We start from the raw sequence: 72,089 nt of genomic DNA, 5'->3' as shown, positions 1-72,089 counted from the left end.
AGTTGTGTGCCACCACTTCCTGGCCCTGTTTTCTCTCTTAAACTGAATCAATCTCATGTAGTCCAGGGTGAATTTGAACTCACAGAGATCCAGATGGATCTATGCCTCCTGGGGGCTAGGATTAAAGGTGTGTGCCACCACTGCTTGGCCTCTATGTTTAATCTAGTGGCTTGTCCCGCTCTCTGATCTTCAGCCAAATTTTATTAGGATACACAATATATCACATTTGTCTTTTTTCTCTAAAATAATAAAAGAAGATTATAACTAACATAAAAAAACTATATACAGTAAGTACAATAAGTATATGTAATATACACAGCCAAGATTTATATTAACAAAGTCCAGTCCATGAACTTTTGACAGATTCAGAGAAAATACTTCATTATGTATCCTATTTTGGTGAGTCCAAAGTGTTGTAACTAATCCATTTTCTGTCCTAACTTATATTATCAACATCAAGCTATCTTTTAATGTTTTTTGAACTTACATACTTTACACCTCTTTAGTGAGTTTCTTTCCTGAATTTGTTAACAAGGAAAACTATAGCTATATAGTCTTCAACTCCCCTAGAGATCAGAGAAGGAAATAATATTTACTGAGAAAGCAGGAAGTGCAAACAAGCAACTTCCAAAAATTGTGACAAATGACAAAAACAGCTGGCTGCCTGGACAGTCACCCAAGGTTTCTCTGCAATATTGGCACATCAATCTTCATCCTACAGGCCTAGCATATATGACAGATTTATCTGTAAAGCAGATAAGGGAGTGGGAGAGCAATGAAAGAAATATCTTTATAAAGTGAGACATTATGGGGTAAGGGAGAAACCTGGTGCTGGGGAAATTCCCAGGAATCCACAAGGATGACCCCAGATTAGACTACGAACAATAATGGAAAGGGTGCCTGAACTGATATACTCTGGTAAACAGATTGAATACCCAAACTGTCACTATAGAGCCTTCATCCAGTAATTGATGGAAACATTGCAGATATCCACAACCAAGCACCTGGCTGAGTTCCAGGAGTCCAGTCTAAGAAAGGGAAGAGGGATTATATGAGCAAGTGAGAGTCAAGATCATGATGAGGAAATCTACAGAGACAACTGAACCAAGCTCATATGATCTTTAGACCAACAGCTGTGGAACCTGTATGGGACTGGACTAGACCAGAGGCATAAGAGAGACAGTTGTGTAGCTTGGTCTGTTTGAAGGGTCCCTAGCAGTGTGATTAGATCTATCCCTGGTGCATGAGCTGGCTTTCTGTATCCCATTAACTATGGTGGGACACCTTACTCACCCTTGATATAGTGAGGAGGGGCTTGGTCCTGCCTCAACTAAATGTACCAGGCTTTGCTGCTCTCCATGGGAGGCCTTTTGGAGGAGGGGATGGGAGGTAGGTGAGAAGGGAAGGGGGGAGCAGGAGGAGGAATGAGAGGGGGAATCTGTGTTTGTTATGTAAAATGAATTAAAAAAATTTAATAAAAAATAAAACTTAAAAAAAAGATGAAAAGAACCAGTTGTGGTGGAAGACTACAAGGAAGGTGTTTATGGCCATAATGGAAGGTTGGCAAAGAAGAATTCAAGTTATGTCAGTATGGTCAAGACCTTTTAAAGCTCATGCCCAATCATTTATAACTTTAAGAATAATGCCAAGTAGCATTAAACTTCTAAAAGTCTCTATAAAATTTGAATTCATAGGACTTTATGCATGCTGGCTTAACAATCAGTCACTCTATCTACTTATGTACTTTTGCCTTCTAAAAGTCTCTATAAAATTTGAATTCATAGGACTTTATGCATGCTTGCTTAGCAATCAGTCACTCTATCTACTTATGTACTTTTGCCTAATCTATTATATTATTTAACAAATATTTCACATATTTGAAGATTAGAAGTCTTCAAATAAGATACTAGCAGAGAAGGGTCCTTTGGACATTTTGACTAGGGATGGATCTGGCCAGGGCTCTCCATCAACTTCGTTTGACATCCCTCAGTACCTTCTAATTGTCCTTATATGTGATTATCTCAGCTCATATTTCCTTTGTCTGTAGAACACAGAAATTCTTACTGACCTGCAGATGTACTTAAGAGTTAACATTTTTTACAAATAGTTCTACTAAGAATAGCAAACTTCTAAGATGATGATAAATTCAACTATATCCTCTACAGCTCTAAGCAGGCAGGAGCAAGCAGTTATCAAGTTTTGGGGGAAAATATGAAGTTGATCTTCACACATTATATCATACCAACCATGATGCGGGGAAAGGGATGGCCTTGTGAAGCATAGCTAGCAATGTTGCTGCACCCTAGGTTCCACCTCCCAACCGTCACACCCAACATTGCTGTACGTGCTTGTGGACTCTACTACCGAAGTTGACCTCATTGCAAGGCTTTTCACTTACTGCCCCGTCAGAGCACATGGACACACCCTGGTTTCTAGACAGATCAAACCTGCCTTTTATAACGTCAGGGATAGATCATATACCCATTTCTTTTTGTTTATTATCTCTTCCAGGAGAACTGGGATGGGCTCTTAGTGTAGATTTCAGTGGGAGCATATTGTTTTTGGAAATGACTCAAGAAGATCAATAAAGGACCAAAACGACCATGCAGTTTTGACTTACATAGATAAGGTACTGTAGCTGTTATGCCTGAATAGCCCCTGACGCTGAGGAAACTCTTTTTTTTTAAGAGAGTTTTTATTCATTTTACATATCAGCCACAGATTCCCCTGTCCTCCCTCCTCCCATCCCCCAGCCTTCCCCCACAACCCACCCCTCATTCCCACCTCCTCTAAGGCAAGGTGTCTCATGGGCAGTCAGCAGAGCCTGGTACATTCAGTTGAGGCAGGTCCAAGCCCCTCCTCCCTGCACCAAGGCTGAGCAAAGTGTCTCACCATAGGCACTAGGTTCCAAAAAGCCAGCTCATGCACTAGGGACAGGTCCTGGTTCCACTGCCTGGGCCCTTCTTAAACAGTTCAAGCTAAACAACTGTCTCACTTATCCAGAGGGCCTGGTCCAGTTCCTTGGGGGCTCCTCAGCTATTGGTTCACAGTTCATGTGTTTCCACTAGTTTGGCTAGTTGTCTCTACTTTTTCCAGTCATGGTCTCGATAGCTCTTGCTCATAGAATCCCTCCTCTCTATGGTTTGGACTCGGCTGTGGATCTCTGCATCTGCTTCCATCAGTCACTGGATGAGGGTTCTATCATGACAGTTAGGATGTTCAGCCATCTGATCACCAGAGTAGGTCAGCTCAGGCACCCTCTCGACCATTGCCAGTAGTCTATGGTGGAGTCATCTTTGTGGATTCCTGGGGACTTCCCTAGCACTCTGCTTCTTCCTATTTCCATGTAAAGAGATATCATGATAAATGAAGCTGAGGAAACTCTTAATGGTCACTCATGAATGGGCAAGGTGTGATTCTAAGGGACATATTTACAATGCCCTAAAGTCTGACTTACCCCTATTCCTGGGGGCATCACACTCTATTCTGTGCCTAGATTTTTAACAGTAGCATGTACCATGCATTTCCACTGTATAAACAGACTCTTGCTCAAGATAAATTTGAGATAACTGGCTGAATTCAGTACATAGCACATAAGCCAGACATCCCCCTTGTGTGAAAAACGGTCTCTGTTATCCCAGCAGAAAACGACTCAATGGGATCCCTGTGGTCCAGAAGAGACTGGCTCGATTTTCAGAAGGTTGAACCCTGGCAAGCTTGATCAGCAATAGAGTTAGGCACAGGACCCCCGGTGAGACCAGTTTTCATGCTTCAAAGTACAGCAGAGAGCTGGGCGGGCAGTGAAACATGCCTTTAATCCCAGCGCTCAGAAGGCAGAGCCAGGCTGATCTCTGTGGGTCCGAGGCCAGCCTGGTCTACAGAGCGAGATCCAGGACAGGCAACAAAACTACACAGAGACATCCTGTCTCAAAAAACAAACAAAAAAAAGGGGAAAAGGGAAAGAAGAGAGTGAGATGGTTCAGATGGCAGAGAGCAAAGGCTCTGGATGTCAAGTCTGGGACTGAAGTAACTCAGTCCTGGGACTCATATATTAGAAAAGAACCAATTTCTGAAGGTTGTCCTACGACATCCACAGAGGAGGACAGAGCCGCCCACACCCATACATATAACAAAAAATAAACACATAGCAAAAGAGTAAAATGTCATATGGAAGAGAGGCTCCTTATAAGGACCTCATTTTGATTTGATTACCCGCATGAATCAACTCACATTCTAAATTAACAAGGATTAGAACTTGAACATAAGAATTTGAGAAAGCACAACACAACCTACAAGAAGTGTGGCATCTGGAGCCCCCATTGGACTGGACTGGGCCCTCTGGATACAGAAGATGGTTGTTTGGCTCCAACTGTTTGCAGGGCACCCAGACAGAGGAATCGGGATCCATCCCTGGTGCATGGGCAGGCTTTTGGGAATCTGGTGCCTGTGATATGATGCCTTGTGCAGCCTTGGTGCAGTGGGGAGGGGCTTGGACCTGCCTAGGCTCAGTGTGCTGGGCTCTGATGACTCCCCATGGGAGACCTTGATTTGGGGGAAGTGGGAATGTGGGGTGGCTTTGGAGGGAGGGCTGGGGTGTGGGAGGAGGGAGAAGATGGGATCTGTGGGTGGCATGTAGAGGGAGTAGAAAATTTCTTAATAACGAAAAATGAAAAACATAAATGAATAAAAATTAAGCACACATGATCAATGTAAAAAAAAAGAAGTGCATCAAGAAAGGTGCACCTCACATACATATCCTTATTCATTTTTGTTACTGTTAAGAATCAGGGTACAGATACATGTGGCAGTAATGTGTGTGGACTCACTAGAACAGATGAAGATCTTTAAACAGTGCATCCGTGAGGATACACTAATGTGTATCTAGAGAATATGAGTCACAGCTATTTGTGTTTTTAATGAATAACTGAGTGGCAGAAAAATAAGTAAAAGAGGGGGAGATGAATGAAAGGAGAAGAAAGAGAAGAAGAAATGAGGGGGAAGAATTAGAAGGAAAGAGGAACAGAGTATGGGAGAAAGAAAGGCTAGAGGAAGAGAGAGGAGGCCTAATGCTAAACATTATGTGCTGTTAGACATCTAGTAAATTGATATGCAGAAGCCCAGAAGAAAGTACAAATTTCTCTTCCCACTCAACTCTCCTGGAGAGTTTCCCTTCGCCAGACAATCCTCCTCACCAGGGGACTAGGTGCCACTCTTACTCATCTCTGAGTCATGAATTTCTGATCCAACAGGCAGAGCAGAACAGAAATTCTTTAAGTGAAAACCATGTGTCCACACCATCCTCTTGACATGAACAGAAGGGCCTTACATTCTGTCTGGTTGTTCATTTTGTTCTGAATGTGACCTTAAAGCAGAACTGTTTCTTCTCTTCTGCGACTCTGAATATATGAGACTAATAAATGGAGTGAACCCATTCTGTCCTCATGTCATTTCCCTCCTTAAGGGCAAGGTTCCCTCCCTCACTAATTTGATAAGTTAAGGTAGCTTAGACAATTGGCATCCTAAGCAGGATTATTTAACCATGGCACAATACACTAGATACATTTTAACTAAAAGCTCCTTGATTGATTCATTGCTTCCTAGCTAGCAGTATGTTTAAGACTATAGAGGACACACAGTCACTGGGGGTCTCCTTCTTTGTCCCAAAGGGTACTCAAATCATGAATACAGCTGCCTCTTCCCACACTGAAATGTTCATATGACAATATGATGAATGCTAAGCAGTCATGATGCAGCATGGCACACTAAAATGTTCAACGTGGATTTGTAAGATGTTTATGAGGCTCTCAGGAAGAATAATGAGAACAGAGCTCCTTAACTTGTTAGAGCTTACTGGAAGTAGGCATTCTACTTACCGGAAGTAAGGAAGAACTCCATAGTGACTCTCCCTCCTGGATGACAATTAGTGTTTCCTTGGGTAGTCATACTTTGTGAATGCATACTCCTGAGATAGACTAGGCGCTCTCCTTGAGATTTTCACCCAGCACAGTGGGTTGAATTATCAGTTACCTGGAAAGGACAAGAGTAGCTCCTGTGCTCAACCTGGTGGGTGAGTGTGCACAGAACATACTCCCAGGTCCCGCTCTGCAGAATTGCACTGCTGTACTCCTGAAGCTTTGGGATTTCCACTTCCCATGGAGATACCAGGAAGCAGGCACAACAGAAATGTGGGACTTACTTCTCATAGATTCTTATTTCTAAAAAGAGTCACAAACAGATCAGTGGCTGTAGGTGTCATTATTGCCACAATGCTGGTGTTAATAAGTGTAGTTCACAAACTCATGATACCCAGGGTCACGTGCAGCCTGACCATACCAATGTCATATTAGTCCCTTTAATAGTATTTTGACAATACAATCACTTTGAAGTTTATTTCCATGTCAATTTCACCATGTAGCTCTCCTCCTCTGGTCTAGTCCCAATTTTGCTTCCTAAGAAGGTACTTTCTCAGCTCCCCAAAACACTCAGGCATCAGCAAGATTTAAATTTGTATTTTGGCATCAGGAAGTAAATGTGATAAGGATTGAAATTAGGTCTTAATAATACCTGCTTTTTTATATCTTGTTGGATCAAAAGTCCTCAAATGACCTAAATTCATTTTCTGAGTTGAAGATAAATGTCTGTTTTTTGAGCATTCTAGCTCTTTACCTTCCTTCCATAAAGTGTAGGCATCACTCTGAGATGAGAGGAAATACACAGCATAAGCCAGTTTTTGTTCTCATTCTCACCCTAAAATAGGATCTTCTGAAATGTTTGAATTCACCAATCCAGGTCATATTCAAGGTATCGAGCACAGCAAGAGAGCTGTGTTCTGTGGGCCACATGCAGACGATAGTCTATATAATTTGGGCAGCATTTCTGATGTTGAGGATTTTGGCTCCATTAATTCTAGATTTCTGGTTACCATCTCTGTCTATTGCAGTAATGGATTTTCATTGATGTGTTATGTGTGTATTTTTGATCACTAGATGAGGCATAAAACCTTTTCACTTCTGCCCACTAAGCTCCTGGATATAAAGTCATATTCCCCCCAAAAAAAAACAGCCTGGAAAAGATGGCAAGGCTTACACCAGAAGAGTGGATTTCAGTTATCTGCCTGCCTATCATTTTAGTCAAACAAACCAAGAACATCGTCAATTGGGAAATAGCATTCTATTCTGTAGGTACTGAGAATTCTATTTCTGACAACAGCCATTGGAAACTCCTCTTTCACCAATAAGAAAAGATATTAGAGAAGGAGGAAGGTAGAAAGCAAAGTAGGAAACAAGTTGCAAGGAATCAAATATAGTGTCTGAAATTTAAAAGAAAATGTGACATCCCCAAATTGAGTAAAGAATATGTGTTGCCAATATTTGTTATTAAATTAATGATCACAGAGAAAATTTATGGTTAGTTGGAATTTTACTGTTTTACTTACAGTTCATCTACCTCTCTCATCTCCATACTAGAGTTTTTGTCTGGTTTTAGCTTTCACAGACCTGGGCATATTGTTGTATTTATTATGCATTCACATTGCAAGTATCCTGCTGTACTGGAAAGCACTTTTTCTTTCTAGGCTTCTATTGCCTCTGGCTCTTACAGTTTTCTGTTCCAATTTCCACAATGATCCATTAGTCTTGGGATTAGGAGGAGGAAGAACGTTAGAGAAGTCCCATTTAGGACTGAACATTCCACAGTCTCTTGCTCTCCGAAATTTGACATGTTACAGGTCTCTGAGTTATTCTCCATCTATTGCCAAAGACAGCTTCTCCGTGGAAGGATGAGAGATGCATTAATCTGGAGATAAGTTATTAGGAGTTGAATTAAGTCTATGTCCATGTAACGCAGTAATAGTAGTAGGTTTATGGTCTATGACTTGTTGAGCCTCAGGTTCCTGGGCTAATAACAGTGCCAAGTATGTATTTCATATTGTAGAGTAGGCCTTGATGCCAATCAGAAAGTGGCTGTTTGTGGCCTTGGTGTCATACTAAGAGCTGTGCAAACTGATGATTCATTCTCCTCTGACAGCGTGCATAGCACCTTCTACAACATTGAAAGAGGAAGCAAAAACTGTAAAAGCTAGAAGGTATGGAGGACATCAAAGAATCAAGGTCATAGAGATACAAGACTGGCCCACATATGAACTCACAGAGACTGTGGCAGCATGCACAGGACCCTCATGGATCTGCACCAGATAGGGTACTAGATCTGAAGTGAGAAGTAGGTACACATACCCAACCCTAACCCGGAAGCTATCTCCAATTGACATTCACTTGCAAACGAAAAATAATTTTATCCATCAGAGTCTCTGGGGAAACAAACCACACAAGGATCGACCCCATGCCCAGAAATAGATGGCCAACACAAAACAAGACAAAGAGTTTATTTGGTCTTTGGAGGCTCTTCATCTCATAGTGGTAAATCAGGGAATTTTTTGTTTTATAACTTTACAGGTAGTTTTCTCAAACACACACACACACACACACACACACACACACACACACGCTCCCACTTTCACATTTATGGGATTTCTGCATGTGTAAACTTGTGTGTCTCTGTATCTCCATGCATCCTTGTGCTTTTTCTTAGGCCCTTTCTGTGCATGTGTGGGATTTTGTCCTATTCTGATCTGTTTATTTTTGTTTTCTCTTGTTTTATCATGATTCCTTAAATACTTATTTGTATTCTAACACGAAAGAGTATGTATCTAGATGTGAGAGGGTGTTGGGTGGAACTGGGAGAAGTAGGGGGAAGGGGAACCATATTTAGAATATATTGTAAGATGTTGTGGAATAATCTTTTTGTACCCTCTAATGGTTTGTCACTTGGAATGGTTTAATAAAAAGCTGAATGGCTAATATCTAGGCAGGATGTTCTGGGCAGAGAAAATGCTAGGAAAAAGAAGGGCAGAATCGAGAGAAGAGTCAAGGATTCAGAGGAAACAGCAAGGGCAGCACAAAGTAAAGATGATAAAGCCATGAGGCAGAAGTTACATTACTAGAAATGGTTAATTTAAGTTATAATTGTAAGAATTCTCAGTGTCATGATTTGGTAGCTGGCAGGAGGGACAGTAGGAAAAAAATCTATTTTCAACAAGAAAAATGTAATAAAATAAGATAAAGAAAAAGAGAGTTAGCCAGTAGGATCAAAGTATCCAGAAACTACAAGTTTACTTTCTCTGTGTTCTAAAACTCAAGTATGCTCCCCCCTCCTAGAAATATGGTCATACTGTCAAGTTTGAGAGGGTAAGAACACTGTGAATAGCCTGTAATTTGGGGGAATCTCATAGAATCCCACTGGCCAGATGTTCCAAAAGGGATAATAAAAGTTCCTGACACTGTGATTCTTATGGTTTAGCTGATGGAGCATAGTAGGGGCATTGTTTCCTTATCATAGGGTAACTCCAATTAAACTCTTTTTAAAGTATTTTTCAAATTAAAATACAATTGTATAATTTTCTGCTTTCCTTTCAAACCTCCAATTTTTCCCATGTAACCTCAGTTACTCCATCCTGAAATCATGGACATATTTTCTTTAGCTATTATTGTTACACACACACACACCTACATATATAAGTGAATGCCTGCTTATTCCATTTAGTGTTACATATATATATATATATATATATATATATACACACACACACATATATACAGGACTTCATATATATTTATATATATATGACTTAATATATATGTATATATATGACTTCATATGTGTGTGTGTATATATATATACGTATATATATATATGTGTGTGTATATATATATATACACACACATATATATATAAGACTTCAGGACTGACTATCACTTGGTGTTAGATAACCTGGAAAAAGCTTGTTCTCCCTCCCTCTAACAGCATTCCTTAGTCGCCTCTTGTAGCTCTTTGTCTATTTCTGGGGCCCAGTGAGATTTCCCTACTCCATTCATCAGTTGATGGACATCTAGGCTGTTTTCATTCCCTGATTAATGTGAACACAGGCTCAATGAACATGGATAATCACGGATCATTTTAGTAGGATATACAGTCCTTAGGGTATATTCCCAAGAGTAGTGTAGTTGGACCATTTGGTAGCTTTATTACCACCTTTCTGAAGAACTTCCAAAGTGATTTCCATAATGATTGTATTGTTTTGCTTTTCTACCTTCAGTGAAGTGTGTGAGTGTGTGCTTTTCCCATATCCATGTCAACATTTCTTTTCAGTTTTTTGTCTGTTTGTTAGATTGTTTCTTTTTGTTTTTTTGTTGTTTTTTTTTTACTAATTTTAGCCATTCTAACTGGGGTAAGATCAGTCTTAAAGTAATTTTAATTTGCATTTTCCTGATGGCTAAGAATGTGAAACTTTTTTTTTAATCATCCATTTGTTTTACAACTTTTGAGAATTGTTTAGTTACGTTTTCCATTTTAATTGTGCTGTTTGCTTTCGTGTTGTACAGGATTATAAATTATTCTTTGTGTATACTGGGAACTAACCCTCTGTCAGATGTATAAAGGGCAAATATTGTTTTGCCAACCTTTCTGTAAACTATCCCTTAATTCCCCATGCAATATTCTCTGCCTTACAGAAGCTTTCAAGTTTCATGAGGTCACATGTTAATTGTTGGTTTTAATGCCTGAGCAATTGGGGCCCTGTTCAGAAAGTCTTTACTTGTGGCACTGAAATCAAGTGTATCCCCTCCTCTGTCTCCTATCAGATTTGGGGTATCAGCTCTTATGACACAGATTTTTATTTATCTTTAAACTTTTGCTATTTGTAGTGCTCAGAGGAAGAAACAAAGTGAGAAAAGGACATTGTGTGTCTGTGGTGGGGGGGTGGATGAAGTTAATCTGAAAGAGACAATGTACACGTAATCCTACAAAATGTTCCCTGTAATTTTAACATTGGTCATTTCTTTGGTGGATTTGGTGTTGTCTTTCCAGTACTGAGAACAAATGAAGACTCAAGAACACAATGATACTTTAGTAAAAAAGAAGCCAAGGGACACTGTCTTAGTTAATTTTCTCTTGCTGGAATAAAACACTATTGTAACAAGAATCTTAAAAGTTCTTATTAATAAAAACAAATCTGGGCCAGGTATTGGGGTGAAATGCTGGATGGTCAGAGAGACAGAACAAGCCACAGCTAACCTTACCTGGCCAACTTCTCAGCTGATCTTGTTTCCTCAGACTGGAAGCCTCTGTCACCTCATATCCAAATGGTTCTCAGCTAAACTGTGCTGCTCAAAACCTAAAAGCTTAACCAGCCAAATGCTTCTAGTTTCTGGTCCTGACGCCTTATATACCTTTCTGCTTTCTACCACCACTCCCTGAGATTAAAGGCTCGCTTTCTGGGATTAGAAGCGTGTGTCACCATGCCTGGCCATTTCCAATGTGGCCTTGAACTCACAGAGATCCAGAGGGATTTCTACCTCTGGGGTGCTAGGATTAAAGGTGTGAGTGCCACCATTTTCTAGCCTTTGTATCTAGTGGCTGTTCTGTCTCTGACCCCAGGTAAGTTTATTAGGGTGCACAATATTTTGGAGAACACAATACCACCACACACTATGACAAGGCAAGTTATGGAATGAAGAGTTTATATGGGTTTATTGTTCCAGAGGTAGGTTAGAAGCCATGATGATGGGGAATCCAGACAGCAAGCAGCAGAGATGGCGGCTTGAGCTGCAAGTTGAGAACTCAGGCCTTAAGCCACAAGTGCAGAGAAAATAGAGACAACAAAGGGCAAATAAGGGGATGCCTTTAGCTCTCAAAGCACGCTTCCAATAGCATATTTCCTCAAGGCAGCTCATTCCTTCTAGACCTTCTCAAACACCAACTGGGAACCAAGTCTTCAAATACCTGAGACATAGGGGGCATTTCTCACCAAACCATTTTTAATCTGTTTTTTATAATTATTTTTATTTTTTTTATTTTTTTCTGAGTTAAACACGTTTATTAGAATCAGAGCATCAATGAGAAACACACAAAGGTTTGATAAAACAACAGACGCCAACTACAGTGGGAGTCATTTACAATAAGGTACAGTGTTTTAGAATGAAAAACTAAGACTTATTTTAAAGTTCTGTACACAGACAAATAAGATGGCTCAAGCCTGTAATCTCAGCACTTGAGAGGCTGAGGCAGGAAGCTTATAACAAGTTTGAGGCCACCTGAGACTAAATGGTGAGTTCTAGGTTGGGCTAGTTTACAGAGTGAGCTCCTGACTCAAAAAGCCAATAAATAAGTAAGTAAAGTTCAGCACACAAAATCTATAACAACTCTACTCTTTCCAGTTCAATATATTGAGAAAATAAACATGAATTTTATCACTTGGAATTTTCTCAGCATACTATTGCTTCAAGTTTTATTTCTGAGATACAGTGAGATATAGTTCACATATTCAGAGGTTAATGTAAATTGAATGTCAAAAGCAGTCTGCAACCCACTAGCTGGAAGCCACTCTATATTTTTATTTTATAATTTAATTTAACTTACCTATCAGCCATGGATTCCCTCCCTCCCCCCCCACCTACACCCCAGCCCACCCCCCATTCCCATCTCCTCCAGGGCAAAGACTCCCAGGGGATTGAGTTCAACCTGGTAGACTCAGTCCAGGCAGGTCCAGTCCCCTCCTCCCAGGCTGAGCAAAGTGTCCCTGCATAAGCCCCAGGTTCCAAACAGCCAGCTCATGCACTAAGGACAGGTCCCGGTCCCACTGCCTAGGTGCCTCCCAAACAGTTCAAGCTAATCAACTGTCTCACTTATCCAGAGGGCCTGATCCAGTTGGGGGCTCCTCAGCTATTGGTTCATAGTTCATGTGTTTCCATTCATTTGGCTATTTGTTCCTGTGCATTTTCCAGTCTTGGAAATTTTTATTAATCTTAATATCAAGCATAAAGTTTAAATTTGTGCTAAAGTAATAATTTGTAAAATTCTAGGTGCACATTAATGCTAAGACAAATGTTAGGAGGAATTCTTCTATAATCATATTGGATCTGATTTCTTCATCACACAGGATCCATTTTAACTACTTTTCAAACAATTTGGGAGAACAGGAGATGTTCCAATTTAGTGATACGTTACAAATAAAAACTTTAGGTGAAGTATAAGGGATTTACTGGGAGCATGAAAAACTCATGCTAACATTTTTTAATGGGGTTCATAGAAACACCAGAATATGGATAAGAAATTTAGAGGGAAGAATTAGAGGAATCAGTTAGATTAAATTCATAGCATTTTGATGCTATTTATATTAGGAAAGCTATTAGCGGGAATGATCTCTTTTGCCTTCACATGCTATTAGTGTAATCATTGATGAAACTGGGTGAAAATGGAAGTATCATGGGTTTCCATGTATATCCCTTTGTTGTAACTGTTGCTAGTAGAAGCAGTGGGTGCTTTTAACTCATTTGCTCTATGTAGTCAGCTGCATGCTGCTATCTGCTCTATCTCTGAAGGGATAACAGGCACTGGGTCTATGACAATAAATCCCTGTATATACTTATGATTTTATGACTGGCAAGATAACGAGATTCATTGTTCAAAGAAGAGAATATATTGTAATAACATACTATTACATACTAATTAATAAATACTTAAAATGTACTTAGAATTTTGCAGCTGTGAGTTATAAAAGCTTTGGAATTTCCCTTTTTGAAAGAAAGTAAGACTGGTGTCATTATTTGAACAAACTTCAGAGAACATAATTAATGCTTAGTAAAGTACATAGAAGTACTAGCAAGAGTAAAGCGTAGTTGTAATATCCTCATACCCAACAGAGAGGGTGGAAATTGAATGAAATGTAGTAACATTGACCACAGATATTTGCATTCTGTATAAAATACTCATGAGCCACATAAACACTGGGGATATTTCTTGCTGTCACAGTGTAGAAGAGCAGTATTGAGCCGTGCTTGGTCTACCTGCTGGGTTCACTACATGAAGTGAAACAACAGAACAGAATCCAGAGAACAGAGAACAACCTGTGGAATTGCTGAGATGTGATGTACTGTTGATATCCCTAGGGTCCACTGGAATTCTGGGAGTTAGGACATCTATTGTCAAATGTAGCCCCTATTGTTCTGAGGGAGAGGATTTAGCAACCAGTAAGTTAGGAAAGGAATGTCCAATATTCACTTTTCTATCCACCCTATCTGATAGCTCCTGCTTTGAATATCATCCAAAGTATTATCAAAAGATAAAACTACATTAATTTTTGAAAAAATACTGTACACATATTTTTAAAACATGTCCACAAACCCTGAGACCCAATTCTAAAATAAAAATATATAAGAATGGTATAATAAGAAATAATAGACTGAATAAATTTTGCATAGGTCCTCTGAAGTGACTGTTCCGACCTAAACCCAGAGATGACACCTAAGACCTGATGTGTTTGTTAGGAAAACACTCTCATTAGCAAATACATGGAATCTATTTTCCACACCTCATATACCTCTGAATTCAAATCATAAAACTATGTGTTTCAATTAATGAAAGGTAGATTACAAAGGGAAAGAGGAGCACCCAGAGAATTATATTAGAACAAAGCTATTAGTAACAGTACACAGAAGCACTGGAGTGTTTTAAATAAGAATCTCTATTTGCTTTTCTAGTCCATGTTCTAGAGACAAATGAAACCTTAAAGCATATTTGCATACATTACTGCCAGAAAAGGTTTTAGGGAAAATGAAAATAAATATGTATTCTAATATATAATCTTCCTTATCATCAGCTACCTTGCCAATGGTTTCAAAAACTTGGTGTTAATTACACCAGGAAGACAATTAAAAAAAAAAATAAAGTAGCCTTTGGCCAATGAGCTCTTCAGTGAAATGAGATCATCTGACCCTATCTTTGTTAATTATATTTTTTGACATTTCATATCATAAAATCCACTCCATCCCCTTCTTAAATACTTGGAGTATGTTTCTGTTTACCTAAGCTTACAGCCTGACTCACTTCTTTCCAGACTAGATATTAAAACAATCAACACTTTATTTTTCCCTAGACTCCTATTCATGAATGTGCACAGTGTTCCAAAAAACATGCTTCATTTACCAAGAGAAAGAATCCTACAGAGCATTGTGTCTTAAGCCTGAGGGCTTTAATATACAGCACTTCTTGTGAGACCCAGTTAATAAAAATGATTCTGGGGTTCACTAGTTTCTTAGAGATGGTCATAACTGAAGAGTGCAGTTTAGGATGTAACCTTACCTATAAAGACACCCCAAACCATTTCAGCTGAAAAAAATAGAGCAATTAAAAGGATGTCTTTAAGGGTCTGTGTAATGACACGTATGTCTAGATGGAAATATAAATTAACAAGGGGCAATTAAATATCTGTAGTATGATACAGCTAACACATATTAATTAATCCACCAGCTAGTTATACATGGATTCACAGTTCCACTTTATTAAACTTTATTTCTTGTCCTAGTAAGTTTTCACAAATGAATATTGTTTAGATCAGAGTCTAGAATTAACTCTAGCTATGTATATAAAGGTTCAAATTATTGGTCCACAGCTCATGAGTTCCCACTAGTTTGGCCTGGTCATCTCTGTATGTTTCCCCATCATGATCTCGATGTCCCTTGCTCACAGAATCCCCGGACTAGGTCCTCTGCATAGGTGAGACAGTTGTTTAGCTTGAACAGTTTCAAGTGGGATCGGGATCCATCCTGGTGCATGAGTGGGCTTTTGGAGCCCAGTGCCTATTGTAGGACACCTATTGCAGGGAGAGGGGCTTGGACCTGCCTCAACTGAATGTACCAGGTCCTGCTGACTCCCCATGAGAGGCCTTGCCTTGGAGGAGGTAGGAATGGGGGCTGGGTTGGAGGGAAAGGCTGGAGAGTGGGAGGAAGGAGGAGAGGGGTATCTGTGGTTGGTATGTAAAATGAATAGAAAATTTGTTAATAATAAAAAAGAAAAAAGGTTCAAATTATTAGATTGATGACAGAACTTAAAGAGATTACTGCAACTATTACAACAAAAATTCTTTATTTCTGATGCCTAGCAATCTGAGACAGAAGTCCAACAATATAGATAGATAGATGGATAGATAGATAGATAGATAGATAGATAGATAGATAGATAGATAGATAAATATTTTTTCTGGTAAAGTATTTATCTAGATGTGTACATGTCAGTGCATCTGCGTTTTCATGCAGTAAGTGATGGGAGGAATACAGTGAGTGAAAAAGGAAGAAAGAACAGGATTGCCTTATTAAAAATCACTTTTCACTCTGAGTGCAGATAAAAAGGCTACTTTTCAGGAAAATTATCAGCCTTCAACAAATTAATTAGTGTCAGACAGCCCAAGGTACCTACTTCAGCATGGTACAGATGCTTAATTACTATATATATGTATATATATACATATATATATATGTGTGTGTGTGTGTGTGTGTGTGTGTGTGTATAGATAGATAGATATCGATATAGGTATACACATACCTACTAAAGATTCAGTTTCCATTAGTAATGAAGTAATACCCTACTATCCTCTAAATAATTCAATAAGTCATGTAAATAAGGCAACTTATTTAATCTCTTTCCAAGATAGTGCTCATATTAAAATTTATTTAAAGCAGATCTTATAATTTCTTATCTTATTGGCCAAGTTTTACCAGTGATTCTTATCACTATAAAATGTTCTCAGAATCAAATACACACTGTATTTAAATTATGATATAGTACATACTCAATTCCATTTCAAAGTACTGTATAAGTCGACTTTAATATTTGGTTTACATAACACTGACTATATTATCACTTGTTGGATTATATAACATTGACTTGAAACTTCCTGTAGCTGGAGAGTTTTCTCTCCTGGTCCCGCCAAGCCCCGGCAGTACGACAGCCCACTTATAAAATAAACATACAGACGTTTATATTATTTAAACTGTTTGGCCTAATGGCTCAGGCTTCTAGTTATCTAGTTCTTATATCTTAAATTAATCCATTTCTATAAATCTATATCTTGCCACGTGGCACATGGCTTACCGGCATCTTCACATGCTGCTTGTTATGGCAGTGGCTGGCAGTGTCTCCCTCCACCTTCCTGTTCTCTCAATTCTCCTCTCTGTTAGTCCCACCTATACTTCCTTCCTGGCTACTGGCCAATCAGTGTTTTATTTATTGACCAATCAGAGCAACACATTTGACATACAGACCATCCCACAGCAGCTTCCTGTCATTTGGTAATCTTTATAGTATTGTTTTTCCTATAACATATTGAAAATAATCATAATTTAATATTTTTGAAATGGCCAACATTTAACATATGAGTTGCGAGCCATGTGGCCTAGTTTCAGTGTGCCTGTCCAATGTGTCTCCAGATGAGGCAAAAGCCCATGGGGACAGTTTCACTTGGCACAGACCAATGGACTGTGGGACAGTGCAGAATATTCCTGGGACCATGCAGCCTGTACACTCTCTTTTCTCTCGTAATATTGATGATTCTCTTGGTGATTTTAATGTCATTTTGTCAATCATGCATGTGACAGATGTGATCATTCCTGGAAACCCCATTTTTTCTGGAGTATCTTCCCCTAAAAAATTTTGGGAGCTGATACTTCTCAGCTTTCTTGTCTGGGGATGCCAGCTGTCACTTCATACCCTGGGAGCTATTCTCATTCAGTGCTAACAGAGTCAGAGGCAGATCACCCCTATTTCTCTAAATATGCTTTGATCGGGATTGTTGTTCTTGAAAATGTGTGCCTATGTCAATCACCTTTTAGTTTTGTAAAGACAGGATGTATTAGGATCGATATTTGGCCAAGCTAGCAAAAAGATGTGTTGTTTTGTTTTAAAGATGTTTTGATGTAAAAGTTGGGAAAAAACATATTTGACATATTTGATTTTGCCAGAGGTGAACGTCAGAGGATGGGAAAATCTTGTTTGTTGGTGGGGAAAAACATGCTTGTTTTTGATATATAAATAAAGACCACTAGCACTACTCAGGGCTGGCCACTTGTGTGAAGCTCATCTGGTGGTCAGACACTTCATTTCTTTGCACCAATGCCCCTTCCTGTCTGAGGACCTGAACTCTGGCTGTGGCAGGACCACAGCACATATGAAGATACAAATGCATCACCAACGCAGATCCAGAGAGACAGGTCAGTGGATAAGCCTGTTGCCAAGCCTGAACATCTGAGTTCCATCCCTGGAGCCCATATAGTAGAAGGAGATAAGGAAACCTCTTGTTACTACACAAACATACACATGTGCATAGTCTGACTTTCAGGCTTAATACAATTCTTACCAAAGGCTTAGAAAGAATTTGGGAGATAGAAGCCAGATCAAATTTAAACAAAAAGTATAGGTTCCTGTTGGAGGACTTTTTTGTTGGGACTGTTGGCTCCTGAAAAATGACACAGAGACTTATTATTAGTTATCAAAGCACAACTGATAGCTTAGGCTTATTTCTAACTAGCTTTTATTAACTTAAATGAACCCATTTCTATTAATTCACATGTTGCCCTGTGACTAATGGCTTTTCCTTCTCCTCTTGCACCTCCTGCTTCTTCTGTGTCTCACTGCAACTCCACCTTCTTCTTCCAAGTGTTCTCTATTCCCCCCAAACCCTGTTTAGCTGTTGACCTTTCAGCTTTTGGTTAGATCAACCAGTGACAAATCTTCACACAGTGTAAAGGAATATTCCACAACAAGTTTCAAAGTTTTTAATAGTGATTCAGTATAAAATGGAAGGAAAGGAAAATTCTATCCAAGACACCAACTTATGATCTACCAATAGTAATCAACAAAATACAGTATGGGCATTGTTATATGTGCATATGCTAATTAAACAGAATACAGATCTGTAGCTGGAGTTTTCTCCTGGTCCACAGTCAGGACAAATCTCTCTCACCTGCCAGTCCCACAGCTACTTTGACCCAACCAAGTAAACACATAGAGACTTATATTGTTTAAACTGTTTGGCCTAATGGCTCAGGCCTAATAGGCTATAATGGTATATATCTATATCTATATCTATATCTATATCTATATCTATATCTATATCTATATCTATATCTATATCTATATCTAGATAGATAGATATCCAAGAGAACTTTATTAAAGTAAATATAAATTGTTTTGATCAATGAGAGCAACTTTAATGAATAAAGGAAATTGAGCACCTACCAGAGAGATGGAAGGTCAATAAGGTCTAACTAATATTTGTATAAAATTAACTCAAAAAGGAGACCATAAGTGCAAAGATTAAACATAAAACTAAAAGAAAAAAGAAATCCCTAAGATATAAGATTTGACATAGCCCATAGAGATGTAACAATATATGCCATCTTGTAGTTGGATTTTCTTGTCAGACTTGCTTTGGACCGCCAGCCCCAAATAATGACATGGAGACTTCTTATTCATTATGAAAGCTTGGCCTTAGCTTAGGCTTATCCCACTAGCTCTTATAACTTATACTAATTTACATCCTGCCACATGACACATTACCTCTCCTCTATTCTGTACATCTGACTTCCTTAGTGTATTGTTGTCATCTCCCCACATGCCTTCATTCATACCAAGTTCATCTCTCTCTCCCTGGAAGTCTCAACTACTCTGTCCTGCCTAGCTATTGTCCATTCAGCTCTTTATTAAATCAATCAGAAGAGGCCTTGGCAAAGACATATCTTCTTAGTATACAAAAAGATTGTGCCGTAACACTACCTAGCTGGTGTGTATCAGAATTTTAAGAGAATGAAAAATAGTCATGGCCTGGGAAAGAATATTTTCAAACCATAGTAATGACAAAAGATAAGATCAAAGACAGTAATAACGCTTTAAATTTCAACATTCCAAAGAAAAATCCCCATTAAAAACAGACAGAAAGAAAAGCCTGGTATTTCTTCTAGGAGTATTCAAAGATGTCAAATAATTACATCATTATTACAAATATTACATATTTGACATCAATGGAAATCAGCAAGGGAGAATTATAAACAATGAAATAGTACTAATTAAATAATGGAGCCATGAGATGCAAATCAGTGGCACAAACTAGTGAGGGTGCAGGAACAAATGAATCTGTATGTTACTGGTGGGCATTTACATTGATACAAACACTTGAAATCCAATAACTTAGTTTCATATTTAAAAATCACAAGTGATACCACAATACACTGAAATGTGTGTCTTTGTCATTTGTCCCAGAAAATATAAATTCACATTTAAACCAAAATTTCTGTATGTGAATGTTCATAGAAACATTATTTATAACACATTAATTCCAGAAAAAGCTAAAACTTCCATGCAAGGACAAATGCTTAAATAGTCAGTGCTCTACACATAGCACAGACTACTAGGGGGAAATGCAATAAATTACAGTACACACAGTAATTTTGATTTGGATAAATCAGAAAGAACAGGGAGTAAAACTTGCCAGTCTCCCAAATAAAAAATCATATACTATTTCACAACATCACAGAACATACCATTGGAATATATTATAATATATATTATCATCAAACTGACAGAAACAGATAGAAATGATGAAGACATTATTGGTCATTCAGGTTGGGAGACATGGATATGGTCGTTAAGAGCAACAGTGAGGATCACAACAATGGAGACCCTGCTCTGTATCACCTCTGTGGTGGTAGATATGGGAACTAGCACATCTGATAAAATTGATGAAGTTCATGTAGAAATGACTGTTAATAGAAGAGAAAACAAGTAAGTTTGATGTATTAATAGACGTCATTTCCTAATAGTGATATTATATTTGGAGGAAATCATTAATATTTGCTGAAACAAGATAGAGGGCATGGCGTCTTTTTCTTTTGTGTATTTCTTACAACTGTATGGTAACCTGTTTTCTTTTTTAATGAAAAGTTGAGTAAATGTCATGTAACTCATTCCATTCTCTGTCAATGAAATGAAATTAAAATAGGCCATTTTGCTGTATTCAAAGCTTATTAATATTCAACATGATTTTCCTACATCAAATCAGGGAGTACTTCTTCATATAAAGGAAGGCATCTAAACCTTTATCCCCATAATTGAACATCTGCTTGATCCAGCTATGACACTGAGAAATGAGTTTCTAACACACTGATTCTCTCACAAATAAAAGCTAAAAATTATAAAGGGAAATATAAATACCACCCGAGTTCTCTAGACTGGAACAGATTATGGGAAGATTTCTGAGCTAAAAGCAATTTGAAATCTGTAACACGTCCAGTGTTGTCACCATAATAGTGGTAGTACTATGAAGTTTCAATAACAAATATATCTCATAAGGAAACCTAGAAAAACACAAAGAAACAGTGAAAGGAAATGGATAAAATAGTTCAGGACCTTAAAGTGAAAATAGAATCAACAAACAAAACCCAAAACTGATGGAAATCTGGAAGTGAAACATTTAGGAACTTGAACAGGAACCTTAGAGACATGCCTCACCAACAGGATAGAAGAGATAAGAGAGAGAATCAGAAACCTGGATCACTACCAAAAAATCAAATCTATGAATAATAGGAATAGAGAAAGAAGAAGCCACACTCAAAGGCTAAGAATTTTTTTCAACAAAATCATAGGAGGAAATTTCCCTAACCTAAACAAAGAGATGCCTATCAAGATACAAGAAGCATACAGACCACCAAATAGACTGGATGTGAAAGGAACTTCCCCATGACACATAATAAAGCCATAAATGTACAGGACAAAGAAAGAAGACTTAAAACTGCAAAAGAAAAAGGCCAAGTACCATGTAAGGCATATGTTTTAGAATAATACCTGGTTTCTCAATGTAGAATCAAAAATCCAGAAGGGACTGAAAAGATGTTCTACACACTTTAATAGAAAGAAGATGACAGCCTAGATTACTACATATAGCAAAATTTTCAATCACCATTGATTGAGAAAATAAGAAATTCCATGAAAAAGATTTATTAGTATCTATCTACAAATCCAGCCCTAAAAAATGGGGGCTATAAGAAAATCAGTTAACCATGATGATGTACTCACTCCTGAAAAAAAAATGCCTGATGGTTTTTCCACTAAATTGTATTATACTTTCAAAGAAGAGTTAATGATAATACTCCCCATTTTTTTTTTACAAAATATAGCAACAGAAAGAATATTGTCCAATCTGTTTTATGTGGGCACCAATACCCAAACTACATATAGATCCAACAATAAAGGAAATTACAGACAAATTTTCCTTAAGAACCTACATACAAATACTGTCAGTAAAATACTTGCAAGCTGAATCCAATAATACTTCAAAGGGATGGATCATTCACCAGATCAAGTAGGAAAACTACAAAGAGATTCAGGAATGGTTCAAACTATGGGAATTGACAAATATAATCCACGATCTAGAAAAACTGAAAGCAAAGACTTCAAGATCATCATAGGAGATGCAGAAAAGGCCTTTGATAAAAATCCAACAACTCTTCATGATAAAAGTTCTAGAGAAACTAGGAATTCAAATGATTTACCTCAACTCAATGAAGGCAAATTACAGCAAACTGATAGCCAACATCAGCTTAGAGGAGAAAAACTCAAATCATTTCCACTAAAATCAGGAACAAGGCAAGGTTGTACATTCTCTCCATACCTAGTCAATATAGTAATTGAAATCTTTGTTATGGCAATAAGATAATTGAAGAAAATCAAAGGGATACAAATTTGAAAGGAAGAAATCAAAGCATTTGTATTGCAGATGATTTGAGAGTATGCATAACTTATCAGAAAATATTCTATCAGGAAACTCCTATAGTTGATAAACACTTTCAGCACTGTACCTCCATGAAAACATAACTCACAAGTGTCAGGACTTCGCATATACAATGGACAAGTGGAATAAGAATCAAACAACGCTTTTCATTATAGCCTCAATGATATAAAATATCTTGGGGTAACTCCAACCAAGCAAGAGAAAAACTTGTATGATAAAAACTTTAATACATTGAAGAAAGAAATTAAAGAAGATATCAGAAGGTGTTCAATGATCAGTAGAATATATATACAGTAATAATGGCCATCCTACCAAACACAATCTATTGATTCGAAACCCTAACCGTAACTCCATCAAAATCCCAATATAATTCTTTTTAGATCTTGATAAGACAATCTTCAGTCATATCATAGCATCAAGTGGAGTGGGGTGGTGAAAAGGGAGACAGAGTAGGAAATACATGTAGAAACAGCCAAAAATTATGGCCATTTGATGTATCAATGGAAACCTAATACAGTAGAAACTTGTAAAACAAATACACATATGTAGACAATATAAATGCAATTATCTAATAATGTTGAAGACAGTCCCAAATGGATATCTCTTTTCACCAAATGCAGCTTCCTGTACCAGAATTATGTGATATATAATAAAATTGTTGCCCAAAGGGATCCCATGAGAACTCCCAAACAACCAGGCTGTTGCCTGGACTCCTTATAATAATTTCAAATCCCTATTGTTGAAGGTTTTACCTATATAACCTGTTGAAAATGGAAAAGTTAAAGTGATGCCTACCTAAAACCTTAACCCCTTAGTAATAATTTATTTTGTACAGGAAGGTGTTATGCATGATACTAAAGGAGAAACATAAAAACCAACCCAGGTACAAAGTCTTTGATCTACAATGGTGTCCCACTTGCATGATATGCCAGTACAATGGTGGCACAAAGCTTGTGGGTCTAACCAACCAATATGTGTTAGAAGGCCTACTCCATGAAATGAACCTGTACATGTCACTGCTTGAGTGACCAGGAACCTGAGACTAGACAACCCAGGGACCTAGGTTAAAAACCAAATACTGCTGGTTTATTAATAGATCATGGTAATAAAATTATTCCTAATGATATTTTTGAAAGGACCAGGGCAAGTTGTTTCCTCCCCATGGGGCAGTTTGCTAAGATCTCTGTCTCATATTACCCCATCATTGTATGTTGACTCATATCTGGCTTCAACCAGACCCTCGGGAAGTACAGTCTGGTAACCAACCAAGGTCTTACTTTGCCACAAGCAGGAACTGTTCTTGCTATTTTCAGTCAGATAGACCCATGACACAGCAGACAGACCCTTGAAACCACAACCACAGTTGCTGACCAGAATCATTTTATGATTGCCTCATGACATCTGATTTATACCCAATCACTTCCAAGTACACTTAACCCACAGCTGGAATTCCCCCAAGCAGGCTTAAAGAGGGCTGCCTAACCCTACCCCAGGGTCAAAGCCATGTTGAGCGGGACTCAATATTCTGTTTTTTATTGACAGTAAAGCTGCTTTCTGCAACTGCGTATTGGGTATCTTCTGGTCATTTGGAGTGATAAAAGGACCCTACAATTCTACTATACTCACAGGTCAGTGCTGTGTTCTGCCATAGCATAGGAGCTTCCCCCTGCAGTAGACAGAGACTCACAGTCAGACAATATACATAGAGTGAGACACCTTGCAACACTCAACCCTAAACAGGATGCCTCTATCAAATCTTTCCCTTTAGGTCGCAGGGAACTCTATGAAAAAGCAGAGAGAAAAAAAAATGTAAGAGCCAGAGAGTATGGAGGACACCAAGTAAACAAGATCTTCTAAATGTGATGAGACTAACACACATGACTTAGTTTGGATTTTCATTGCTGTGAAAAGATACCATGACCACAGCAACTCTTATAAAGAAAACATATAATATGCACGGCTTGCTTAGAGTTTCAGAGGTATAGTCTGTCATCATCATGGCAGTGAACATGGCAGTGTACAGGCAGATGTGGTACTAGAGCTGAGAGTCCTACATCTTGACTCAAAGGCAACAGGAAGTCAACTGGCTGCAACACTAAGTGAAGCTTGAGAAAAGAGACCTCACAGCCCACCCCATAGTGACATAACCCCTCCAGCAAGGCCACACTTCCTAATAGTACCACTCCCTTTGGGGGCCATTTTCTTTCAAACAACCACATTCTACTCCATGGTCTCCAAAAGGCTTATAGCCATATCATATTGCAAAAAAAAAAAATGCATTCATTCCAACTTCAAAAGTCTCCATAGTCTATCAAAATCTCAACAATGTTTAAAAGTTCAGTCTCTTTTGAGATGCATTACAATCTCTTAACTGCAATCCCCCTATAAAATTCAAAATCAAAGAGCACATCATATACTTCTAACATAAAATAGCACAGGATATACATTACCTTTCCAAAACACAGGGAAGGAAGCATAATTAAGATATTCTGGACCAAAGCAAACAAAAAACCAGCTTGGCAAACTCCAAACTCTGCATCTCCAGGTCTGATGTCAAAGTAATGTTCTCCATATCTCCAATTCCATTCAGCTTTGTTGACTGTAACACACTTCTTTCTCTTGGGCTGGTTCCACTCCCTGTTAGCAGCTCTCCTCTGCTCTCCATGACTCTGGCATCTCTAACATCTTGGGTTCTCCAAGGCAATCCAGGCTGCAACTTCACAGCTTCACAAAGTGACTTTTCTAGGCCTCCATTAAGGGACATCCCTGACACATACCTGGCCTCAGTGGCTGTCCTTAGGCATGAAAGCAACTTCTATAACCTGTTTCTTCTATCCTTAATTCTAAATACAGAACCATGTGGCCAAAGTTGCCAAGTTCTGCTGATTACTGGGGCTGGAACACAGCCCCCTTGTTTAATTACATCTTCACCAGCTCTCTGTTTTCCTTTACTGCCTGAGCTTGGCTGTCTTTGAATTTGATCTTCAGATCAGGCTGTCCTCAAACTCAGAGATTCACTAGTCTCTGACATTCCAGTGCAGGAATAAAAGGCATGCACCACCACATCCCTCCTGGCTCTAAACTTTTCTTTAATTCCTTTCTATAGTTGAAAACTTAGGTGGGTAGATCTTGTCCTGAGGTTATCATTCACTTTATTTCATTTCTTAATCAGTTTATCACCTTGAACAAAAAAAAAAAAAAAAAAAAAAAAAAAAAAAAAACCTTAGCTCTATTCTGCTTTCTGGTTCTCTTTTTCTCTTCAAAATATATTTTTTTGTAATTTACCATGGTCAGCTTGCAACTTTTCATTATAAATCCTCATTTGAACTACTACTAATATCCACAAAGTAGATTCTGCACTAGGATGTTTTAAGATTTCTTTTGCCAAGATAATTAATCCAAAATTCTCCATTTTAGCCTGAGGCAGACTCTTTGGATAAGGGCAAATAGCAACTATTTCCTTCACCAAAATATCACAAGAATGATTTTTAGGTAACATATTAAAATTCTTCTGTGAAACTTCTTGAGTCAGCTCCCAGTATATCAAATCATTATCGGGACCATTGTCTTCCATGCTGCTACTAGTATATCCCATTAAGCAGTGCTTCAAGCATTCCACTGCTTTCCTAACCCAAAGTACCAAAGTCCATATTACTCCAAACAAAAGCATGGTCAGGCCTATCACAACAATACCCCCACTACCCTGGTACCAACTTCTGTCTTACCTTGAGTTTTTATTGATGTGAAAAACATCATGACCTTGGCAATTCTTATAAAGAAAATATTTAATAGGGTTGGCTTGCTTGTAGTTTCAGAGGTTCTGTCCACTATCATCATGGTAGTGAGCATGTCACCATGCAGGCAGATGTACTGCTGGAACTGAGAGTCCAACATCTTGACTCAGAGGCAGCATGAAGGTGACTGGCTGTCCCACTGAGTGAAACTTGAGAAAAGAGACCTCAAAGCCTTCCCCATAGTGACACACTTCCTCCAACAAGGTCACACCTCCTAATAGTACCACTTACCATGAAGGCCATTTTCTTTCAAACTACCACAACACACATAAACACATAGAACCCGAGGAAGCATGCACATGGCCTGTACATGTTGTACCGGCTTGGGCCCTAGAGTTGAAAGGAGAAGCAGACACATGCTGTCATAGCTATAGCAAAAGCTGTCTCCAATTGATAACCACTTGAAAATGAAAATTTATTTTTCTCTAAGGGAATCTCATCGGGGAAACCAGCTACTCTTAAGGGTAGGCTGCATATCCAGCAGCAGATGCCAACAGAAAATTAACTCAAGGATGTCTTTGGGTGTTCCTTGTCTCATAATGCTTTGTCAGGCTTTTTAATTGTTTTCTTGTTTTTTTTATTATTTTAAATGTATTTAAATTAAATTAAAGTAATTAATTTGTTTCTCTCTCTCTCTCTCTCTCTCTCTCTCTCTCTCTCTCTCTCTCTCTCTCTCGATTTTTCTAGACAGGGTTTCTCTGTTTAGCTTTGTGCCTTTCCTGGATCTCACTCTGTAGACCAGGCTGGCCTTTATCTCTCTTTTTACTTTGCAGGTCCTTTGCATATTTTATGGCTTCCAGGTTAGTGTTTTTGGTCTGTATTCTTTCTGTTTGTTTGTTTTGTCCTATTCTGACCTGTTAATGTTTGTATTATTTTTCTATTATATTATATTAATCAGATTATTATTCCTTAGAAGCCTGTTTGTTTCTAATGAGAAATAGAAGGGGGTTAATCCAGATGGGAGGGGATGTAGGGATAAACTGGGAGGAGCTGAGTGAGGTGAAACCATAATCAAGACACAGTCCTCCTCCATGAAATTGGCATTAGTTCCTGCCTCCAACTTCTGTCCTGCCTGAGCTCCAGTCCTAAATTTCCTTAATGATGGACTGAGAAATAGAACTGTAAGCTGAAATAAACCCTTTTCTTCCCAAGTTACATTTGGTCATGGTGTTATAGTACAGCAATAGGAACCTTGCCAAGGCACCCATAATGTGTTCAACTTTCCTAATTACTTTTCATGGTTGTTCTATAGATCTATGGTTCTGTTGAGGGAGAAAATACACTGCTAAACATTAAGAGTGGTACTAAACCTTGCAGGCACATTTCAGCAGCTGCTATAACAGTACAAAGAGAACTAGATTGTGGGTCTTTTGAGCAATGAGGAGCAGAACATAAGTTCTTAATTAAAACTATATGGGAAGTGAATCTTTGATAAATACAGCAATACAAAATACTAATGTATCATGAAGATCTTAGTATGGGTGTGTACCAGTTTCTTTGGCACGAAGTGCACAGTAGTGATGTCATCAAGTTTAGAAGGATGCTGGACAGTTTCCATTTCACTTGACAGCACGAGTACTGAAGAACATACCATATATAATACTTGAAGTTCAAGGAAAGATTGTACTGTCCTTTAAGGTTGCTTGCTGCAAGCACAATTCTGACAAAGAACACAGAACAGAGAGTTTTCTATGTCTAATATGTGATCAGAATACCACTTAAATGAGTCCAGGGACAAACAGTGGTCACACAAGTCAAGAAAGGCAAGTTTCCCACTCAACAAACAGTAAGAAAAAGCAGAAACCTGGGATATTATCATTCTCTTAAGCCTAGGAGGGCAGATCAGGGCAGATAGAGTCTTATCTACACATGCATCACTCTGAACCACAACTGAAGCGTACTAAAAATCGTTTTCTTATATATTTATTCCCTCAGCAGACTACATCACTTGCTGAGATTAACAATTCTAGAACACTTTTCAGAGGAGTGAGAAGGTACCAAGTAAACACTTCTAATCAATCAGGATGCCTCATTATCAATTTATTCTGAATTTATACCAAGCACTGTAGACAGAGTGGGAGACTTAAGGTGGGACAAGACCTCCCAAGGGCCTATCCTTAACAAGGCAAACCACAGTATCTATATTGCTTTCTTAAATATAATTAAGACATTCTCCTTCAAGGTCCATATGAGTCATCAGAATCTACAACAAAATAACCACAAATTAAGTGACTCAAATGTTACAAATCAATTTTCCAGCCATTTCTGGATCAGAAATTTAGGGACAGATTGTCATCCCTGCAGGTTCTGGTGAGTATTCTCTTCTTCACTTCTCAAAATAGTGACCTCTTCATGTGCCATCCCCATGGTGAAGAGACAATTGGCAAGATGGTAACTTTTTTTCCATAAAGCCCCTAAGCCTGTCTTGTGGGCCCCACATTCATGATGTTATCTAATTATAATTACCTTACTAAAGCTCCCTCTCCATAACAACAACACCTCTTGTTATGGGATAAATACTTACATTTTTGTTGGAATGCAATCAGTCCACAGAAAGACTCCTAGAAGATTGTCCCAGTATTGAGAGTTTACATGATGTCATAACTGGGTTTAGCAGCTGTAAGGGTAGTAGTAAAGTCTTAATTAGGTTCAGTGTTGCATTCAGGACAGAAGCCAAGTTAGAATGGAACTGCATGTAAGAAATTAGAAGCAGATTATAATTTTGGGAAAAAAATCACATCCCATGAACTTATTATTATTAATATGTTCATGATGATGATGACAAAAAGCATGCTATTATATGACTATTTTGAGGTTATTGTGACCTTAACGTGTGGTCCTGATGCAAAGCTGTGAATTTATTTACATTCAGCAATTCATTCTACATAGAGGAGTCTAGCTCTAGACTTAAAGGAGGGTTTTCGTCCTTTGTTTTGTTTATAATATCTGATAAACACATAAGACTTTTGGGATGACTGTTATTAGGTGCATTAATTTAAGTGAGACAGAAAACATTCACTATGTGATGTTTTCTCTATGGTAGGCCATCGTTTTGTCTCTTGTAATTCTAATATCGATCATGTGACACTGATTTTGAAGAAGTTTTAAATACTCTACTAACAGGTGGTTGAATCTGGCTGTAGAGATCAGGCTTTCTAGATGAAATTTCCAGTTATAAGACAGAAATGTGCCACAAATACCTTTAAATAATGAAAATGCTGTTGGCTAATCAATAACCAATCAGCATAAGGTTATACATGAAAATTATGAACCATTATGCAATGGTCTGAATAGAAAATGCCAAGTATTAAATTTCAGTAAAGGGATCCCTTGCCATACCTATGGATAATAACCAGCAAAATGATTAGTCTATATAGTAATATGAATAAAATTACATTTTTCACACAGATGCAGAAAAGGAAACTTCTATCAGTACTGAGACAATTGTAGTACATAAAAAAAGCCTTAAAATTTTTTGTCCCAGGGTTTCTCTCAAGAGATACAATTAAGAGATTGGTATATTTTCTCATATTACAATGTTCTCTCAATCTCTGAAGAGATTTCTCATATGTTGAGGAGTTACTTCTTGGATTCTAAAATGGTGACAATTCTAATAAAGTACTGAATGTCCAGTGATGTGAAGTATTGAATTTAATACCCAAAGTAGTGGCATTTGAGTCCCAAGCCTTCCTCATATGAAGTATTTGGCACTACCACAGAACGTACTATCCCAACATTAGTGTTCTCATTGTTTGAGCATTTATGCAGACACTACCATTTATAATTAGTAGAATTTAGCAATTATCATGATTAAAATTACAATTGCTCCAAACACTCTCTCTTGCTCTTACTTAGGAGCAATTCCAATGTTTCCCCTTGGTATAATAAGAAAGCTGAGAGACTAACTTAAAGCCACTCCTGGGACGTCCCTGGCCTCATGCTGAGTGACAGATTGAAAACTACAACCACCAAATAAAGAAAACACTAAACATGAGAGAACAAGACACCTGTCAGTAGACAGCACTATCACCTTTCAACTTCCTTGTTAGAATAGCATCAGAAAGGAATCAGGGTGTGATTTAGAGAGAAAGGATTCTTTTAGAAGTCTCTACTTTTAAAAAGGAAGGTCAGCATAAATGAATTTTTTATAACGTGAATCACGATCCTCCTTATGTTATGCTCTGAGAACTGTCTGAAGGAAGTGAGGACCACATCAAGTTTTCTTTTCATTAAACAGGACATCTGATGAATGTAAAAATTGAGGCTCCTTTAGAGTAAATTTTTTTTCTACACGTTTTTACTTACAGACTTGATGATGTAAAATGGCTTATAATTGAACATAATTTAAAATCATCTCAAGTATTGCAAAACCAGGCCAGTATTTGTGAAATGATTTTTTGAATTATTCCCATACAGAGATTGTTATTTTGTACTAAAGTAAAGCTCCTGATCTCTGGGTTATAACATTCAGTCCTTCATTCCCCAGCTTTGTAGTATTCATTTTTTCAAAGTAGTATAATGCCTATAATGTATAAATATTAACTTCTACATTATCTGCTTTTAAGTACAATATGGAGCTGTATGTATGACTATTGAAATCCTATAGCCAACTAATATTGGCAAAAGAACATGTTGATAGAAAACTTTTTAATGATTTGGCAGGAACTTTTATCCCTCCTCATGCTGTTTGAGCATACTAAAGAAGTAATACTTTATGCTTGTGTGTATAATTTTCTCCCTTAGGCTACCTTGAAGGACTAAAACTCCATCTATGAGCATACAAGCTGAGGGCATCAAGGTTAAACTACAGACACAGCATATTGATCTAGCTCATCCACCCTTAAAGACTCAGGAGAAAAAAATGAATAAACCAGGAAAACACGAGGAAAGGGAGGGGCAAAAATGGAGACACTGGTAGGTTTTTGGTTGCAATAACAAGCAGAATCCCCAGGCTCAGAAGAGACGCGAAGCAGTGGAGAGAACTGATCTTTATGCAGAGAGCTAAAGTGACTGCAAATTAAGGCTCAACAAAGGCATTTGGTTGGTTAGGAATGTGGGACAAGAACCTGCTAAGTTCCTCCTGGGGGAAGTGTCTAGAGATCAGCTTTGCTGCCTGACGTCCTGTCCACCCATGCATAGAATTTACTTCCAGGCAAAATCATTTGCTTTATTTGATCTTTTCAAGTGTAACACAATATACTTTTAGATAGCAAGGATATCTTTGGGGGTGTTTTTACCTCATAGACCCATGTATTCCTGAAGAATGAATGGTTCCAAATCAATAGTCACTGAGTAATTTGTATTCTTCCTTCAAAAGTTTTGTGCAATAATTTTCTAGATAATGCTGATATTACAGTGAAGCAACTAGGCAGACCACCAATGGATTATGAAGGACCTGCTTAAGAAAAGGAAGAGATGAGAAAACAAAGAGAACAGCAGTATAGAGACCCTGTGCCCATTATCCTGCACATAGATAAGTGGTCTGGAGGAAACCACCCAGGAAAAAAGGACAGGGATCATGCACATGCTCGGTGAGGCATCTCAAACAGCATAAGTAAAAGCCAAACTCTCCAGCCAAAAGTAAGGCTATTTCAAAACACAGAACTCCATCCCACCACCTGCCATGTTAACAATAGGAGCAAACAAAAAGCACAAGGTATTTGAAGCATAGACAATAGGTAGGAATAGAGGAACCAAATAAACAGAATTTTGCAGAAGCAATGAAAAGGATGGCTGATTATGAAGGTGTAATGAATACTTATATTCTTACTAACTGGATTTAAAGCGACCTAGACATGCTGATGCCTTCCAGTGTAGGCTCCTAGAGTGTGATGAATAGAAGAATTAAATAAACAAGTGCATGATTACAAGTTGAGGATGCTATAGAAAAGAAAAATGCATTTAGCTCTCAAGGGAATGACAGCTAAGTTTGGTTAATGACATGGGATGACAGAAAAAATATTCTGAACACAGAATTTTGTACATAGCCAAATTTAATCTATCAATTAAACATTTTAAAAGTTAATTTCAAATTATATATAATATATATTATATATTCTGAAACACTTTTTTTTCAGAAAAGTTTATTCCATAAAAGCAGAAACCAATACTGAGAAAAAGAGACACCATGGCAAGAACGCAAAAATTCAAAAATGCAAGATTGCAAGATTCACAGATCTCCTATGTCATTTGGGCCTAGTCCAGAAGCAGGAAGTCATGGTCTCAATCTGCATTTGGTACCTCAGTACCTTTTCCACATGGTCCCTCAGCCCTTGCACACCTGAGATGTGATCCACCATTTCTGTTGGTCATCAGATCCATATGGCTTTGCAGAGATACAATGTATGAACTGAGGATTTTCCTCATTAAAAGTAATTGATGATAAAGGTTTCAGATATTGATGCAAAAGATTTTCAATAGTGTTGTGTCATTTTCAAAAATATGATGTTATATAATGCATGAGACCAAAAATGAATAATGATTCCAAGTTCAAAGTGCTTTATTTCACTCAAAATTACCTTCCTGCCCACAGAAGGTGTGACTTTGGAAATGAGGTTTTATTTATTTATTTATTTATAAATTTATATTTTACAATACAATTCAGTTCTACATATCAGCCACGGATTCCTTTGTTCTGCCCCCTCCCCTTCCCTCCAGCCCACCCCCTATTCCCACCTCATCCAGGGCAAAGCCTCCCCCGAGGACTGAGATCAACCTGGTAGACTCAGTCCAGGCAGGTCCAGTCCCCTCCTCCCAGGCTGAGCCAAGCGACCCTGTATAAGCCCCAGGTTTCAAACAGCCAACTCATGCAATGAGCTCAGGACCCAGTCCCACTGCCTGGATGCCTCCCAAACAGATCAAGCCAATCGACTATCTCACCCACTCAGAGGGCCTGATCTAGTTGGGGGCCCCTCAGCCGTTGGTTCATAGTTCATGTGTTTCCATTTGTTTGGAGGTTTTTTTGACATCTTTACATGTTTGCATGTTTCTATAAACCACCTATTTGAAAACAGCAAGATCAACTGAGTAACTCATGTAACTTAGTTTCTTTATTTGTAGTAATAGTTCTGGAGACAGAATTTCAGTAATCCTGATTGTCCGAGAACTCACTATGTAGCTGAGGTTTGCCTTGAACTCTGAAGTTCTGCGTAAGTCTCCACAGTACTGGTTTTAGCCACAGGACTTTATGGCTGTTTCTGGGCTCTGTATAGACAGCATCAGAATCTGTCATCTGTGATGTCAAACATGGTTCCATGGCAAAGAAAAGACAAGAGAAGTGAACCAGGATTTGGACCTCATCTCTGGCCAAACCAAAAGCAGTTAAAATGCCTTTACACTCTCTTAATAGCTCATTAAATGGGCTGTTTATGTCAGATAATATATGTGTCCAATAATGATTTACTTATAGTTGTCATACATTTCCTATTTATATGGGGATTGAAACAGCATGCACACTAAAAATATCATTTAAATAATTGTAAATTTAGTAACTTATTCTGAAAATAAGGTCATCTTATCTCTTTAAAAAGTTGTGGGTTTTTTTCCTCTTTACAGTTTAAATAAACTTTTAAAAAATGTAGTAAGAGCTGTTTAGGTCAAGACAAAAATCAGGTTCAATAAGCATAAAATGAGTAAAATATATTAAATTTGTTAGGGCCAAATCCAATTCCCATGGAATGAAATTTTATAAAGCATAAAGCTAGGAGTGTAAAATTAACATTTGAACCACTAATTTTCTACAAATTGTTTGAATCACTACAATATATGTTCCAAAGTTTTACTTTTAGGATGTCACGTATATTAAATAAAACTTTAAATGCCACCAGGAAAGGGAAGGGAAAAGTTCACTGATATGATGCTCATTTTGTCATTGCATGATTTTGAAGTTCAGTGGAAATATTAAATATAACATATAGTAATATTAAGAAAGTTTTTGTTATACAATCTAAAGAGAAGCAATTAAACACTTGTTCAAACAGGTAAATATCCATAAGAATATTTTAACCAATGGGCTGTCATTATATGACTTAGTTGAATTGAAATATCTCAAAAGAGACAGCTTAGTCCTTAGGGTTTTGAATTGCATAAAGAATTGTGATGAGAATCTTCACAACCATGCCCCTGACCCCAACCCAGGGAACGTCAAAGAAAAGGGGATAAAAGATTGCAAGAGTGGGGGGAGGGGAGTCTTGTCTGGAATGCCCTTGGTGCATCAGCCCTGGCCTTGACAATAATGACCTCCCAAAACAGCTATCTGTTTATGCTGTGCATGAAATAAAGGATGGGGAAGTAGGAGGGAGGAGGTTGGTAGCATAGAGGTCTGTAAGGGTGGGAGGGAACTGTGAGAGTATAGGGGATAGGGATGATACAGTCACAACACGTGTGGGTACATGAAGCTGACAGAAAGACTTTTAAAAGTTATCCCACACCTTAACAGTTTCTCAGGATTGTCTTACTAGTTTAGTCTGGTTTATTAAAATATAAGCCTGTCATTCTTCTGTAAGCTTGGACAAATGAGCCTCGTCTTCATACTTGAAGTTCTTGTCATAAAGACTGCATGGGAACTCTGGGGAAGCAAGTCCTTGCATCTTTTCAGGAGTAAGTGTTCTACAAACCTTCATCTTGTGTTGATCATTCATTTGGGTTTGCTTCTTGTCAGCCAATTTCACAGTTGCAAGAGAAGTGGGTTGTCTTTTTTTTTTTTTTTTTCTAGAGTGCGTATTTATTCTGAAGTTCTCCTTAGGTGAATTAGCAACTTGCAATTGGGTATCATCCCAGGATTCAATGTTTTTATGTCATTGTCCATGGTAAGTTAATGGAAATCTCTTGCTGCCTGAGTTCTAAACATTATGTCTGATAAAGTCACAATCTATTGATGTTTCCATATTGAAACAGTCTTTCAGCCTTCTTCAGATACTTACACCATCTCCTAATTTTACTTTTCTGGTTTTAACATGTCTCACAGATATAAATCCTGCTTAACTCACTAGATTCTCAGGCAGGGAACCAATTTCAAAGAGAGCATAACTTATAATATGTGACTTCTCAGCCACATGCACTTTGATTTTATCTTGAGAAAATAAATGAACAAAGCCCATTTAAATCTCAAGATGTGCCAATCCCTTACTATGCATACACATGCATAAAAAGTGTAAGAAACATAAATAAATGATTTTTTTCTCTCCAGATAGAATTTTTTAAACATCTGAGTTTTTCTCTCATAGTCATGTAAATTTCAGTGAATGCATGTGAGCTCATTATACAAGTAAAAACCCTAGTGGATGGACATTTTCTTTACAGTGTTACCTTCTCTGATTGACTTTTCCTTGCAGTAGGAAATAAATTGGATATTTTTATAAATATCAATCAAATATCAATAAACAAAACAATAAAATCGAGGGAAAAGCCTTGATCTTAAAAAGTATGATACGGTTGTATTCTAATTACATTTCCTATCAGATAATAGCTTTATACCCCCAAACCACACTATGTAATTCTAACACATGGAATTTAATAGGGAGAATTGATTAGACAGACAGAAGTGGTTCAAAGCACTAACAAAATAAATGGAAGAACCTCCAGACTGAAAGCAGCTGGAATCACTGGAGCTGGGGAAAATAAAAGGGAGCACAAGTTTTGTGTACCTGATACCCCAGGGGCAAGGTCTTCCCTTCAGCCTAGTTTGCCAGAAGACTCTCAGACATCATATGATATTTAATAGTTTTGTCTTCTAGCACTCTTAAAAAGCCAGAAAAGGCTGCCTGGTGGAATGGGCTGATTACAGTCATGGAGGCCCAACCAATGGCTAGGCAAGTGTGCACAGAGGGCAACTCTCTCTTGATTTTTGACTGTATTTACTTGAGCTATGCCTTCCATAAAGACTGCTTCAGCTTTTCTTGAGAAGGCTAGCTTTCTGTTTGTGCTGAAGCAGTTTTCAATAATAGAAATATATTAGTTTCCAAGGTTAGAGGTCTTCAAGTCAGTGCTGCATAAATCTGCATAGTCTCAGTTCTAAGGCACCCGCTCATGTGTGCGTGCAGGCATGTGTACGTGTGCGTGTGTGTATGTGTGTGTGTGTGTACGTGTGTGTGTGTGTGTGTGTGTGTGTGTGTGTGTGTGTGTGTTTATGGGAATGCCTGCCTCTGTATGCTCATGGGTATAGAGACCAAAGGTCAAATTTGAATGTTTTTCCTAGAAGTGTTCTACCTTGTTTTGGGCAGGTATCTGTCTGCTAAGCCTGGAGAAAACCAAGTAGGCTAGACTGGCTACCCAGTGAACTGCGTGGATCTTCCTGTCTCAGATCCATGCAGTTCAAGACTGGTTATGGCTACTGGTTATGATGCTACTGTATTGATCACACCTGCCCATAAGAGTGAGAAAGAAGCTGGAGTCTAGAAATGATATGCTACCCCTGTTTCCTTCCTCTAATCTTTCAGCCATTTGACAATTACTCTGGTCAAATTCTAAGAGGAAAACAGCTAACGGGGTATTTAGATATGGGTTTTCTGGACTCCCAGACTTGTGAAATAGATCACAGCAAAGGAAATAAGAGTAAAAGACAACATGTAAATGGCTCACAAATAACCAATAAATATGGATAGTGTGTAAATGACTGATAAACATACATTAAAAGTTTCTCTGTTCATGTACCCAGGCATGAAGCTGCAATTCTAGATCACTGGAAAAAAATTCCTATGAAATAAGCAGAAAGTTCCTTTATGTGAATTCTGTCTCTATCTCTGTCTCTGTCTCTGTGTCTGTCTCTCTCCGTCTCTCTGTCTCTCTGTCTCTGTCTGTCTGTCTGTCTGTCTCTCTCCCTGTGTGTGTGTATGTATGTGTGTCTGTGTATGTGTGTGTGTTATGTATTTTGTAGATATATTTTGAGGGTATACACTTATAGGAGCAGACGTGTAGAGGCTAAGGAAGGACATAGAGTGTTTTTCTCCATCATTGTCTTATTTATTGCCTTCAGAAAGGGTGTCATACTGAACCAAAAAAAATTTTTTCCCACTAAGTTAACTAAGCAAGAAGTTCTCAGGATCCACCAGTTTCCAGCGCTCAAATACTAGGATTGCACATGCTCTTACAGCCATATTTGGCTTTTTATGTGTGTGATGAGGATTTGAACTCAAACCATGAGTTGCTCAAATAGCAAGCAGTTTTATCCACTGAGTCATATCATTAGACCCTCCATATATAATTCTTAAGGATTTATTTATTTTAGAGATAATGTACATTTTATATATATATAATAAAATAGAACTGCAAATTCCCTGTCTATAATAATCTTATAACATTATTAAAGTAAAATTTTCCTAAAACTGAATTGTATCTGACTGATATATCCTATAACATTAGAAAATAAAAATGAAAATAAAATTTTAAATAATTCTTCAAATAGTTTAGGCTTTTAATTTTTTTTATTTTCTTCATATTACTTTAATTCAGGAAGCCAAGTACATATTTTTTTAGTAATTCTTCAAAACTTTGAGTAGTTTCAGGCTAAAAATTTTGTGTGTAAATATGTTTATATATATTCCAAATGAACTGGTCTTTGAAAGAATATCTTGTAATCTTGTTGTAGTAATTTTTCAAGTATTTCTCTTGAAAAAGTATCAAGTTGTAAGTGTTAGGCAACCACTTTCACTAAATTAAGAATCAACTAAACTGTTTATTCTGATGGGGAGTTGTCAAATTATGAAGTGTTTCTCTTCCTACTGCCTTCAAAATCAGTGCGATACTGCAATATTCCTAACAAGCAACTTTTCAACACATTAGCAATTTAAGTAAAAATAAAATAGATTTTTATAAATATTCTAAACAGTTTGGCACCATTTCTGGGAAAAAAATATGCAGCCTTATACATCATGAGATTCTGCTGCCCTCTTCTGATGAACAAATTTATGAGGAAAACAATGTTTCATAACAGTCAAAAGACATTTATTACCGCAGATTTTACTTGTGTTTGAGGATGGTAAACTGGAGGGACATGTGGAACCAGGTGATGCTGGTAACACACTGGAGACTCTCAGCTCACTATACTCTCAAACATCTTTCTTGTGTGGTCTCTCCTGTACTTCCTTGTCATTTTCAGAGGGGACAGCTAATATTCCCTGTGATATGTTCAATATAGTTAATTGGAAAGATTTGATCTGGCTTCCTTTTCAACTGGTAAATTTAAATGTTGAAACAGAATGATCTGCAACTTTACTTTATTATGGAATTCATCAGTGGAGTTTTAATCTTGATGACATGAGGCTTATCAAATATATTTAACATCTGTTCATTGACCTTATTTGAAACAACACTACTTTTAAAATGTGCTCCTGTTCGTTTTTTTCTTCCCCACTTTTCTTTTTCCTCATGTCCGAGGCAGCATTTTCCTTGAAACTAAAGCTGCTCTTTTTTTTTTGGAGTCCGGGGGTGGTTTGAGTCAGGGGTTCTCTGTGTAGCTTTGCGCCTTCCATGGAACTCACTCTGTAGCCCAGGCCGGCCTTGGACTCACAGAGATCCACCTGCCTCTGCCTCCTGAGTGCTGGGATTAAAGGTGTGCGCCACCACCGCCCAGGCCTAAAGCTGCTCTTAACCTTGTGATGCTCCTGCCTTGGCTTCCTACCACAGAGAACTGCAAATGCACACCACTATAAGGAGTAATCATGATCTTTCAATATATATGAGTGATGAAAGAAGGTTGAGTGAAATGCCATCTCACATGGTCAATAGTCAAAGTACCACGGAGTTCATGGTTCTGGCACGAGTTTTCACTGTAATTCTGGTCACACTTTAAGTTTTCAAAGTGAGTTGAAGTATTCCTAATTATCATATCCAGAAAGCCTGGCTATGAAGATCTTCAAAACCTCAAATGATTAAAAAAGTTTTCTCTATTTCCCTTCTGTATGTCGTTCTATTTCTGAAATATCTGAAGTAAGAAATGGCATCTAGAAGGGGAGGGAGAAATTATATGGCACAAATTAGAGAAAGACAACAATAAAGATGATGAAGCAAACAAAAAAAAGTAATTTCTAACCTTTGTTATGAAATCACCATTGCCAAGAAACAAGACATGTCATCAGTCAAAATATCCATTAACAAAGGAATAGTATAGCAAAACCTAGAATCTTTGTAAGGTGGGGTTTTACTCAGCTGCAAAGATCACATTTAAATGATTTGCAGTATGATGGTTGGGTGGGATATAATCGAGTAAAGGAAAATGAGACAAACTGAGATGCACAAATATCAGGCATTTTGTCTCATATGCAGGATCCAGGCTTTACAAATACATGTGTGTAAGCACAGAAGGAGGGAGTGTGAGGAGGAAGAAAAGGAGAAAGGGAAGGTGAAGGAGAGAGGAAGCGGAGGGAGGGAGAGAAAGGAGGAGGGAGGATGGGTGGGCAACTGTGTTCCCTGTCTTCACAATTTCATAATTGAGCATTGAAATAAATAGGCTCAGATCTTCGACTTACTTCCACTGGGTTTGTTACTTACTAAATTATCCATAGGATGCCTGAAATTCATCTATATCTGTTAGTTATTAAATGTAATAACATAATTAATAATGTTCACGTTTAAAAATGACCAAAAGTTTGTTCACAGTAATTAAAATGTTAGTCCTCTTTGATTAGTTTATTACTGAAAATTACATATCCTGACTGTGAGATATGATATCTGCCCAATTAAGCAAACTCTTGATAGTGCAAATTAGTAAACTATCCACATTTCAGTAATAAGCTTTACAAAATTAGGCTCAAATTCAGACAATAGAAGTGGCAGGATATCTATAATATCCTGTGATTAGAGCTGAAATGCGTTTCTTTGGAAAATCTATTGCCAGTAGATTAAATTTTTTTAATGTTTACTCATTATAATATAAACTTGTTCAAACATTAGAAAATGAAGCTGAGCCCTCTCAACAGAAAATGATAAACTTATGCAAATCAGTCACATCTTATTATAACAGATTGAATTGTTTATTAAGAACTAAAAGCTTTGCTGTATCAGTGTTCACAGAGTGGTACCACTTTAGAGGGAAGATAGCTAGCTTAAAGTCCTAAATACACAAACACGTTACAACGGAATGATCTTATTTTATATGTATTTTCTATCTGTATAAATTGCCTTCATTATGATCAACTCTGCACAAGTAGACACTGCAGAGTTGATGACATTTTAATATTATTACCACAGACATATCAAGCTCTTTGTTTTCTTGGATATGTGTGCGTAGCATTTTCAGCGGAACACTAAATCATCTTACAGCTGATTATCATTATTTTTTAATTTCCAACTAAACTTACAGTTCTCTAAGGACAAATTCAGTGCATTACTTATGTTAGCTCTTTAAACTGCAGGCAGAAACATGTGTGAGGTGTTACAGGTAGCAAAGAAAACATGTTGTACTGAAAGAAAATGTCATTGCCATCCTGTGTTGTCTGTGGGATGGCAGCGTTAGAATCTCCCGAAGAAGCATTCTGTCTTGAACCTCCCTCTAGGCCTAGTACACCAGAATTCTACTTTCAAAGAGATCCTCTAAATCATTTCTGTTACTTTAAAATTTAAAAGACCAGCATAACATGAATACTCGTTGACATGCCAATGTGAGTTGAGGAAATGCCACAAGGTCCTACCCGTAATTTCACAAAGTCCCACTCCTAGAAGAAAAGCTACAGGCAACCAAAATCTATTCAGAGAGGAATAATAAATTTTCTCCAGGGACAAACTCCCTGATTGATACACATGTACATACATATTTTGAAAATACATACAATATTGAACATACTCAATATGGTATGTGTGTGTGTGTGTTAACAATAATTACAGAAGAGTTAATAATTCTCAGAAGGAGTGGGCAAGACATGAAAGTATTTGAGAGGGAGGACTAGAAATGAGATAATTACAGAACTCATATAAGAAATTCTCAAAAAATAAAAATAACTGTATAATCAAATATAGCTTTTATTATTTTATTATGATTATTTAGAAAAACACTTTCTAAGTACCAAACCTTCATTAACTTTCTATATAGTTTATATTATATTTATTATTAAATTTGGAGAAAACATGGATGAATTTGTAAAATAAGTTATATTCATGAAATTACAGTCAAAAGAATCCATGCAGGTAGGTGAGGAAATTGACCTTTCTAGAACCCCAGGGCCCATTCCCTAGTAATAATCCTTTTCAGTTATTCTCCCACTGGGATCACAAACTGACTCCTAGGACAACCTGGATTGTTTCTATGAAATCAAGAGTTCATCTCCACAATGTATATAGTTTTGTTATGTTTTGTTTTGGATACTTGCTATAGAATTCAGATTCTGAAGTATGCTGGTCATGTATCCTACCACTGAGCTATACCCTCACATTATATTATGGTTTAACTTCATTGTTGTTGTTGTCTTTTTAAACAATGATTTAAATGATTCATCTGGTACCTTGCATATATTACTTGATCTGATTTATTTTTTTAAAGTTTATTTGCTTTTATTTAGTGTATGTATGTTTACCTGTGTGACTTTATGTGCACCCTGTGAATGCAGGCACGTAAGTCAGGACAAATGTCATTGCATCCATTGGAACTGGAGTTACAGACAGCTGTGAGTCATGTGATGTGGGAGCTGAGAATTGAACCAGGACTGTGCAAGACAAAGAACCACTTGTAAACAGGCAAGCCATGCCTCTAGCATCAATTTGCCAAACAGGATGTTTTATAGTTTTGATGGTTTTCTATTTAAAGTAACAAAAATAATGTCATAATTTTTAAAAATTTTCGAGATTATATCATAATTACATTATACCTCCCTTTCTTTACTACCCTCCAAACTCTCTGATATACTCTTTCTGTTCTTTTTCAAAGTGTTGGTCTCTTTTTAATTAATTACTACATGCATATATATATATATATATATTAAACATAACCTTATCCATCTGTATATGCTATTTATATGTATGTTTTCATGGCTGGAAAGCTGACAATTTGGTATTGGATAACCAATCAATATGCTTTTCCCTAGAGAAAACTGTTTCTCCTACTCTGTGTATTCCTAAGTTGCCTATGGTTCTTTACTCAGGGTTAGTCTCATGGGCTTTTCCACATCAAGTTTGACATGTCTACTGATTTTTTTGTCCTTGTTCAGCTTATGTTTAGGCAGTCATGTTAGTGAGAATTTATCTGCGTAGCTTCTGATATTACTAGGAGTTACAGTCTCACATAGAACACAATTGGGTGTTCAAAGCTTGATGAGCTGTTCTATGGTGTTTGGAAGATTAGGTTGTTGAGAGAAATGCAGACACTGGAAGCCTAGTTTGTGAAGTTCCAGAGGTGAGGATGAGAGTCACTTAAAGACTATATCAGGGCTTTGTATATTTTGAACTAAGAATCTGGGTCTGGTTAGCTGGCGCTGAAGAATTATTTGTAATTAAGAGACCAGAACCACTGAAGTAAAACCTTTGACATTGTGGAACAATTGATGCTGTTAAGCTGGAACTAAGAAATCAGTGATGATTAAGAAGATACCAGCATCACTGAGACAAAATCTTTTGGGAAATGTTTCCTCAAAGTCAGCACACAGAAACTGTAATCCAGAAATCACCAAGGTTGTAACTCACACTGGTAGACAAACTTGATAATGCCAATGATTTCCTCAGGTAGTACTGCTTTTGAAGTCATGAAGGAGTCATGAGAATAAGCTGAGGCTTGGCACTGTGAAAGTCCAGGAGAGGCCATTGGGGAAGGTTCAGGCTCAGTAGCAGTTGAACTCACAATATTAAAACAGTCATAAAAAGAAATTGAGGCTTGGTACCATCAAGAGAGCTTAAGAGAAGCTATTTGTGAAGGTATAGCACAGTTGCAATGCAAGCCCCCAGCATTTTGTAGATGCCGGTACCATGAGATGACCACCAAGAACAGCAGTATCAATGGAGCTGATCCAGACTAAGCCTAGATGATAATCTGTGTGTGCTGCAGAAATGGAGTCTAAGAAGTGATCCAAGCCCTATGTAGGAGCACAGATTGTGAGTGAATCCCTGACACTGGACATTGAGTTATTTATACTCTTGGAGTTTGGTTTTGGTTGTTCAGATTGTGGGTGTGCCCCAGTTATTCCCTCTTAATGTGTGAAAGTATTTAACTATTTTTGATTTCACAAGAGTTCACAGTTGAGAGAAGGAATTTTTAAAGAGATTTTAGATTTAAAAGAAACATAGGGCTTAAAGAGATTGAATTTTAAAGTGTTTGAATTTGGAAAAAACTGTGGGATGTTTTTAAGTTTATAGTTTTTTATGTTGTGATATCAATATTAATGTGTAATCTTAGGAATAAATAAGAAAAAAAAAGGTTGTGACTTAACAGTGATTTGTTTGAATGGTAAGTTGTCGAGGGGTCAATTGTGCTATATGGATTAATGTCAACTTGACACAAGCTAAATTCATCTGAGAGATATCTCACATAAGGAAATGCTTCCATTAAATGAAGCTACAAATAACCCTGTAGGGCATTTTCTTAATTAATGATGGATGGGGTAGACCAGTCCATTGAGGGATGTTGGTCCTGCATTCTATAAGAAAACACACTGACTACTTCCAGTAATGTGAAAGTATAAGCTAAATAAACCCTTTCCTCCCCAACTTGCTTTTGGTCAAGGTCTTTCATCACAGCAGTAGAAACCCTGACTAAGACATTTGCTGAGTGGCATTGGTGGTTAGTTTTCTCTTCTGGCAGACTGTATAGTACCTTCTAGCACCATGACTGATAGTCCTGAAGCCAGTAACAGGGTCTTGTGATCAAGTTGTTAAGGGTAACAACAGCATTGTCAATACCTTGCAATGCTTGTTGTGTCATTTGTGGGACCCCTTTGGTCCAAAAATTGTAAGATGTGACCCACTCCTGAACTGAGCATTTTACTTGAGTGCATAAGAGATCTAGTTGACACATTATATTCCATTTTATGGAAATTCCCTTTAAATTCTTTTTTATATGTGTATATATTTTAGAAAGCCTACACAGCAGTGGATTTCCGTATTTTTTTTTAAGATCTTCAGCCTCAGTCGTTATTTCCCATAATCTCTCTTTTACCAGGCCCTTCTTCATCCATAGTAAATCCCTCTGTTTTAGTTCCCCCTTTATCCCTTTGTAACACTATAATTAGATCATTCTTAAATGTGGCAATTTTCTGTTTAGGTATCTTCTTTGTCAAAATTCCATACCACATGCAGGCATAATTTTGTTGTAGATATAACATATATATGACATACCATAACTACCATAAACTGTCAAACAATATTTCCAACATTGTCCAATGAATAATAATCCTTTTACCTTAATATATACCAATACTAAATATCAGGTTTTTAATCCACATTTGTATATATTTATTTATTGTGTTTGTGTTTTCCAAGATGTTTTTTAATTTGTCAACAGTTATCCAAAATCCACCCAGAATTTGGTTTTCTCATAATATAAAAAGTTTTATAGTCTTGATAGATTTAAAATTTAAATTTAAAATTTAAATCTGTTCTTTTCTCACTGGTTTGTAGTACTCTTTATTAACATCTATCTATCTATCTATCTATCTATCTATCTATCTATCTATCTTCCTACTTCTTTCTGTTTTTTTAGATATTTTATACTTTACCAATACAATGCTTTCTTCAAAATGATACTGCTTTATCACAGATCTTTTTCTCTTTACAAGCAAATCTTCCCATGTTTATCTTTCTAAGTGTTCCCTGTCTTCCATTGGCCTTTTAACTTAAACAAAAGTTGCAAAATTCAGTTGTAAATACAGAAAAGAATGTGCAGTGGTATTTTTATAATAAATTTGTCTAAAATAATGAGATACTACCAAATGAAGCACTCCTCTATTCATGTGCTTCCTACAATGGGCTTCAAAATAATAATTTACATTCAGAGACATACCATATTTATTGAGTACATTTAAGTGTTTGGCTTTCGACTACATATTTGATATTTTCGGATGTTATCTCCTATTCAGTCATTGATTTGTATTAATCATCTTACGTGATCTTATACATTCAGATAATTTATAATATTTTTAATGTTCTACACAAGTACATATCCACTGTATATAATACTTAGCAAATGTTTTTATTTCATAGAGATGTCATTACAGTCTACCATGTACATTTGGGGTGGCAAGAACAGTAGAAAATTATTTTTTCACATTTATATAAATTGGGATTTGAGGAATCGAACACATTTAGGTTTCTTCTGTGAGCCAAAAGGGAGGGATCTGTGGCAGGCTCATCTCCCTGGCTTGTGGAGGTCATCTTCTCATAACCACAGTCTCCTCCCCATATTGCCCCATGGTCTTTGTTATATTCCCACAATGTCCACCTTTCTCCCATCTTTAGAGTCAGCAATATCCGTGGATTCAAGTTACTAAATAAAGCATTGAATGATCTTTGGGAAGATCTTCTCATCAATATGGATTGATTTTGAAGCAAAACTGTACAATATAACTTCAGCAAGAAAACTGAAGACAGAACAGTCACAATGAAGCTCATAGCATGGTTTTTCTTTCTTATGCTAATCATTCTACAGATTGCTGTTGTTAAATTTCATTGATAAATAGGAACTGTAAAGAAAATAATCTTTATTTAGTATTTGCCTGAGTGAAATGCTAGCATTCCTTCTTCACCTATCTAATGTTTGATGTATGTTTTCATAGATTGTGTAGGTAACACTGTTAGTCTGTGGAAGATCCCTTTATTTTTAGTTCCATGAATGATTTTTTTTTTTAAATTAAATGTTAAACTCTGGTAAGTAATTGTCTGTGTTTACAGAGAAAATAGTGTTTCTTGCCAACTCCTTGTGTGATTGCTTATATATTTTATTGAATCAAACTTCTATTTTGGAATAATCCAAAGGCTATTGGTTAGGTTATTTTTGTTAATTTCTATTAATTGTGGTGAAATAGACAGACAAAAGTACAAAAGAACTTGAGGAAATAAAATATTTATTCAGACACAATTCCAGCTACAGTCTGTTCTTGTGGAGAAGTTACACGAGCACGAATATTAGAAGGTTGATCACATTGCATCCACTGTGAAGAAGCAGAGTATCTAATACACTCTGGTTCTCAACTGCGTTTCGTCGTGTTGCACAGTCTTAGTTACCTTGCCCACAGAATTATACTATCCACAATTTAGATGGTTTTTCCACATCAAATAATATAATAAAGGAACTACATATAGCCATGCTTTAAGGCTCATTTCCCAGTTAAGCCTAGATTTTTTCAAAGTGTCAGTCAACACTAATCACCCACAGGTGAAAATTTGCTGATAGATTGATGAAATATAGTATGTATAACCATTCAGAAACAATAAGTTAGTAGATCTTAGTACTCCTCAAAGTAACTGCCCATATATGATCTGAGATAGTAATTCTCATGTTGTTAAATGGCTCTCAAACTCTCACATGGATAAATCAAAGAATATACATAGAAAATTATATTGATCTCAACAGTAATCCTGTGAGATGAAGTGAGGGCAGGTAATCATTTCTGCCTCTGGGTTGTTAGAGACAGAAAATGTGCTAATTGAAAAACACCAAACCACAATAATTCTACATTTAGAAGTTTAAAAAAATTAAATAAATCTAACAATTCAAATGTGTCTTAAAAATAGAGTATTGAATAGTAAAAGGGTAAAACATTTATGTGTTCATGCAAATATAGACCTATAACATATGAAGTAATATAAGTAAGTTTACTCACAACAAAAGTGTGAATACAAATCAAATACATATTTAAAGAGAATGCATATTAGTAATATATTAATTAGAATAATTGCAAATAAAATAAGCAAGATGACCTCACAGACAAATATTAACATTTATAAACAAAATAAACCAATAATTTGCATGAAATTTCCCATCTTATTGGATGGTAGACAAAATAATGACTACTTAGACCTAACATCTAAGTCAAGGATAGTTTTGAATTTACAGTATTGAAACCCAAATTCTCATTTAAAATGAAACGATCTGCCTTAGATTTACTAAAAGCTCATTGTAGCATGGATGTAAAATTTATTTTTAATTTTATCTCTTTTCTGAAAAATATTTTTATTGTGGTTTCTCCTTCTATTACAGCTAAGTTATTGTGGAAGCCTGGAATGAGCTTCCTACTTAACATTGCCAAAACAATTAAGCACTACATTTTAAACTCATATTGCCAAAATTATTAGGGCAGAACTAGCAAAGTTAAGAACAGAAGACTAAAATCAATTGTCAGTATCGTAGTAGAAAAAGCCTACCATCACCTGTATCCATAATACTCTGGTTCATTCAGTTAAAAACCTCAACCTGTGAAGTCACATTCTTTTAGAATCTCAAGTATATAAATGAAGAGCTATCTCTTGCCTACCACTTGTGGAAAATCAAACTTTGTTATCTCTACAGTACCATCTAGAGCTATATATTCCATGGTTCTGATTTTTGTGAGTGCTACTTTTGTATCTATAAAATAAGGCATGAATTTTGGTTACAGATGTTTACTGTGGAGTCTTTCTAAATTTCTGTAGCTCTAAAATAAGAATCTGAGGACCATACATTAGACCTAACAGGCAGACATGGTGCTGAAGAGGTAGCTGAAAGTTCTACATCTGGATCTGCAGACAGTGGGAAGAGGGAGACAATCAACCTGGGCTTGGACCCTTGAAACCTCAAAGCCCACCACAAGCGACACAATTCCTCCCACAAGTCTACATCTACTCCAACAAGGCCACACTTCTAAATCTTTCCTAAGTAGTGGCACTCCCTGATGACTAAGCATTCCAATGTATAAGCTTATGGGGCCACTCGTATTCAAGCAAGCAGCTGATTTTTAAAAACATTTATCTGTTATTCTGGAAAACTTTGCTGCCCCAGTTCATCTTTACGGGAATCAATCAGAGACTCTGAGCTTATCAAATCTTCCTTCATCACGGTGGCAAAATGTGACCCAACTTACAACAGCAACACCTAAACACATTTCTTGGCAAATGGGCTTTTATGTTCATTTTTTTCTCTCACATACATTTGCATTTATTACCTTAACACTTTAAATGAAGGTATAGTTTTTACATTGTCTGATGAACAGAAACATAAGTGGATAGCCTTTTTATTGATGGGAAATTTTATGTTCCCAAAGTTTATTATACAGGAATATAGGAAATTCCAGACTTAATTTTTCGTACTGGTAAGTAAAAAAGATAAAGTAAAATAAAAAAGATTTAAATAGGAAACTTTCAGACATAAGACATCATTATCATTGTAGATATCAATCATTTTGAAATTTCAATATGATCCTTTCTGGATTCAAATTTTCCTGATAACAGAATTTTAAGTTCAATAACATATATTGATAAAATTGAGACAAGAATATTGTTTTAATGGGCACAGTGGCTGTGACTTACTCTACTACTATTTCAGCCAGCAATTCTGTCTCCTCAGTTACTGGCCTGATTCTCTGGCAGTGACATGGCCACTAGGCAGCAGCTTGGCGGGAATTCTGTTCCCACTATTGCTGCTGGTAAAGGTAGCTTTAACTAAATTGCTATTGTTCTATTTATGAAGAAGACTCTAGATTCAAAGGCTGGTGTGAACCCACAAGCTCAGAGAGGCCGAGTAGCAACTAGCTAAATTATTGTTGGCAGCTCCGCAAGAGAGTGTCCTTCTGCTACACTGAAGCGTAAATAGCCACACCAGGCAGCGGTGGCACACACCTTTAATCCCAACACTAGGGAAGCAGAGGCAGGCTGATCTCTGAGTTTGAGGCCAACCTGGTCTACAGAATGAGTTCCAGGACAGGCTCCAAAGCTACACAGAGAAACCCTGTCTCGAAAAACAAAAACAAAATCTGCTACATTTTATAGATACGTAAAAATTTAAGGAATTAATGAAAAACATTTAATATTTTAAAAGAATTCAGAATCTGTGTGGTTTTAAACCACTGAACATAAATTTGGGTACTAAGAAAGAAAAAAATAAAATTCAGTAAGCAAAAAATTAGTTTCCCAGTTTCTATGAGCAAATCCAGACCAAAAAAAAAAAAAAAACCAATATAACCAAGGGGAGGTTCATATTGGCCTAAGTTATAAGGATATAATCCACCATGGTTGGAAGATAATAGCAAGAAGATCAAATTATAGTGCCATCCACACTCAAAGTAGACCTCTTCCCTCCAATTAAAGCTCTCTGGAAACACCCCACAGGCTTATACAGACATAGCTAGAAGACTATAAGGAGATCTCTTCAAAGATTACACAGAATTACATACCCAAACAAAATATTATTCAAATATATATATATATATATATATATATATATATATATATATATATATATATATCCTTTTAGTTCGGATAAAAACTAAGGATGCATTGTAATATGGTGCTGCACACAAGCCAATAATGAATACTGAAAGTATTATAAACAGATGTAACAGACTTTATTTATTTATTGTTTGTAGTTGCTACTCTATGGAGATGTTTTCAAATCTAAAGATGGTACAATCAGAAAAAAGATAGATGTCTTTCTATTAATCCTTTCAGCACAGAAAAGGACTATTGGATACTGTGGGCATAAAACACTACAAAGGGTAACATATAATTCTAAATATTCCAGAACACCACACTTGGAAAATGTTCCCATATTTATCTAAAGAGAACCTGGAATCATACGAGTGTGGAGTATATCTTATCTCCACTCTAAATTATCTCAGTTTAGAACTAGTCATGGCTAAATGAACTATTCTGTCATCTGACACCAGACTATTAACTTTGGTTTCAAGAAAGCAGCAGTGTAATCCAACAACCTCCTCGAAGTGTATGGACTGAAACCAGACTCAGGTTGCCACAATGACTAAATTTAGATCTACCATGCAAAAGGCTATTACAGTAGCACTTCGGGAGTATTGTTGATCCCTTTAATAACTATTACGTGTATTTTAACATATAATCAGGTATACTCTAGTGTTACTTGAAGATACAGAATCATCTGATCATAAATCTTAAATAATCAGGAGAAAATTATGACTATTATCTGTCATCAAACATTGTCATTTTATTATTGAGAACAACAAGTGAGAAATGTGTTCACAATTACTAATGCTATATAAAGCCATTGAGACCTCCTTAAAAAGTCATTGAGACTTTTCAGGGCCATGTTATCACATATGCTATGATATCTATTACAGTAACTATATACATATTCCTGAAACTTTGTTGTTCACCAACATATTACTTAGGGTTTCCTTCATTACAACAAATCCTCAATTTATAGATCAGATTATTACACAAAATAAAATCATTTATTTCTTCTTGAATATCAGAAACACTACCAAATGGAAACACATTCAAAATATTTAAATATAGTATATCTGTCCAAATCTAAATATATCTTAATGCCTCCAACTTAAAATTTGTCATAAATTTTATTCTTTCATTTGTTTGTTTAAGTGAGTTATCAGGCTCTTGTTTTACATCAGTATTTAAACAGAATAAACTACATGATCATTTGAAAGAGAACAGCTCCCATAGGTTCATACATTTGAATGTAAGGTCCCAGGTGGTGGACTATTAGTAAGGATTAGGATCTGTGGCCTTATTAAAGGAGATGTGTCAAAGGAGGAGGATCCTGAGGTTTAGAAGTCTGTGCTTGGCTCAGTTTCTCTTTCTCTGCCTTCTGCTTGTGGATCAGGTGAAAGCTCCCAGGCACTCTTTCAGTGACATGCTTACCTTCCTGGTGCTATTCTCCCTGCCATGATGTTCGTGGACTTGTACCCTCTGAAACTGTAAGCAAGACCCAATTTAATTCTTTCTTTTATGCATTGTCTTAATCATGGCATCTCAAGAAAGAAATAAAAAGTCACCACAATAATCATTTAATTAGATACAGAGAGGGCCATTGACAAAATCTAATACCCATTTATGACAAAAGTCCCAGAGAGACTAGGGATAAAAAGATGCACGCTGCAGTATAATAAAGGCAGTTTTCAAAAAGCCCATAGCCAACCCCAACTTAAATGGAGAGAGACTCAAATCTATTCCACTTAACTCAGGAACAAGACAAGGTTATCCACTCTCTCCCTACCTACTCAATACAGTACTTAAAATCTTTGCTGGAGCAACAAGACAACTGAAGGAGATCAAGAGGATAAAAAAAAAAAAGGAAAAGAAGAAGTCAAGTTATATTTATTGGCAAATGATATAATAGTATGTGTAAGTGACCCTAAATATTCTACTGGGGAACTCATACAGCCGACAAACAATTTTTCAGCAAAGCAGGGTGATAGAAAATTAACATGCAAAAAATAGACGCATTCCTCCTATATAAATGGAAAAAAACACTGAGAAATGAAACTAGAGAAACAATCTTTCATGATGCCTTCAAAAATATCTTGGGGTAACTCTAAAATGTAAGACTTATATATTAAAGTCTTTACTGGAGAAAAAAGTCAAAGGCTACATCAGATAGCCTTTGAATAGAAAGAGCTCCTGTGCACACAAACAGGTAGAATTAATATTGTGGAAATGACCATCCTACCAAAAGCAATATATAGATTTAATGCAATTCCCATCAAAATTCCAACAAAATTATTTACAGAAATAAAAATTTATAATCTTTTTTGAAGAAACACAAAAGTTAAAACAATTCTGAATAGTACAAGAGCTGGTGGAGGTGTGGTCATGCAAGAGTTTAAGTTGTATTACAAAGTTCTACTGACAAGAATAAAATAGTGTGATGTTGATATAAAGCAGATACCTTGATAAACAGAATAGAACTGATGTCATGCACATATTTTTGCACACCTATAGACACATGATTGCCTACCAAAAAGAAATACATGCTAGACAAAAGATAGCAATTTGAACATATGATGATGCTGATCAACCTGGATGGCTGTATATAGAATAATGCAAATAGATTCATATTTTTCATCCTGCAAAAACTAAACTCCACATAGATGAAGTCCATCAACAGAAGACCATGTACTGAATCTAAAAGCAGAGAAAGTAGAGAAAAGGTTTGCATAAATTGGTAGAGGGAATGGTTTTCTGAACAGGATATCAATAGCTCAGGCAATAAGACCAATAAGTAATAAATGGAAACTAGTGAACCTAAAAATATTCTATAGAGCAGAGACAACACAATTGTCTGATAAAAAATAGAAGGATACATAATGGGAAATTTTCCCCAATTATTACAGAGGATTAATATTTAGAATATACCAAGGAAAATATGAACTAAAACATGAACACCAAAGACAACCTACTCTGAGATTTCATCTTATTCCTATCAGAATGGCCAAGGTGAGTATAACACATAACAGCAGATGCTGCTGAGTATGTAGGGAAAACCGAAAGTTTGTCCATTGCTGGTGGGAGGGCAAACTGGTACAGCCACAATAGAATACAGTGTGGAGGTGCCTCACAATGCTGAAAATGGACCTACCACAAAAAGTCTAGCTCTACTGTACTTGAGCATACACTCATTTTATAACAGGATGCCGACTCATTCATACCCATTGTTGCTGTGTTTTTAACAGCTGGAATCTGGAAACAGTCTATATGTGCATCTACTGTGAATTGAAAGTGAAAATGTGGTACATTTGTACAATGGAATATTATTCAGCCAGAAGCTTCATCTTCTGGAACGTATTTTGAACACTACCAAAGAAAAAAAGCAGTCTCCAGTATCACAAACCTTCTGACCTACAATAGCAATCTGCCTGAAAAATATACTGCTGCAATAATGGCCCAAATGTTATGGCACTTTTTGATTGAATTAAAGACCCATTCTATGAAAGGAATCAAATACGTGACTGCTGTGGGATGGTCTGTATGTCAAATGTGTTGCTGATTGGTCAGTAAATAAATCACTGATTGGCCATTGGCTAGGCAGGAAGTATAGGCGGGACTAACAGAGAGAATAGAGAGAATAGGAAGCTGGGTGGGAGAGACAGTGCCATCCGCCACCAAGACAAGCTGCATGTGAAGATCCCGGTAAGCCACGAGCCATGTGGCAAGGTATAGATTTATGGAAATGGATTAATTTAAGCTGTAAGAACAGTTAGCAAGAAGCCTGCCATGACCATACAGTTCGTAACCAATATAAGTCTCTGTGTTTATTTGGTTGGGTCTGAGTGGCTGTTGGACTGGCGGGTGAGAGAGATTTGTCCTGACTGTGGGCCAGGCAGGAAAACTTTAGCTACAAATGGCGCCCAATGTGTTGCCAAGAGTTTCCACCTAAAACCTGAGTAAAAAGATTCTAAAACGGAGCTAAAAACAGCTCCTAGTTGTCTCTTTTAAGCTAGTGGCAGCCTGCGTGTTTGAGCTACTATGGCGGGTTCCTAGCCTGCGTGCTCGACCTGCAGTTTGGCGGGAATGAGGCCTCTGCAAGTGGCACATTAAGCTGTGTGGTGGATTTAGCCTTTGCTAGTACAAAACAAAACAAAACAAAACAAAACAAAAAAAAAAGGTTTCTGGGCTACACGCTGCTTTGATAGAAGCATAGACCCACTATTTCTGAGAGTTGATGACTCCCAGAGATGGCAGAAAAGGTACTGCTGCCATATTGGGAAGCTAAAGTGGGCGGAGCCAGCAGCCATAGCACCAGCACCGTTTCAGGCTTAGAAGGCTGCAGTTTAAAGCAATAGGCTCAAGCTAATATAAAAAAATAAGCCACGTAAAGATGGCTACCACACAGAGTATCTGGATTATGTTCTCTTTGATATTCGTAATTGAAGAAAAACATTTGATTACAAAAGCTGTTGAGTTATGCCAAAATGTATATTTTAAAGGTACCTTGACTTCAAAATTTGGATGTAAGGATATGTTGCTTTGGAAAGGAGGCTCTGCTTTTGTTTCCAAGGAAAGCCAGAGGCTATGGATTTGTTCCAGATTAAGATACATCAGGTTTGACCAGCCAAGACCACCTGAAAGGTCTCCGATGACACCATGGCCCAGATGATCCAACATCCAGAACCGTTTCAAGGCAACTGGCTCAGACGATACACCCTCATGGACTACTCCATAATCCTAAAATATTCTTTGTGTCCCCATAAGATACAGCACCCCCCTCCAGCAGGAAGTAGTAAGAGAAACTGCGCCCAAATTCCCAAATATACCAAGCTGACTTTGGAGATATGCAAAGGTTTACGCCCAAATTCCCAAATATACCAAGCTGACTTTGGAGATATGCAGATTAAAACCTTCCTTTTTAAGAAAAGAAAAGGGGAAGTGCTGTGGGATGGTCTGTATGTCAAATGTGTTGCTGATTGGTCAGTAAATAAATCACTGATTGGCCATTGACTAGGCAGGAAGTATAGACGGGACAAGGAAAAGAATTCTGGGAAGTGGAAGGCTGAGAGGGAGACACTGCCAGCCGCCACCATGACAAGCCGCATGTGAAGATCCCGGTAAGCCACGAGCCATGTGGCAAGGTATAGATTTATAGAAATGGATTAATTTAAGCTGTAAGAACAGTTAGCAAGAAGCCTGCCACGGCCATACAGTTTGTAACCAATATAAGTCTCTGTGTTTATTTGGTTGGGTCTGAGTGGCTGTTGGACTGGCGGGTATCAGAGATTTGTCCTGACTGTGGGCCAGGCAGGAAAACTCTAGCTACACGTGACACTGCTAATGTGACCAAGAAACAGAGTAGGTAGGCCATGGTACCCAGGAAAAAACCTACTACTTCCTATTCTCTTAATCGGTGGCTCTCAACCTTCCTAATGCTGCTGTATTTTATTACAGTTCCTCACGTTGTGGTGACCTCCAATCATAAAATTATTTTGTTGTGATTTCATAACTGTACTTTGCTACTGTTATGAATCTTAATGTAAATATCTGTTGCACAGAATATCTGATATTTGACATAGAGGATGAGAACTGCTGTATTAACTGAATATAGAAATAAAATGACTCCAGATGACATATTCTAATCATAGATAAGTGCACCCATCAGCCCTCACTGGAGAAACTTCTTGCTGTAAATGTCAAGTAACCCTGAGAACCATAACTAGGGAATGGACAGAGAGTGAAAAACCTTGAGAAATTTATCCCTAAATGTGATATCTTTGACAAACTCATCCCTCAAAGTTCAAGAATCCATGTGGAGGAGAAAACAGAAAGATTAAATGAGCCAAAGGTGGTAGAAAACTCCAAGGAAACAGAATGTTCCTGACAACCAGACTGTTACACGTATGAACTCTCAGAAGTGATGGCCACATACACAAGACCACATAGGTTCAAATCAGACAAAATCCCAGTACTGAGTAGGGAATATTAATGCAAAGTTCAACTCTTAACCAAGAAAGAATTTACAATTGACCACTGCTGGAAAGAGGAAATTCAGTTTTCTCTAATAGAGCAACACTGTGTACATCAAACACAAACATAATTTCATTAAATTTTGTGTGTGTTCCTTTGACAGGAGTGCACATATGCCATCAGGGGTGAGTGGAGATCAGAGCACAACTTGGGGCAAAACTCAGGCAAAACTCAGGCAGGCACCTTTATCTATTCATCCATCCCACTGGCACCTCAGCGCTACTCTTATGGAATGCAAAAGTCATGGCAACATTTCCTGTTTTATATATATATATATATATATATATATATATATATATATATATATATATGTGTGTGTGTGTGTGTGTGTGTGTGTGTGTGTGTGTGTGTGTGTATGTGTGTGTGTGTGTGTGTTATATGTTTATAAATTATAAATATACATATTATACTTAATGAACCTGTATGGTTAATGTTGACTGTCAGCTGCAGAAGGCCTAGAATCACCTGGCGAACACCTCTGGCAAGGTCTCTGAAGAAATTTGTAAACTGGATTAATTGAGGTAGAAAGACCCATCTTAAATCTTGACAGTGTTAAATCTTGACTCTGTGGATAGGGGTCTTGGAATGAACGTAAAGGAAAGAGCTATTTGCACACCAGCATCCCTTTACCTGATTCCTGAATGCACATGCAATTCAACCAGTGCTTCACATTTTGGCTTTCTTCTGAGCCATATTAGACTGTCCCCCACAAACAGTGAGATAAAATAATCCCTTCTCCCATTCAGTCATTTTGTTACTTATTTCATAACAGCAGAAATGACAGTAAACCATATATATGCTCACCTTCCTTTCATTTCTGAGTGGTTTGTCTAAGAAAGGAAAGTTTCATTTCACATATATATTTGAAAATACTATGAAATATTTTGGAAAACATGATCCAAAACTGTATACTCTGGTATGTCTTTTTCTAAAAAAAAAAAAAATAATAATAAATTTATTTACTCTATCCCCAGAACAATTAACAACAAAATATTTATAAGAAAAATCAATAATTTGTAGTTTATTAAAGGCAGGACAATTAATAATTCTCTGTAACAGCTAGTCCATTGTGTTAAAAATCTTATTCACAAAATAAACTATGAGTTAAAAGTCATAAACTGTAAAATAGAATAAGTTCCTGCTGATGTGTACGGTAGTCATGCTGTGTTTTTCAGAAGGAATTAAATGTCTAGATTATCTCAGATACACCTACCTCTTCCGTTTAAACACTGCTGATCTTACTGCTGCATTGTTCAATGTATTACATATTCTGTTTGCTAATATCCTATTCATTTGGAATAAAATAATTATCATTTTTACTTTAAAACATCAGTTATACTTAATTATGAATTGGAGATATATCTGAAAATAATTGTATATTTTGAAAAGCTACAAAGGCAATTGGAAGTTTTTGTTCATATTCAGTGATGTAAGTAAATAATAGACATCCCTTAAATTTTTCATTCTGTCAATAAATGGTTAGTTATTCCATGGTCTCATACTCCTCAAAAAATAATCTCCATGTATATAATGTTTTATTCCTAGATACTACTAAAATGAAATTACATTTAATGTTTCAAACTCATAAAGTAGCTTTGATAATTCAAATTTTATATATTTATGGCTTATGCCTTCACCAATTCCTTTATGCTTCCTGACAAAGATTTGTATCATGCCAGAACATGGCATTTTCTGGACAAAAATACTGGTTTTTTTTTCCATTTCAGATTCTTCTTAATGAATTTCAAGAGATTAATGCACTGATCTTTCATTCACTTCAGTTTGTTAGAATGAAATATATGAAATATTTTCCTATTTCAGATGTGATCAATTGATTTATAAATTCACTGTGTATGCTGTGGTGTTAAAATAAACTGAAATTTGTTTCCAAGTTTTGTGGAAATGATCTTGGATTAAGGATTGGTGAGGTATTTCCTTAGGTATGAGTACTTGATGTACAATCAGGCAGACCCAAGATCTAAACGTCATCTCACCAACAGTGATGACTAGACTGTGCAAGCTTGTAACATCAGATTTATTAGGACTAGGGGAGTATGACACCAGGCAGCCTGCATAGACAAACACCAGTGAGCCACGAGTTCTGTTAGAGATTCCTTCAATGGACTAAGGAAGAGAGTGATTGAGCTCAACAAATGTCATTGTCCTCTGAATTCTGCTCATAGATGGGTACATATAGCTATATACATGTGCACCCATGTACAAACCACATACACACATATAGAGTAAGTAAATGATAATTATAAAATATGTGGAGAAATAACTCATATTTAAGGATAGTCTTATTAATTATTGTTCCTTACAGTACAAAATATGTTCATCTATTCAAACAAAAGCCCCTTAAATATTGTATTACTATCTCAAATGTGAATATAAAACGTCTATGTGGTCCTGTGGTGATATATTTTGTACCTCAATAAAGTTTACCTGGGTAACAGAGGACAGAGCCAGTAATTAAATTAGACATAGAAGTCAGGCAGTGGTGGCACACCTTTAATCCTATCACTTGGGAGGCAGAGATCTGTCTGGATCTCTGTGAGTTGAAGGCCACACTGGGCTACATGAGAGAAACATAACCAGGCAGTGTTGTAGATGTAACCAACCTTCTTATTAAATAAGAAACATAGAACCAATGCAAAGAAGAAAGCTAAGAGATCAGAGCTAATAGCTAAAACCTTACCCTTCCTCCTGCAGTGGTCCTACCTCTCCGAGCCAGAGCTATCCCTGTGTTAAAGTCTTTATTTAGAGTTCCTGTTCTGCCTTCTCAATGATTGTAAACCCAACCACATGACCGCCTTGTCACGGCCTATCTGTATAGGCCTCCAGGTCTTCTATGGTTGGTATTGAGATTAAAGGCATGTGTATCCAATGCTGGCTGTATCCCTGAACACACAGAGACTTACCCAGCTCTGCCTACCAAGTGCTGGGATTACAAGCATATGCCACCACTGCCCTGCTTTCCTATGGCTTGCTAATAGCTCTGACCCCTGGGCAACTTTATTTATTAACATACAAATAACATATTAATACAAATAAAATATCACCATGCAGTGGTGACACACACTTTTAATCCCAGGAAGTAATATGGCAGGACACATAAAAGTACATAAGGCATGAGGAAACAGGAACTTGCTCTTTTGAGGTTGAGTATTTCATAGAGGTGAGCTAGTGACTGGCTGTTCTGCTTCTCTGATCTTTCAGCTTTCACTCAAATATCAGGCTCTGGGTTTTTTATTATAAGACCTTTTAAGATTCGTGTTACATGGTCCATGAGAAAAAAAAAATCTATTAGACTGGTAACTCTCACTGCAGGTTTTTATGGTTGAATAACATGGCTCAGATTTTTTTGTTTTGTTTGTTTGTTTGTTTGTTTGTTTGTTTGTTTTTTGAGACAGGGTTTCTCTGTGTAGCTTTGCACCTTTCCTGGAACTCACTCTGTAGCCCAGGCTGGCCTCAAACTCACAGAGACCCGCCTGCCTCTGCCTCCCGAGTGCTGAGATTAAAGGCATGTGCCACTGCCACCCGGCATGGCTCAGATTTTTAAAGTATATTTTAATTTCCCCACGACAGCTTTAGACACCTTTAGTAAGGACTTGATAGATCACATTGATGTATGCTGTTTTGACTATCTCATTATAGAGTATTATCTTACGCAAGTCTAAATTTTCAGTATGCTTGTCTCTATTTCAGTATTTTGCTATGATCCAAAATTGCAAGCAAAGTCTTTGCACATGAAGTGAATCCTAGTTTAAGGAGTATCAGAATTACCTTAAGCAGGCTAAAACATATTTTGTCTTGTAAGAGCTTGGCATTTCTGAATAATTAACAATTCAACAAGTTAACATCATACATTCATACAGTAAATTCTGAGAGAATTCTCAGGCTGTTACCAGTGATTACCTATAGTAGTTCATCTCTGAAACATTTAAAATTGAAAGAATTATGAATAAGCTAAAATATCTTGGAAATGAGTATTTTAATCAACATACTAAAATTATTCTTTGAGGCCAAATTCATCTGAGTAGGTGAGGTGATTGTGTGCAACCTAAGGTTCAAAAATATTTGCAGTGATGATATCCAGCTGCTTTATCTTTGAAAGAATCCTCTGGTCAGTTAAATAATTTTTTTCCTTTTTTACCCCCATTATACTTGCTAATATTGTTACAACCATTATTGTAAAGGTAAAATAATATTTAAATAATATGAAGACTAGAGTAATATTTACACATTACAACTTAGAAATCCATTAATCATGATCATTTTATGTTTTTCAAAGCAAATATTTATTCAGTGATTATCTTGATATAGTTTAGGTTTTAAATAATTTTATTGTTTGCTATTCATTTATGCATACCACATACTGTTCTTATGAACAACTAAAACAAATTATGCTCTTATTTACCTAATATTAATAATTACTAGAGCACTTTTGACTTCATAAATGCAGATTTTTCAATTTCTCTCATGAACTCTAAACAAAAATAACTCTATTTGAGCTACTTTATCAATATCATAATTTTATTTTTACAAAGATGAACATTATCTTTTAATCAAATCTGTACTCACAATAGGATAGAGAGAAGAATGAGTTTTATTCTGTAGAACTAACAACCCCCATTATAGGGAAGTCTGTGACCTGTGTCTCTTATGCTCAAAGATCACAGTGAGACAAAAAAGAGAGAAACACAACCTCATGTGACAGAGAGAAACAAGTAAGAGCCACATTAACTTTGCATCTCCTGGGAACCACTGTTAAAGTATTTTAATGTTGTAGTTTCAGTTTGTCAAAGTCTAAAATTAAGTCATTGAATAGAATGACATATATATTAACTTTCCTTCTATTATTTTTTTAAAAGTATATGTAGTAAAGTAACGGATTCAGTGTATTTGATCTATTATATACAATATCCAATTTAAATTTTTTCATTCAAAACAATAGTGAGAAATCTACATTCTAAATGTCTGTATGTCTGTATTAATATAATGTAATCAAAAGAAAATAATTGTGTAGATATTTTATATATATTTATATATACACTGCTCTTTACTGTTTCATAGACCATATAGGCGTGCATTTTTTAATTACTTCGTATTTAAATTTTGGTGTTAATTTTCGTTGGTACTGTCTTATCTGTAAATAAAAGTTTCATAAAATTTATAAGCATAATAAGGATTCACAAGTTTAAATTATCTAAGATATTAATGACTGATATTTGAGTACCTACAATTATTTTTGCCCTCACACTGATAAAGTTAACTTCATGTTTTGAACAATGAATATGATTTTGAAGCGAAAATATATCAAATTCAAAACTAATATTTCTGACAACTCTTGTTCGATCTCAGTATTGTTAACACTTGCTTGAAAAAGAAAACTAAGTGTATACATTGAACTCCACATACAAGGTCATAAAAATATAGTGTTACCAATTACAATTGGATAACTATACTATTGTTAGTAAATGTACACATGAATGCCATGCAGAAAAATGAGTGAAATCATTATCAATTCTTTTATGAATTTTCATTTCTGTATAAATACACATAGTCTCTAATGGCAAATAGGAGTCTCTTTTGATCTCATTCATATGCAGGGTGATGCTGATAAGGAAAAATAATCACAGAGATTTGGGTCCAATTGTCAAATGTTTGAAAAGCATTCCTTTTCTTTCAAGATAATCTTGAACTGGACTTATCCAAGAACATAAAATTCCATAAAATGATCCCAGGACTCAGCCATCCAGTGTTGACAAAAAGCTCAAGATCATTAAGTTCGTGGTCTTTGTTTTTCTATGGCAATCAAAAGACTCGTTTGGATGACTCGTTACCATTTGCACAGATGTGCTAACAGCTTTTAACAACTGTGTCCACAATAATTTCTATGCACGTGCTTCAGAAAGTGAGCACAGGTATATTTAATTTGTATCACACAGTGAGAGAGAAGAACAGGGAAATGTTTGACTCTTGTTTTCAAATTCCAATATTTCCTAATTTTTGGCATACAATAGGAAATGTACCATCTGTCACAATAGAATCTAATTTTGTTTTCTAGATGAAATCATTCCTTGACAGATGAAACATACAAGACTCATGTGACAAATGTTCTCATTTGTGCTGGAGTATAATACAAATCAAGATATCAAGTAGTGTGTCTTCTAATGTAGCTGTTCTAAAACTGAGTATAAGTAGTTACTTTAGTAAATCCTGCAGTGGATTACTAGGTAATTGAAAATGTTTGGACATCTTGGTTCTTTAGGTATCATTTTTACAAAAAAAAATTCAATATTGTAAATAACTTATTTTAACATCTCTCTATCTAAAATGAAAAGACCTTTCAATCACAAATACAAAGACTAGTGAGATCTGTACTCTCCCCCACTCCTTTTTTTATTTAAGAATTTTTTTATTCATTTCACATACTAATCACAGATCCCCCTCTAATCCTTCCTCCTGCTCCATCCCCGAGCCTTAACCAGCTCCATTCACATCCCCATACCCTCCTCCAAAAGTGTAAGGGCTCCCATGGGGAGTCAGCAAAGCCTGGTACATTCAGATGAGGTGGGACTAAGCCACTCCACACTGCATCAAGGCTGATCAAGGCCTGCTACCATAGGTAATGGGATCCAAAAAGCCAGCTCATGCACCAGGGATAGATCATGATCCCACTGCCAGTGACCCCTCAAATAGACAAAGATACAACTGTCTCCTGTATGCAGAGGGCTTAGTGCAGTCCCATGACAATATCATGATGGGGAAATCTACAGAGACAACTGAACCAAGCTCGTAAGAACTCATGAACTATTAGACCGACAGCCGTGGAAGCTACACTCATACATTCTGTTTAAAAAGTACTTAGAAATGTTGGGTTTCAAGCAAGAAATTAAAGTTATTTTATTTAAAATAATAAGTAGAAATTACTATGAGGTACCATGTTATGTTTCGATACATTGCATTTCAATCAGATTAAACATTTATCTCTTCAAATATTTATCATTTCTTTATGGTGAAACTTCCAAAATCTCCTTTCTAGCTTATAGAAAGATATAGTATAGTACTGTCACCCAATAACATCCCAATTTGCAATCACACACTAGAGCTAGTACCTAACTGTACCATATTAAACAGAATTTCCCTAAGAAACCCCACTGGTGTGCCCTCTCCAGCTTATGTAGCCACTATACCCACCTGCACTACTGTGGAATTAAAATGCTTAATTCCACCTATGAGTAGAATAAGTGCTTCTACTTCTGCGTTTCTGAGCCTGGCTTATTTCAATGCACACCATGATCTCAAAAACATTCATGTTGGGACATATAATAGCATTTTTATGGTAGAATTTTATTAAATTGTGTAGGTATACAACCTTGCTCTTTATTGTTTTATCAGTTGATGTACATTCGTCTTCTTCATATTTCTTATTAAAATACCATCATTATTATTTTGTGATATACATGTAAGGGTGAGCAAGTCATGGTGTACTTGGGAAAGACAGAAGTAAGACAACTTGTAGAGTTGGTCGACTCCCTTCACTTTCACATGTGTTTCAGGGTCATATTTAGGTATTCAGACCTCTGTATCAAATGTTTTATACCCACTAATTTTGTCAGTACACATTTCTTAATTAGCACAAATAATTCTCAGATGACCAAGGGAATGAAGATTTAGCTTCATCATACATATTTCATTTCTTTTAAGTAAATGTCTCAGGATGGGATTACTGGACTACATGAAAGATTTATTATTTAAATTTTAAGAACTTTTACTTTTTACTATGGTCACACAAATTTATATTCCCACCATAGGCAATGAAAGATATACTTTCTCCATAGCATCATCAGTATCTTTTTATCTCCCATCTTTTTTGATGAAAAGCCATTCTCCTTGCATGATATGGTAGCTCAGTCTGTCTTTGGCATGCATTTACTGGACACTTACACTGAGCTTTTTCAAGCACTTGTTGGCTATGTATGACTTAATTTTAAAAAAACCTATTTTGATTTATTATTTTAGCAATGTCTTGGTTTCTTATTGTGTAAAAAAACTTTACCACAATCCCAAGGAATTGTTTTAAACTATCTCTCACTTCTAAATTTCTTTATGATTTTTATATAACTATCGGCTGTCCTGTGTTTTAGCAATGAATATAAAGCATACCTGTCTAGTATTTCTTATCTTCAATATGCTAATGTATTATTAGTATATTAATCTTCACTTAATTCTACATCCCTACTATAATTTCATGCAAAAATAATTTTAAAGACTCTTATGTTCTTAATATAATTGCATCATAACAGTTACGGTTTTCATAGGTGTCACTATATTTCATGGTATTTGAAAAAAGTATCCAAATCAATGTACTATTATGCTATGTTCAAAATATATTCATTTGAATCAATCCGGTGACAAAAGCTAGAGTATTGATGTGTATAATTTTAACACTGAAAATGTTCTCTACTCCCAGTCCTTACATTAAAATACTGCATATCTTAGGCAGTGTAGCAGTTGAATTAAAACACACTCAATCAAAACAAAGTTGAGTTTTGCTAAAAAGTATTTAGCACTGTTTCAAATACAAGTTTAAATAAAAAATGGTTAACACTTGTAAAATTCAAAATTCAGACTGTACATTATGTTGCTTCTATTTTAAAGTTCTATAATAACTTCGGAGAAATGGTCAACATCATTTCCTTCCATAATCATAACTTTTGATATAAAATAAATCAACTAAAGGCAGGGAACAGAGGGCCTGCCCAAAATGTGTGTGTGTGTGTGTGTGTGTGTGTGTGTGTATGTGTGTGTGTGTGTGTATGTGTGTGCGTGCACACGCGCGATTGTACTTGTGTGCAGGTCTATGTGAAAGCCAGAAAACACCTTGGTTTTTTTTTTTTCTCAGAAATATTGTCTACCTACTTATGATACAAATCTCTCATTAGCCTGGAACTCATCAATTATGCTAAAATGGTTGGCTCCAATTGCAATAGCTACCTCACCCACAGATTGCATTTAGTATGTCAGTTTTGTCTCCTAAATTCATAATGCAGAAAGATTCATTAGGGTTTCTGAGACTGATTGCTCAAAAATAAATGAAGAAGATATCATTTATTGGGAAGGGTACACAGGAGGTGCCTGATAGGGTAGGAGCATGGGAGTGATTGAGAAACATTTCAACACATGAGCATTTGTAAAGAACATTAGATGTAAAGACCTTAACAAAATTTTAACAAAAACTGAGGCAATGAGGAACAGACAATATGGCAGTTAAAAATAGATGCAATATTATTAGTCTAAGAAGCAAATTCATGTGATGAGACAGGAGGGAGGAACATTTTAGTCTTTATGACTGTGGGAAAGAGGGGAATAAATGTGAAAAAAATATAGTTGCCCCCCTTGAACTCTAAATGCAATTCTGAGGGTTGTATGTAGTTGTTACTTGAAAAAAAATTGCTATTGATTTGTACATTATGTAAAGGTTATTAAGGCATTCAGAGTTGGGAAGTATCCTCAATGGACAAAGAACTTGCTGTGAATTCAGTTCTTCAGAAAACATGCAAAATCCAGACAGGCATAATGGCTGCTATAATCCCAGCATTCATGGGGCAGCAGCAGAGTACACCTTGAGTAAGTTGTGACTTGGTTATTTAACCTAGCCAGAATTATAGAAAACTGGATTAACTTAAGTTACCTTGTCTCAATAAAGTGGAAAACAATCAAGGAACACATACAACATCAATTCTGGGACTCCACACACATATGCCCCCTCCACATACAATAAAAAACTATGAAACTCCAATTGTACGTGATTATAATTATTGTAGTGTTATTATGATCTTACCTCATTTAATAACAGATACTTTAAAGGACCAATATGCCAAGTAGATAGTGACAGGATCTTGGTTGGGTGGAGCTATAATTCAGTATTTTTACATGATTTCATTAATCTTAATTATTTTCTGAGAATCTTGCAAGGATCCTTTGAGTAAAAGAATAAAGATGTAAGGAATGTGCCCCATTGTATCATGGACAATGCATTATTCAAATTTTGTCATTAATGTCATTTGACTCTGTGTAGATTTGCTTTAAACTGTTGTGTAAAAGTTACTAAAAGATCAAATAAGCCTTGGTTTAATTATGTGTACAAAAGTGAACCAAACTTTCCCAATATACAAACGTGACTATATCACTGTAATATTTTAATTACCTGTCTAAATGCAAAAGCAGTCAGAAAAATGATAAGAAATACTCAAATATACATATCATATTTCTTAATAAGAACAGCAGTGAATCTTAGAGTAATATATAATTATTGCTGACAATACATGAGGTTTTCCATGACTAAAAAAAGAATAACAAAAGCAACATCCAGATAGAATGCAGACTACTTTAAAGTTTCACAAGTATTGATTCCATTATACTGTCTTTTTAGTATTTAAATTCAGAATATATAACCTTTATTTTGATCTGAGTGTATTTATAAAAATGACATAAAACATTAGTTAAAATTAATTAGGCACAAACACTCATATATAATTATTAAGGGCCTTTTATTCTTATTAGTACTTTAATAATATTTAGTGTAATATTATAAACCTAATGCATTCAAAATCATACAAAATTATGTTATTTAGATTCATTTAAAAATTTATATTGATTTTGATATATGAGGATCATAACTGAAGAATGTTTACCATATATAAAATATTAAAACGTAATATGATAATCATATTTGTGCAAGCAAATTGTATGTCAATATTGATTACCAAATATATATTCTATTGCTAGGAAACTGTTTTCAAGCATAACTAATACAATTTCATGTAATAAATCACTTTGAAAATGTGATCTTACATTTTATTAGGATGCACGTTTTCTCTTAGAATTATTAAATTATTTCAGGTCTTCTCTGACACAGTATAACAAATAAGAAATAGACAATTCAACTTTTAAGTAAAAGTTTTATTGTTAATTGTTAAGGTGTAGCATAAAAAACATAAGTGAGAAGATACACACAATTTACATGCCCAAGTTACATGTGTTGCTAAAAACTGCCCATTTTACTTTTGCCCCAATTCAGTCTGCCCATTCTCAGATGTTTAGTGTACCTCTTTTAATCAACTAAAACCTAGGTATAAGTATCCCCTATATATTTTCTCAAAAGGCCATTAGATGTTCCCTCCTAAGGTGGAAAATTATGTTACCCTGTACCACTTACCAAATTTGAGACAGAAAGCATTCCTGCCCCCATAAAACAGGAGAAATTCAACAGCCAACAGTGTGTGTTTTTCCATGTCCTGTAATGCTCAGAGAAACATTCCCAAGTCCATAAAGTTCATTGTTCCGTTTCCTCAGCAACCTGGGCAATCATAGAAGGAAGGATTCCAAGGTGCTGAGTCCCAGAAGCACATTACCTCAGTACACATAAGCAGGAATGTCTGAATTGAATTTGCAGAAAATCCATTTTCTTTTCCCATAGAGAGTCAGGAGTCTTTATAGCAAATAAAATCTTTTGCCTTATTGTATTTCACTTAGAAAAAGCTCAGCTGGAAAAGGGAGAGAGAAAAAAAACTAAAGAGAAGAAAGAGAGGCAAACACACACACACACACACACAGAGAGAGAGAGAGAGAGAGAGAGAGAGAGAGAGAGAGAGAGAGAGAGAGAGAGAGAGAGAGAGGAGAGAGAGAGAGAGCGAGAGAGAGAGAAAAGAGGACCCTGATTAGGTTCCCAGCACCCACATGATAGCTCACAAACACCTGTAATTTCATTCTCAGGGGATCTGATGTCCTTTCTGACATCAATAGGCTTCTGTATATATGTACAATTAGGCACACACACACACACACACACACACACACACACACACACACAAATTCAACAAATAAATATTTTTTAAAGAAAATGTTAATTAGAAGTATATCCATATTTCCGGCCATCAAATATCCTATCCCTTTCAGAAGTATTGGGAGAACTCTATTATTGTCATAATTAGGCCTTAACGATTACATGTGCAAATACCTTTACTGATTTTGTGTGTCTGTTTATGAATGTAGGTGCACATGTCTGGGCGTTGCATATACACAAATGTGTATATGTATGTTCAGGGGACAACCTCGTGTCATTCCTCTGGCTCAGTCCACAGTTTCTCTGTACAGAATTTCTAACTGACTTAGAAATTGCACCTGGAGTCCAGTTGAAGAAAGGGAGGAGGGATTATATGAGCAAGGAGGGGTCAAGATCATCACGGGGAAAATCGCAGAGACAGCTGACCCAAGCTAGTGGGAGCTCACGGACTCTGGACTGACAACTGGGAGACCTGCATGGGACTGACCTAGCCCTCTGAATGTGGATGACAGTTGGCTTAATCTGTTTGTGGAGCCCCTGGCAATGGGATCAAGATTTTTCCCTGGTGCATGAACTGGCTTTTGTTGGAGCCCATTCCCTATGGTGGGAAACCTTGCTCAGCCTTGTTGCAGTGGTGGAGGGGCTTGGGCCTACCTCAACTTGGTATGCCAGACTTTGTTGACTCCCCAAGACCCTCTCTGAAGAGTGAGTGGGGTTGGGGGAGAAGGGGGAGCAGGAAAAGGGGAGGGAGGGGGAACTGTGATTGGTATGTAAACATGAAAAATAAATACATAACTTAAAAGAAATTGCAAATTACAATAGATTGGCTATCCAGATGGCAATGTTCTTCTTGTCTCTACATCTCCTGCGCAGCCACTGCTTTCCAAAGCCGTGGATTTCCTTCTACCTTTGGCTCAGTGTGTGTTGGGGTGGGGGGCCTGTTCAAGCAGAGGACGAGATTCTCAGATTCCTTACATGTAATTCTCCACCTCATTTCAGTTCAGTTCTAGGGAAACCACACTTATTTCATCATTTGTGTGAGTAATTTACTTTATAGTTTTAAGTATGCAAGCTAGGAATAGTAGGTACTTAAAAATTAATTAACCAAGAGATAAAGATACACAAACTGAATCCTTTCATTATAGAACACACACACACACACACACACACACACACACACACACACACACATTTATGTATGTATTAAACTCTGAGACTTGTGAGTAAAGTCATAGTGTCTATGCTAGGCTAAAAGAGACATGAAATAAAATGGTGATATATGTTCATAATAAAATATAGTATTGTGTACTTCTAAGACCGAAAGCTATAAAATCTTAAATTAAATAGTTCCCAAAGCAGAGTTAAACACACCATTGTTCATTAATATATATACTTACCTGTGTATAACATGCAAGAAAAAGACACACGAAGACATTTATTTATGTTTTAATCATAATGTATTTTGGGTGTCAAAAACCATGCCTCTTATGGTTTTCAATTTCATTTTTAAAATAACAAAACACTGTTTATGTTTCAGTTAATTTGTATACATAGACTTGAAATACTGAAAGACATTATCTTAGTTGAAAACCAGATGTTTAAAATTTTGTTCCATTTTCACAAGAATACATAATTTTAAAAGAATCAATGTTTAGTTTTACTTCTGTTGCTTTGAAAGAGACAGATAAAACCAAGCTAAAAATAAAATGTATGTACAGTTTGTGTAGAGATGGCTGAACTATATCCTTTTTATACTTATGCACAGTGGGATTTCATTTTTATTATTTTCCTAAAAATAATCACCCTGATATCTTTCTACTTTGTATTTTTCCAAATGATCTTTAGAGGCCGTGTAAGAGCATCAATCTGGAGGGAAATTGATTCTGAGGGTGATAAATATGGAAGAGCCATTTCAATAAAAACTGCAAAGTTGTTTTTAATAATTTCTGTGTTAACTGAACACTCTTATTCTATAGAGTACTATTTCTAGTAGACTTAGTGGGTTTTAAATGACATTTACCAAACCTATGAAGTTTGAAAAGCTTTTCTGAATGCAATAGAAAAACAGGCCTAATGATAGCTAGCTACCACGGAACAGTAAGGAATAAATTGTGATGCACTTTTTCCTCATCCGTGGCTAGTTCTAGGAGATACTCTCAGTAAAATGTGAAATGAGTAAATTAAAATACAAACCATCCCTTTATGTGAGTTCAAAGAGCTGGGCATTAAGTGCACATGATGTGCTCAGTGTTCAGTGCACATAGTGTCCAGTGCGCAAAATCAACAAGCTTATGAAGTTTTAACTCTCCATCTCCAAAGTTCTTTTATCTTGTGTTGATGAGAAAGTGAACCCACATGTCAATCTTTTACTTCTTGAAGCATTTGTATATTGAAGTGGCACTCTTTTTGAAGTGCCATTATTTCTCAGGTTAAAATATCTCCCTATTGGTCTACAATTTAAACAAGTGTTTTAAATACAATAATTATGTTCCTTTAGGAAATGATTGTCATGTAAACATTCATGTAACTCTTATACATGCATCATTTTCTTCCAGGAAGATATGCAAACTGTTCTACTTCCATAAAACTGGCAGACAAGAGTCATGTTAATGCTTGGGAGCTCAAAACTCAGTGCCTACATGTACCTTCTACATGTTCGACTACTCAAGTACTAAGTTTTATTAAAGATACCATGGCAAATAAATCAAACTAATGACATGATTTGATCTCAATAAGTCCCTCCCTTGTCTGATTTAACAGATGTTGCTGATTTTTCATATCCGATGATCTATGCAAATCATTTCAGCAATATTATTTTTTTTCCTGAGATATGCGAAGAAAATGCAGCTACATAGAGGATGTTTTCAAACTTTCTGAAAATAGTCTCTGACAATTTTAGGCTTATAATTCCTTAACTTCATTCCTAATGGCTGTTAGCTATTAATACAGCAGGCACTACGGCCACCAGATGTAACAGAAAGTCATTTCTCTTTCTCATTCACCCAGCTATCTAAGCCCATCATTGAGCTCCTTCACTCTTACCTTCAATCTTCTCTATTTGATCACCTTCCCATAAATGCAAATGAACCTGAACATGACTTTTTATTTATTCTTTGTGACGACCTCAACCTTATCAATATAGACATCAGTTTGGGAATCCTTCTGAAAGTACTAAGTAAATAAAGTCCAGTACTCTGTGCACTTCTCAGGTACATTACTACACTGAAAACTTTGTTATTTTTTCATTCCTCAGCAGCACTAAAAAATTCTTGGGACATTACTACAATCTCTTACTTTTGAAGAAAGTACACAGAATAGATGACAGTAATTGTTTTAAGTTCACCAAAGATCTAATACATAAAATATTTTTTAAATACTATTCTACTACAACATATTAGATTAGTCTGTATTTGTCATTCATATTCTCTAAAATTAGCATTAAAATTCCAGCAAAATTGCTGATCATTTGTTTTATAGGTCAATATTCAGTTTTACACAACTATGAAAAAATATGATATCTGTTTCTGGTAATTCTAGACAGATCAATGGTCTACCTCAGTTATGGACTGAATGTCTCTACAACCCTTTTGCCAGTTGTTAAGTTTATGATTGTATGCCATTTAAAACTTTGGCACATGAGGACTGCAATTTAGGTGATGAACTGTAATGGAGAGCTTGTTCTACTTGGCTGTTTCTTTGTTGGAATTGAGGATAAAGAATTATTTTGGAGAACGTGTTATTGCCCCAAGAAGTGTAATAGTAATTGCTTTTCTATCTCAGTGACATTATGCAGCACCAAAAATATGTCACCAGGTGTAAATGTTTTGCCAATAATTCATTCTTTCTGTCCAAGTACAAAATTTGTTATTAAATTTGTTATATTGAATTTGGAAACTTGGCATAATGAGACTTATTTGTATTTCTAACAGGAGTGATGTGGTTTAAGTTCTTTTTTTTTTCTAATCCGTGAAGTTTTTCATGCAAAACGTTATTTTGTCCTTCTACTTCTGACTATAAAAGCACAACCGAAATCTTAGAGATGACTGAATTTTGTTTAAAATAATGCAATATCTCTGTTGCTTTCATGTTATTATGCACTGGAAAAATTCCATAACAAAAATACACAATATCCTGCAGGTAAATGGATACTTTCCGTAAGAAGCCAATTTCTATATATTTGTCACTGTACTCACTCAAGATTTTTTACTGGTCTCTGCAAACCATTGACTTGCCCTAAAATATTATTTTCCAGTGTTAACTATAAAATGTGTCTCAGAGAAGTCTATATCAATGTCAAAAGTCACAGAACCAGGATGTGGTATGAGATATCTTTTGTAGAAATTGAGTGATACAGAAAGTTGTTCAGGGAGGCTATACATGGCCCACCAAGTGTAACATTTTGTAGGATGTAGAGAAGTAAAAGAAGAGCATTTCTCCTTAA

The 72,089-nt window shown here is 36.4% G+C and overlaps 1 long non-coding RNA gene across 1 annotated transcript; it reads right to left on the bottom strand.

Annotated features, from left to right (window-relative positions):
* Positions 1-50,874: 50,874 nt before the first annotated feature.
* LOC131912442 (uncharacterized) lies at positions 50,875-67,120 on the bottom strand. The gene is made up of 3 exons (XR_009379634.1): positions 67,022-67,120; positions 65,645-65,782; positions 50,875-51,252 (listed from the first exon to the last, which is right to left on the bottom strand). It is a non-coding gene; the product is annotated as an uncharacterized LOC131912442 (long non-coding RNA).
* Between the last annotated feature and the right edge of the window lie 4,969 nt (positions 67,121-72,089).

This window comes from Peromyscus eremicus, chromosome 6 (genome assembly GCF_949786415.1).
Source record: "Peromyscus eremicus chromosome 6, PerEre_H2_v1, whole genome shotgun sequence".
NCBI lineage: Eukaryota > Metazoa > Chordata > Mammalia > Rodentia > Cricetidae > Peromyscus > Peromyscus eremicus.
The sequence above is the reverse complement of the archived record's forward strand: the minus strand, read 5'-3'. Positions and strand labels throughout refer to the sequence as shown.